At 39.6% G+C, this 72089-nt stretch overlaps 1 pseudogene; it reads left to right on the forward strand.

The window, feature by feature from the left end:
* Nucleotides 1–1953: 1953 nt before the first annotated feature.
* Nucleotides 1954–23103, forward strand: LOC124973202 (polycomb group RING finger protein 2-like; annotated as a pseudogene).
* The last annotated feature ends 48986 nt before the right edge of the window (nucleotides 23104–72089 follow it).

The raw sequence follows: 72089 nt of genomic DNA on the forward strand, positions 1-72089 counted from the left end.
GATGCCGACCACTCGGGGATTGAGTAACTAGTTAGCATGCCAGAGTCTCGTTAGTTATCGGAATTAACCAGACAAATCGCTCCACCAGCTAAGAACGGCCATGCACCACCACCCACAGAATCGAGAAAGAGCTATCAATCTGTCAATCCTGTCCGTGTCCGGGCCGGGTGAGGTTTCCCGTGATGAGTCAAATTAAGCCGCAGGCTCCACTCCTGGTGGTGCCCTTCCATCAATTCCTTTAAGTTTCAGCTTTGCAACCATACTCCCCCTGGAACCCAAAGACTTTGGTTTCCCGGAAGCTGCCCGGCGGGTCATGGGAATAATGCCTCCGCATCACCAGTCTGCATCATTTATGGTCGGAACTACGACAGTATCTGATTGTCTATGAACCTCCGAGTTTCGTTCTTGATTAATGTAAACATTCTTGGCAAAAGCTTTTGCTCTGGTCTGTCTTGTGCTGGTCCAAGAATTTCACCTCTAGCGGCCCATTACGAATGCCCCCGGCCATCCCTCTTAATCATGGCCTCAGTTCCGAAAACCAACAAAATAGAACCGCGGTCCTATTCCATTATTCCTAGCTGCGGTATCCAGGTGGCTCGGGCCTGCTTTGAACACTCTAATTTTTTCAAAGTAAACGCTTCGGGCCCCGAGGGACACTCAGCTAAGAGCATCGAGGGGGCACCGAGGGGCAAGGGGCCAGGACGGGGGGTGGCTCACCTCACGGCGGACCGCCCGCCGGCTCCCAAGATCCAACTATGAGCTTTTTAACTGCAGCAACTTTAATATACGCTATTGGAGCTGGAATTACCATGGCTGCTGGCACCAGACTTGCCCTCCAATGGATCCTCGTTAAAGGATTTAAAGTGGACTCATTCCAATTACAGGGCCTCAAAAGAGTCCTGTATTGTTATTTTTCGTCACTACCTCCCCAGGTTGGGAGTGGGTAATTTGCGAGACTGCTGCCTTCCTTGGATGTGGTAGCCGTTTCTCAGGTTCCCTCTCCGGAATCGAACCCTGATTCCCAGTCTCCTGTGGTCACCATTGTAGGTACGGCGAGTACCATCGAAAGTTGATAGGGCAGACATTCGAATGGGTCATCACCGCCTCGGGGGGCGTGCGATAGGCCCGAGGTTATCTAGAGTCACCAAAGCCGCCACCAACATCAGGCACAAGAGACTCGGAACATCGTTCCGTGTCAGCGGGACCAGCTCCGAAGGGGTCGCAGAAAGCCACCAGGATGTGCCCCACCGGCTGGGGCGCCCTGCCAGCCCCCCCACCCCCGCCCCGAGGGGCATGAGCAGCCACCGCTCTGCCCAGAGGCCCTAGAAAGCCCAGCGGGGACACAGGGGCGGTCTTGGACCGCCTGCAAAACCGTAACCAGGAAAGGGGGACACACGAGGAAACGGAACAATCATCGCTCCAATTCCACCCTCTCGCTGCCGGGGAAAGGGAGAAGCAGGCAAGAGAGACTCTGAGAGACCGAAAGACAAGTCTGGGTTCACGCCCCAAGTCCAAAGAGAGAATACCAGGACTTCCGGGGATGGTGTCCTAATATGATTTCATTTCAGTTCATTTCATTCCAATCGTTCCCGCTGACGGAAGCATCCAGGTCAAGAAAGCCACAGAGCAGGTCGGAGATTCCACCCTTGCAAAGGAAAGGAGGGAGGGAGGGAGGGAGCCTACAGGCCGCTTCCCTCCAGAGGAGACGGGTGCCCTGGACCACAACCCACACCTACGACGCCCACCCACCACCGCTGCCGCCGCCACCACCACCAGCAGCGCCGCCGCCGCCCCCCCTACACACAATCTCTCTCCCTCTCTCCTCCCTCCCCCTCGGAGTCTCCCCGACCCCCCACCGCCGCTGCTGCTGCGTGCACCCTCCCCCCATCTCCCTTTCTTCTTCTCTCCCTATCTCAGAGTCCACTAGGTGACTCCAGAGGAGCAGGATGTGCCATGTGCCTCAATCACTCTCACCAGAAACAGGGTGCTCTCACTGAACTCACCCTGGAAAAGATGCTTCAGTACACGTGCCATTCCGAAAACACTCCCCCTCCCCAATCCAAAGCAGCACGAAGTACGAAAACTAAATCCATGTTTGCTTTTCATTTATCAGTCCGGGTCATTTGTTTGGTTTGTCAGGCTTCCACCCACTACCGCAACCCAGTGACCCAGCTTGATACTTTCCAGATCGGAGGAGGCCCCTACCAAGGCCTCCTACCTTGTCCTTTCATTCGCAATCACGTGACGGTCGCTCCATTCCCCAAGACCACTAACTAACCCTAACTCACCTTAAACCTACGCCTGTATAAATATAGACACACACACATACACACACACACACACACACACACTGAAAAGGAGGGGGAATGTGACTCAGGAGGTCAGCGTTCAGCGACCCTGCCGTTCCATCCCCATTATCACCAAGGGGGTAAAGATAAATCAATGCCACAGCTGACATACACAGGCCGTCCTGCTTTGGATGGTACACAGTAGTCACAGAGTTCTCCGGATCATGGGACACAGATCAGTGGGCCTAATCCCGCCGCACTCCTAGGGCCATCCCTCCAACTGGACTGTGGGCTCAGGCATAAGTGAATCATGGCTACTCCCCACTTTGAGGAAGCTTCAAGGCCTTTTAGGGCAAGAACCTTGCAGGTGCCTGCAGGATAAGCAGTTCCGAGGCTGCATGGAGATCAACTGAGCAGAGTAAAGGCTCTCCCACAAGATGTGGGGAGAGAAACCTAGGGACCTCACTGCTTCCTGAGGCCACCACTCTATTTTCACTGGGAGCCAGCAAGCATGTGATTTGACACAGACTGCCTCGCAGTCAGCGGGCTGGCAAGAGACACGGGGCTCAACCCACAAAAACGGAAACAAAAAGGGAGGCGGCGGCGGGGGGGTGTCCCCCTCGGGGGCGCAGTGGGGCGGGGCGGTGCCACAGGAGCGGGGCAGGAAGCTCCAGCTCGGTTTAGGTTCCTTTGCAGGATGGTGATTTCCAGAGGAGCTGGGAAGGACAGAGGGGGAAGGAAGGAAGAGCGGCCGCCACTACTCCACGCCCCCACCAACACGCCTGCCAGCCACTTGCCAGGACCCTCCTCCTCCTCCTCCCCCACTCCCCCCAAGTCGCCCGGGACTGCAAGTCCCACCCACCAAGCAGCGCCAGCGCCACCGCCATTGCCCACCCAGGTCTCCTTGCCAGAATGGCATCTTGCCACCGCCAGCACCCACAAAGGTCTCTCGAGAGCTATCTCTAGTTCGTTCCCATCTCAGGCTCTGCTACACCTTCTTCCGAAACTGAATCCACTAGGTGATGCTGCAGGACGGGGAATAGAACATAGAACGGGATCCCTCACTCGAGGAAAGGCGGGGGTATTTCTACCAAACTACCAAACACAGGTGATCGGCCTGTTCCCCGAGTCCCCTAGGACCACTCCTCTGGACCTCCCCATTTAGACGCAGGGAGTGGAGAGGGGAGGGCAGAACTGGGAGGAGGGGGGGCCGCGGGACTCAGAAAGGGCTGGGCCTGGGGAACCCTGGCCGGACCGACAGACAGAGCAGGGCCGGGGGCAAAGAGCTGCAAGGCAGTCCCCAGCCCTGGGAGACACACCCCAGGCAGGCTCCCAGAAAATCCCTCTCCCTCACACAAACCAGGCAGGTAGCAGAAACTGCTGGGGAGTCACCAAAACACATATAACCAACTCCCCTTTCTCTCCCAAGGAGGCTCAGCTCCCAACCAGGTCCTCACCACCACGGAGGGACTTCAGAACATGCCACCTCAAAACACTCAGGGAGAGAGAGCGGCCCCAGGACAGAGGATCGATCGCTTGTGATTTCCTTTGAGGCCAGCCTCCACCACTTAGCGAGTTCCTGCCTCCAAAAATAAAAAGGGGTCATGTATAGGCCTCACAGGAAGAGCGCCCTGGGTTCAAACCCTGGCAGCACCGCTTGCCACAAATACTGCCATTACCAAACCAGCCTCACTCTTCACCCTCAGAGTACCAGGTACAAAGTCAGGTCAGGTCAGAGCCAGGGTGCTCTCGCTGAACTCATGGGGCAAAGACAGTTAAGTGAAGAAGGTGCCCTCACGGGTTGCGTGCACCTGAAGCCAAAGAACATCCCTAACTGAAACAAACAAACCAAAAAGGAAAGAGAGGAAAGGAAAGAAAAAGAAAAAAGAAGAAGAAAAAAATATATATGTATATGTATATGGAACCCTATCCTTAGGTGGCTTATGGTGTCTATATAGGTAAGGAGGCCGTGTCTTCTGAAAGACACAAGTTATAACTCAGAGCAGAGTGGGGGACAATTCAGGAATAGCTTCAGGACATGGGGTTTCCTCTGCAACAATGCACCAAAAATCAATCTCCCTCTCCCCAAAACCACTCATCAGACATATGTCGAGAAGCAGAGTGCACGTCTGGTGCCTTGGTCTCCTCACTCATGCAACAGAGAGGGACAGCACCCATTGCCGCCTCCCAGGAGCACGTCAAAGACACGTATGTATGTTACACACTTAGGGCCAGAACTCAGGAGCAGTGAGACTACACTGTCCAGGCCCACCTGTCCTACCGCTTCACCCTGTAAACTGTCCACTCTATTGCCTGTGAAGAGGAGATGGAGATCCAAGGGAATGTGCCCCAACTAGATAGTCAGGCCAACACTTTGCCCCGATCTGACTCGTTCCTCGGTTCTGACATCTTGTACTGTACATCCCCGGACAGAGCAGAAAATTCTGAGAACACCAGTGTCCTACCCTGGTCACGGCAGGGAGGGAGGTAGGGAGGGAGGGAGAGAGAGAGGGAGGGCAGGGCAGGGCAGGGCAGGGCAGGCCGGCCACAGAGCACCCAGATGGCAGTAGCCAATCCCCCATTCAGCTAGCTCTGTCTTCCCGTATGTTTCAGGAATCATTAATGACACCCACTCACTCACCCACCACCCACTCTCACGAAGATAGGCGGCACAGGGCCTGATACCCTCCCTGCCAGCGCCCGTTTTCAGACAGGAGACATAAAGTTCATGGAAACATCCGATACAGATGACATTCCAGGAAAAATCCATCAGACGGTCATCGCCTGCATCCACTCAATCTGAAAATGCCAGAGCCTCAATTCTCGCTCGACTCAAACCTGAAGTCATCATCACCATCACCACCACCACCACCAACACAACTACCACCACCAGCAACACAGAAACACTGGGCCAAGATGCCTGAGCTTGCTCTTCCTTCTCAATATGGCCAAATCCCTTACAGTTTTCTTTTCTGCTTTTCACCATGACCTGGTCTGCTAGGCTTTTTCCTTATTTTTATTTATTTATTTATTTTATTTTTTGGGAGTGGGCAGAGCAGAGGAGTACCCAGGAGTTAGGCCACAGGCCCAGGGTGCTTGAAACTTCAACGGTTCGATGACATTTCATTTCAAAGACACAAATGAGGGACACTTCAGAGGCCGACTGGGGGACAGTCAATATAAAGCTAAGGCTTCACTTCAGTGTTTGGGGGTGGGGGTGAGGGTGAGGTGCGGTAGGGGGATCAGCAATTTTCTCATACTAGACAAAGGTGTCAAAAATATGCAATGCAGAAAAGATGGCATCTTCAACAAATGGTGCTGGGAAAACTGGAAATCCATATGCAACAGAATGAAACTAAACCCCAATCTCTCACCCTGCACAAAAATCAACTCACAATGGATCAAGGACCTTGAAATGAGACCAGAGACCCTGCAACTTAAAGAAGAAAAAGTAGGTTCACATCTTCAACTTGTTGGTTTAGGATCAGTCTTCCTTAACAGGATTCCTATAGCATAAGAAATAAAAGTAAGAATCAATAACTGGGACAGATTCAAACTAAATAACTTTCTCTCAGCAAAGAAAACTATTAGCATTGCAAAGTGAGAGACTACAGAGTGGAGAAGATCTTAACCAAGCATACTTCAGATATAGCATTAATTTCCAGAATATACAAAGAACTCAAAAAACTCCACACCAAGAATACAAATAACCCAATCAACAAATGGTCCTTGGATATGAGCAGACACTTCACAGAAGATCTACAAGAAATCAACATGAAAAAAATGTTCAACATCTTTAGTAATATGAGAAATGCAAATCAAAACTACCCTAAGATTTCATCTCACCCCAATTAGAATGGCAATTATCAAGAATACAAGCAAAAATAGTTGTTGGAGAGGATGTGGAGAAAAAGGTACACTCATACATTGCTGGTGGGGCTGCAAATTAGTGCAGCCACTCTGGAAAGCAGTGTAGAGATTCCTTGGAAAACCTGGAATGGAACCACCATTTGACCCAGCTATCCCACTCCTTGGCCTATACCCAAAGGACTTAAAATCAGCATACTACAGAAGTACAGCCACAACAATGTTCATAGTTGCTCAATTCACAATAGCCAGATTGTGGAAACAACCAAGATGCCCTTCAAGTAATGAATGGATAAAGAAACTGTGGTATATATACACAATGGAATATTACTCAGCCATAAAAAATAATAAAATTATGGCATTTGCAAGCAGATGCCTGAAATTGGAGAATATCATACTAAGTGAGATAAGCCAATCTCAAAAAACCAAATGATGAATGATCTGCTAATATGTGGATGATGACACATAATGGGCGGTGGGAGGTGGGCAAGAATGGAGGAAGAAGGGACTGTATAGAGGGAAAAGATGAGTGGGAAGTGTGGGGTGGAAGGAAAAAAATAACAGAATGAATCAAACACCATTATGTAAATGTATGATTACACAATTGGTATGCCTTTACTTCATGTACAAAGAGAAACAACATGTAACCCATTTGTTTACAATAATCAAAAAAGAAAGAAAAACTCAAAACCAGCCTCATAGTAAATGGACAAATACCAAAAGCATTTCTTTTAAAATCTAGGACAAGAAAATGATGTTTTCTCTCATCACTTCTCTTTAATATAGTTCTACAAAGCTCACCAGAGCAATTGAAAGAGAAGAAAATAAAAGAAGTCAAATTATCTCTGCAGACAATGATTCTTTACCTAGGTGATCTACAATATAAAACTTCAAATGAATGCTAAAGCTAATAAACAAACCCAACAAATGAGCAGTTCATAAAATTAACCTAAAGATTAATTTTTTTCATATACTAAAAATTAATGTACAGAGAGCAAAAGTCCTCCAAATTGAGCAAATTCTTTGGGACAAAACTTGTTCTACTTGAATGTGTTAAAAATGCTCTGCAACTCCTCTGTCCTTGAGGCCTGGCAACATTATCTTATTAAAAGAACCTTTGGTACTAGTGGACTCTGAGAAGCAAGCAAGTTATGTGATCTGCACATGCACAAAGCTAACTGTACTATGTAACCTAGGTAATTTGATATGACCCTGGAATAGGTAATAAAACTGAACCAACTTTTCCAGGAGAACCACTTCTTGCTCTTCACCATCATGTGTGCTTGCCTCTTTATTAGTTCTCCCCTTAACCCTTGTAAACAGACACCAATTAACCTTAACAACTGGGGTGCTGTGCAGGTATCCTATGGATGTCTTGATGTGAGAACGGGTTAGCTTACTGCCTTGAACAGGCTTTGATGTGCATCACTGTTTGACTGGTATTGATTCCACTAGTAGGCTATGGAGAATTTTGTGTGACACTCAACATTGACATTGGGCTGAGCTGACTTATTTGCTTTGTAGGGTTAAACATACTGTGAGTAATGCTGATCTTGCTGTTTTGTGATCTGAAATAGACTCTTGCTGCTCATGTTATTGAAAAAGTGGGTCCTTATGACCCCAAGATTGGGAAGACATAGGTAAAAAATTACACAAGAAGCTGAGGGCTCCTATACCTGTGTTACATGCTTACTACTTGTGTTGAGATTCTATCTCAAAAATAGCCTTGACAGAACCACTAACTTCTCTGGTAGTCTCTAAGATGGAAGATTTTTCTCCCATCTCCTTGCATTTCTACTTCTCCCCCTCCTTCTTTCCCTCTCCCAGTCCAGTCTCATTTATCTGAATGTCTTAGGCAGTCAGCTGCAGAGGGAGAAATTCCTACCTTGACTGTCTGCCTCATTAAATTAAATAATGCTAATCCATCAGAATATAAACAATTGCCTTTTGCTGTGTTTAAGAAATTAAGACGGATGCTGTTGAAGAGTAAAATCAATAGTAATTTCATTCTTAATATGATAGAGGGGCTGGGCATGTGTTATGCCTTGGTTCCAGTGAATGGAAAGCCTTGTTGAAGATGGTTACTCCTGCTCAAAATAGTGTTTTTACAAGAATACTGACTTAGCCTGTGTTCAAGCTGAGAATAATGCTCAAGGAAATGTTAATATTGATTATGATGACTTGTTTGGCCTGGGGTGAAGCAGGACATTACAGCAACAAGTTCAGTTGCCTGCAGTCACCACTGGCCAGATAAGAACCTTAGTTTGTAAAGTATGAGGAGGATCCCAGACACTCAGGATCGTTCAAAGTCCTTTGCTGTAATTCAACAAGCCTTAGGGGAGACTTATTGTTAACCTATTGAGTAAAGCCACTGAAAGACAAGTAGACAATTTGGAGGCTGTCAATATTCTGACCAAACAGCTAGCTTATGAAAATGCCAATCAAGATTGTAAGGAAGTAATAAAATCTATTTACCATAAAGTGGATACTACACTTTCTAATTTAATGAAGGCCATGTGAAGATGTTGGATCTGAAAATCCTAAAGTGGATTTACTGGCTGCTGCTCTAAAAACCCCTGATAAACTTTGTTACAATTTTTAAAAAAGCTGGCTGTCTTCAAAAGGACTGTAAAATAAAAAACAGGATCATAAAAAGGGCCCAATCAGAAATGTCCAATCTGTCATAAGGATTTCATTGGGCTAATCAATGCAGATCTAAAACAGTCTTTTTGGGAAACCTAAATACAGGTGAACTCCTAACCCAGGGCCAAAGAAGGAGGAAGCCTTTTCATCTGCAGATGCAGATGCCTCCTTTACAGATGTTTCTAATTCAAACAGAAGCTCCTTCCACTAATTCTTTCATGACACTAGAGGGAGTACAGAAATAGATTTGATTACTATTGAGGATGCTTGTCACGAGCACGTCGTAACACTTGCAGCCTGTACTGGATCGGGAACCAGGTAGGAATAAGATAACACTCACGTAGCCGGTCGTTGGTCCTCAGATGAGGTTTTATTGATGCTTGGTTCACAGCAAACGGCAATCAGTCATCGGAGTAACAGCATGCAGCAACCAGGGGCCTCGAGCTGGGGAGCACTATCTTGTCACTTGTCAGCGGGACATAGTGACAGACTCTGTCGGTGGAGTAGTGCCCGCTCTCTCCTGATCAGTCTGCAGTTTATATAGTCACATCAAAACAAGTTCACACATTACCTCATTTGTTTTTCAAGTCCTGAATTCTGCAAATTCATCTAGTAAATATTTTTACCAGTTTTACCATTAAAACTAATGTAAATTTGGTGTAAACAAACTGCCAAATGTTTTTCTCAGTGACTGCATAGTCACCATGTGCGTCACTGCTCGTGACTTTACTTATCTTAACGCTACACACACATTTTGTTTTGATCTATCACAGAAAACAACATGTTTTTCATAAGTTTCACAAAATGGGGTCAGAAAGCAAAATGGGAGTTGTTTGGTTCACTTCAGCAATGTTCCATACAATGCTCAAAAACATCTCCTTGGGTAAAATTGCTACTCAAATTCAAGGACATCTACCTAAAAGTACCTTTGGTTTAATTTTGCCCCACTCTCAAAGTGCTAAAGAAGGAAAATTTATATTTCCTGGAGTGATTGATTCTGATCATACTGGTGTAATATGCATTAAATTTTGGTATCACATGTCTTTAACACCCCCCAAAGGATCCTTGGTAGCTCAATTAATTGTCAACTTTGTATTACTGCCGAACAATCCCTAAATGAAAGAGGGAATGCAGGTCTTGGTTCCACTATTATTGGAGCATTTTACTTATTACTGAAAATAGACCAAAATTAACCTTTTTTTAAAAATGTACTATCACAGGGTTCTTGGACACCAGTGCTGATGTTACAGATACCTGTCTCAAAGAGGCCACCCAGTTTGGGGCATTGGAGGAAATAATGAATAGATGTCTTAAGGCTCTCTATGGTTGCAATGCTCCACCCCTTCCAAAACACAGCAAGTTATTACTCATATTCAACCATACATTATGGCAATTCCCTTTTCTAAATGGGGCAGAGAAATCTTACACAAATTATAAACATCTATGAAGTTGCTCTTTTTTATTGGGGCCTCTGTGGAATTGACTGCTTACCATTAAAATGGAAGGTCACCACTCAGGTCTGGGTAGAACAATGACCATTGTATAGAATGTGGCAGCTGCAGAGGCCCTTATTCAAGAACACTTACAATTGGGACATATTAAACCTTTTACCTGCCCATGGAATACACCTATTTTTATCATAAAGAAAAATGGAAATGCAGAGTATTATAAAATTTAAAAGAAACTGATAAACGCATACATACTATGCTCCACTTCAATGAGGATTGCCTAACCCTAATATAAATCCTCAGGATTTTTCCTTATATGAAATATACTAAAAGATTTTTTTTTACTATTCATCTCTTTCCTGACAAATGAGAAAAAATGCCTTCACTGTTCCTGTTTTCAATCATCATAAGCCTGCTGATAGATATCAGTGGAAAGTTCTTCCTCAATGTATGTTAAATAGCCCCACATTTTGTAAATAATGTTCTTTAGCCTTTCTGATAATTATTTTTACATATTCTTGTTTATAATTATATTGATAATTTTATTGCTGGGTCAATACTTACAGCAGAAACTTTAAATTATAGCACATTCTATTACAATCTGGCCTCCATGTGGCCACAGGGAAAAAAAATTCAACAACTCACTATTAACTATTTTTGACTTAAGATACTTCAACTTTATTCCATTCCTCATACTCCAAAACTGACTCTTCCTTCCAAATTTTCCTTAGTTCATTTACAACAATTTTTAGGACGTTTAATTTGGACTCAATCATATATTTCTTTAACTACTGATACATTGTTGCCTTTTTCTCACCTGTTAAAAAAAATAATCCCACCATTTTTCCAGTTAATTCTGCACTGACTGCAGCTCTTCACTCTGTTAGTTCTCACTCTCTACAGTTCTACAGAGAATTTCTCATTCTCTACAGTTCTTATAGACAGACTCCCAACATTCAATGTTCCTTTATCTCTAATAACCTTTACAGGAAAGACTTATGTCTTTGCTGCAGTTGTTGCCAGTTATAATCAAAACTCGTATAATAATAGAATGGTTATATTCTCAATTTTCTGGAAAAATATCTTCCTTATGCTGATATATATGCTCAACTGTTCTCAGATGATATCAATTATACTTTATGTCTTATAGTAATGGATATTTATGTAATTTTTTATCTTTTTATGGAAAGATTTTACATTTACACTATTTGCAAATTTCATATTACCTAGCTGTCTTAACTGACTTTTTTTTAGCTCACAACACTTTACATACACTTCTAAATGAATGTCTTTACTTCTTGGGTCAATTCTCTCTTGCTCCTTTTTCTAAAATCACCTCCATTCCATTTTCCAGTGGGATTACTGTCTATACAGAGAAAAACAAAGGGGTGTGGTATCTATATTCACTGATAAAAAATGGACTGATTATTACACGTTGCCTTAATCTTCCCCTCAGTAAGCAGAATTACTTGCAATTATTTTGGCTCTTCATATGTTTCCCACTGCCTTAAACATCATTACAGATTCTCAGTATATAGTCAAAGTGATGCCTCACATTTCCACTGATATTTTGTCACCTCATTTGGACTCTAATTTGTTTTCTCTGTTTATCACTTTTCAGTCATTCTTTTATAAGATTATTCAGCTCCATATTTCTTGCTCTCATATGTAGCCACACTAAGATTCTTGAACAACTCACTGAAGAAAATACTCATGTTGATGCTCCTATAAAATCACTTCATCCACTCTTGTCAGATGCCATGAAATCACACAATTTTTCATCAAAATGCTCACTCATTAATAAAAACCTTTTTGATTTCCTCTCAAAAGACCTCTTTAATTGTTAATAATTGCTCTCATTGTGATACCGCCGTTTACCAGTGACGAGTTCTGCTTCTTCTAATGTTGAAGATTAAGCACTAGAGAAGCACGCCAAGGCAAGCATATTAAGCAGATTTCTTTAAAGGGAATAATACAGACTTCTACCGGCAAGGAGAAGGGGGCCATGGCTGATGTTCTAAAAGTCCCAAGAAGTGAGCACACCCTGCATCTTTTATAGGTTAAAGTCTCTTTTGTTCTCCAGTTCTTTCCCCCCTTATCTCTCCTTCCTGCCTTCGTGACTAGGCCTGGTTTTGCATTAAGTGAGAAGCCATGGGCAGGGGGAGGGCCAAGGTGATTCAGGCAGATAAGGGCCCAGGGGGCATTAATTAGCAGCTCCTTGTTTGCAGCCCTTGATAAAGGCAGGTAAATTTGGTAATCAATGGGCTCCGGAGATCTTTGACATTCCATTCTTCCAGGGACAGTCTCCAACTTCCAAAGGCAGATGGCTTCATGGCTTCATTTCCTCGAATTGACCCGATTTCCTATTTCTACACTAACTACCTGTCCTTAATTCTGGCTTCATTCTCCCCTTTAGCTATAGGAACTCCTAACTGCTTTAAGGAAAAGGGGGCGTCAGTCATTCTGGCTGCTTTGAAGCTGAAAGGGGGCAGTGAGGCGCAAAGCAGTTTGGAGTTCCTTTTTTAAAAATCAGGTCAATCGAGGGGTCCAAGGTAGAAGTCTGGTTGGGGAATAGCAGGTTGTAAAGTCATCTGGGGGTGGGTGCTTCTATGATAGAAGAACAAAAAGACATGAGTTCTGAAATGAGATTAGTACAAAGTAAATGTTGCAGCATCTGGAAATTGCCACTGAGTATCATGAAAATGACAGAAGTCAATCTCTCACCAGGAGGTGGAAGAACTGAGAAATTGTTCCCATAACTAGGCCTAGCAAAGGCTGGAAAGGACAAGGCCTTTATTTGGGAACTTTAACATTGTCCAGGTTATCAGGAATGTAAACACAACATTTAACTCTTAATGTCATAGATGTCCCCAGAAAATATAGTTAAGCTACTTAATGTCATTTGATTCTTGTAAAATATCCCTTTATTGGTATAACCTGTGTTAGAGATCTCTATACTTCCATTACTTAGGGCTAGATAATCATACGAGCAAACATAGATTAAGTCTACCTGTGTAGCTTAGGAAGGTCTGCAGACCTTAAACTGACTAAAAACTTCTGGCAGTTTCTCTTGAGAGTTTTCAGGCACATTTGCTGAAGAATCTTTTATTTGTAGCTTCCAGTCTTTATTCTAGTGGGCTAATACAAGTGTACATCTTAAGTTACATTTAACTATTATTTCTTTTAAATGCCCAAGAATGGCTATATTTTGGTTTTAACTGTTTTGCTGGGTGTCTAAGATCAAGCTGGTCAAATTGACCTGGTTCCTGTCTTGTTAAAGAGTCAGCTGAGTTCCCACAGGGGCCACTTGTAGAGAACTTAAGAGCAGCTTCTTAGCTCCACCAGTGCTATTGGTTAGGTAGGGTCTCCTTGATGAGGTGACTTCCTTTGGAAGTATAAAGGGATGTCTCCCTTTTTCCATGACCCTCCTTTGCAGCAGATGCACTGAGTGATTTTTCATCCTCTAGTCTCAACAATCTCCTTGATCAGGAGGCTGTGCGACCCAGAGTTGCAGCACTCCTTAGAGAAGTCCTCTTATTCCCTGGGTTCAGGCTGACTGAGGGCAAAAGATCCAAATACTGGTCTATCTTGCCTTCTGTATTTAATTCCAATCTCTAAGTTTGATCTTAGTCATCCAGCAAGCCAGTCTCGCCAGTCATAAAGTAAGAGTACTGGGCTTTAAATTCAATGTCCATTAACTTTGCAGTTATTTACCCTTTTATCTAGCTGGAGTCTGCATTAATACTGGAAGTTACCACTATCTGTTAGGTGATGGCTTATTATCACAAGTTACCTAGGTTGTGTGTTCTTGAAGCACCTACTTCTGCAAAACATTAACAGGTAACAATTTTACAAAATGAAATTAGCAAGAGTAAAAATATATTCAGCTTGTATAATAGCTATCTTGAATTTTGACTGAGAACCACATTATATTCCCTATTTGAGATCATATAACTTTAAATAAGCTGAAGTCTGACTTATTTTGGAGTCACTCTAACATGCAGTAAGGTAAGAGCCTTATCTCAGGTAAGGCGTGGCTCTTTACAGATCTTAAGTGTTCTTATTCTGATGTTGATTTTTGCTTCTTCCTTAAATATCATTAAGTAGTTTACATATACTGTTTCCTGAGTCTAAGCTTAAAATTACCATTACAGACAAGTTTAACCTGGAGAATAGCAGCTTGATAAATTCCCTGCTTTAAAACTTGTATACCTGAAAAATATGAACACATTTAATATACAACTAGTGACCACTTCACAATTACCTTGACGCTTTTTATATAAACTTTATAATTAACACAATTTAACATTGTATCTAAAACATGAATCAAAGAAAGGCTGAGAGAGCTTTTAACTTTCCTTTTGTGTGTCAAAGTGGCAAAATATTTTCATGTTTCACAAAATTAACCTTTAAACAAGTCAGGCTCTAATGTTTAGAAATACATCTACATTTGAAATTCTTTATCTCAGTGTAAAAAGTAACAAATTTTACATATACCCTATTGATAACAGGTCCTATAATAGAACATTAAATGATAGAAATTAATCCCCAATAAAATTTACTCTTTATAAGCTTAAAATTACCATTACAGACAAGTTTAACCTGGAGAATAGCAGCTTGATAAATTCCCTGCTTTAAAACTTGTATACCTGAAAAATATGAACACATTTAATATACAACTTGTGACCACTTCACAATTACCTTGACGCTTTTTTCTTACCAAATTTAGTTTAAGAAAAATGTAGACTCTGTAACACAGTACAATACTCTAACAGTTGTTTAACCATAATTGTATACACCCCAATTTTTAAGACTAATTGTTCTAAAGAATAAAACTTAATAGACAGAAAGTTGAGTAAATTAGTGTTTCTAAGAAATCCTTGCCATTTTACCATATAGATTAAACTTTGGTTTATATCAGAACATTAGTATTTCACCTTAGGAAAAACCTTAAATAGCTTTAGCTGTCTCACATACATACAACCAACTTAGTTACATGCAAACTTGTTGAAACTTGCCCTTTACATACACAGACTTTCTTAGCACTTACTTAGACCCTCATGTATTTCATCACACAAGCACTTTCTTACCCAGAAACATTTCCTTTTTCCTTTTACTAAATATATTTCCATACCCAGAACCTTTTATTTTCTCTTTCCTATTCATTGACCCCTTTTTGTTCACATTCTGAAACAACTCTTATGAAATTTCTGAATTTAGATAAATTACTCTATTTTAATAAGATTGAATATTTTGCTGTTTATAGTACTCTAATTGAAACACAGTTGAAACTTTTGGGACACTTTGTATATAGAGTTGCACTTGTTAGGACATAACTCCTAGTAACCTTGTTTTTAGGTTAGTGATGACACAAAGCAAGTTTAAACCCTTTTATTTACTAACCTATAAAAACACCAATAATGTTTAAGTATGATACCCCATGGAATTTAAAGAGTTAAGAGTACTTGAAGTTATTTAACAATTAGCATTTTAACTTTGAAAATTAATCAGATGTCTCTACAAACACATTTGAGTAATCCCATACATGTTAACTCTAATTCACTTATTCTGTAAAAACCAAGAAATCAGACAAGTGTCCTGAACAGTATTTGCTGTCTCTTTCCTGTTGAAGAAAAGTCTTAGAAACAATTGATATTAGACATTTTATTAACATCAATATTTTATTAGCTTAACCACCTAGAGATTTGCGAGTTATTTTCAAAGACATTTTACTTTCATTAGTTTACCCAATTTGAATTGAACCTTTAAATCACGTGAATTAAAAGTATTTGGATCCATTTTTAAATTTTAATTTTAGGAGCGCTCAGTTTTGATACAGACAACACCAGACAGCACGACATACAAATAACACAAAATCAAAGGCCTTGTAACTTTATAGGTGAATCTCCATTGCAATGTAACAGATGTTCAAAAACTCTAGTTGAATAAAAAGTAGAATTGATCAAAAAAATCATGAGCTCAAAAAAAACATAATTAAAAAAAAACAAGAGTCCTGGAAAAATGATACGGTCGTTAATTACTTTAGTAAAGCACCATAAAATTCACTTTTGCTGGAGTTTAGGTAAGGCTCTTTTTTACCTTTTTTTCCTTGGGTTTGAGACCGGTCTCCTACTGAGCCTTTAGGCTTCCTATTTACATTTCAATGTAAGCCTTGACTGAGATCTGGAAGGATCTAACAGGTTTTAACAGAAACTTTGTGCTTAGGGTATTTTAGTCATTTCATTAGGACAGGTTGGATGTCAAAGAAAATTATGAGACCTTATTTTCCATTTCTTTTGAGAATGAAGCTACTTTGCTAAGTTCCTCACTGAGATATGCCATTGGTTATTGAGTTGCCTATGGCTGCCTATCCAGGATTTATTTTCCCCTTTTGTGACAAACAGGTTAAATTTTGCTTCATAGGTAAGCTGAGGACAGGAGCTTGAAGTAAGGCCCCTTCCTGGGGCAGAATATTGTCCTATGGTGACTATTTCCTGTAGTTGAACCTGTTGATGACATAATTAAGCTTTATTTTTTGAGATCTTATAATTCCTATTAGCTAAGAAGTTTAGGAGTTCTGCAATGGCCTTTTGATATTCCTCCTGGGTGGAGACACATAAAGGATGTCATTTACTTACTGGAGAACAATCACAGATGTTTTATCTCTGAATTTTGTTAAGTCCTTAGCTAAGGTTTGTCCGGAACAGGTGAGGGCCATCTAAATCCTGAGGCAATACTGTCTAGGTTAGTTGAGATACAGTATCTGGTTCCTCAAAGGCAAACAAATTGCTATTCAGAGTCTAGCATAAACAGGAAAAGCCATCTTTTAAATCTAACAGTAAACCAAGCAGCAGTTGGAATCCAAGATAAAAGTGTATGAATTAAGAACTACAGGGTGGGGGAAATTACTGCTTCATTATTCTAAGGTCTTGGACTAGACAGTTTTCTTTTTAACTCCTAAATGGGCAAATTGCATGGGCTATTGCAAGGCATTAAAAGTTTCTATCAGTTTGAATGATCTTTAATAAGTCCTTTTTCTTGCCTATATGTTCCCTTTTCTTTCCTTTGATGTCTATTAAAAATGGAAGATGCAAGCTGGAGAAGATCATCTGAGGATTGATCAGGGCCACGTGCCAATTTTGAAATTTCCTCTAAATATTTGGGACTGACTAAATGATAAATTTATACTTTAAAAGTAGGTGGCCCTTTATGGATTCAGGATTCAGAGTGGTGTGCTTTCTTATTGCTTTCCTAAGTCTCTCCATGAAAATAGCAGGACTTTCCTGAAGGCTGCATAATAGTTTTTTAAGGCATCCTACTCATTATTCGAATCCCAGTTAGGATGGTTTCTGGGAACTGCCTGTGCTCTAGATGGCTAATAGCATAATTTTCCAGGTGAAGTCAAATACCTGGCATAAGTTTTGAAACATCTCAATATTCTCAATATTTATTAGGATCCTCCAAAAGCCTCCTTAAATTTTTGTCTATCTTAAGTTGGGAGGGTTCCCTCAATTTTCCTCCCTTAGTGGGCGATTCCTCAAGACTTTCTCCTCTCATGGTAGAGATTATTGCTGTCAAGCATGGTAACATATGAAAGGCACTTTTCTTGATCATTTGCAATTTAGCAGTATGCAGGCTAGTGGTGAACCTGGCAATACTGTTGAGAGAGAAGCTCCCTTCTGAGTTAGAAGTATTAGGGACGTCTCCCTAACTGAGCTTCCTTAGGGTCCAGAAAAACCCGTCTCTCACCACCTGGCTTTGCCAAAGTTATTTCTGGCCTTCTTCAGCAAAGTGCTAGGGTCCTAGTTTGCCCTGTGCTAGAGACCCTGGGAGGATTCAGACTTAAGGGCATTACTGCTTTCCTCCCTGCCACTATAAACTCCTAATTATGAAAAACGATGACAAAAGTAAAAAGTGTGCCTTTTACCTATCTTCTTGCCCTGTAGACTAAAGGAATCTCCGGAGGGTGAGGGGACATCTATTGGTTGTTAGGCATATAACGCCCTTTGCTTGGAGGGTCTCATGGGAGGGGTTTTTAAATGCCTCCCTCTTGCAGCTTAAAGAGAACACAGTGAGCACATTTAAGCATGGGAACAGTAATGGGGAGACTCTAGATAGACTAGTGAAGGCTAACTATGTGAACAAAGGGAACCTGGGCATTTTCATACTAATCATCCCAGGCCTTAATCCTACAGCTTGAATTCCTAATGTCTGACCGGCAAGGGAAGGGGAGCATCCAGGAGGGAGTGGATGTGCGGGAGTGTTGTGCACTGTATGGCCCATACGGAGGCAAAGGTGATTGGTGCTTTCCCTCAGTGCCATTGTCTACAGATCAGCCTGGATACCCTTCAGGGCTGTCGGGAGGGGGAGTCTGGAGAAGGAACCTTTGGGGTCCACCCGAGAGTAGCCCGGGCCGAGAACCCCGCAGTTGCTCCAACCCTTCCTCCACCTCCACGCATCCTGGGCAGATCAGGACTAGGGACACTGTGTACTTGCGGCAATTGCGCTCCGGGCCTGGACAGAAAAGTAGGAAATGGCTTCAGCAGAGCCCCAACATGCCTGCAGAGCAGGGGATTGGAAACTTGCCTGGGCCAGGAAACCTCTCACCCGAGTCTTAAGAATGGCGGCTGCACTAACTGCATTTAAGTAGCCGACGGGTGCCCATTTTGCCCTCCAAAAATAAAGAGACAGAAAGAAAGATGCACCTCAAACAGATGTGGGGTGTGTGGAGAGAGAAGCTTACTTACCTTGGCGTAAATCTCGCTGGGGCCTCCAAATCTGATACCGCCGTTTACCGGTGACGAGTTCTGCTTCTTCTAATGTTGAAGATTAAGCACTAGAGAAGCACACCAAGGCAAGCATATTAAGCAGGTTTCTTTAAAGGGAATAATACAGACTTCTCCCGGCAGGGAGAAGGGGGCCATGGCTGATGTTCTAAAAGTCCCAAGAAGTGAGCACACCCTGCATCTTTTATAGGTTAGTCTCTTTTGTTCTCCAGTTCTCTCCCCCCTTATCTCTCCTTCCTGCCTTCATGACTAGGCCTGGTTTTGCATTAAGTGAGAAGCCATGGGCAGGGGGAGGGCCAAGGTGATTCAGGCAGATAAGGGCCCAGGGGGCATTAATTAGCAGCTCCTTGTTTGCAGCCCTTGATAAAGGCAGGTAAATTTGGTAATCAATGGGCTCCGGAGATCTTTGACATTCCATTCTTCCAGGGACAGTCTCCAACTTCCAAAGGCAGATGGCTTCATGGCTTCATTTCCTCGAATTGACCCGATTTCCTATTTCTACACTAACTACCTGTCCTTAATTCTGGCTTCAATTGTACACTCTTTGTTCCCCTAGTAGGAAAACTGTAAACCCTCGAGGTTTACATTCTAATCCTCTTTGGCAGATGGATGTAACTCATTTACCTTCTTTGCACTTCTATTCCTTTTCACATGTTACCATAGATATCTCCTCAGGCCTTATATGGACCAATGCACATTGTTCAAAGAAGGTCTCAGACTGTATGTCTCATGTGCTCCTTTGCATTGCTACCATGGATAAACCTCATCATTTAAAACCTCACAATACACCTGCTTATACTTCTAGTGCCCTTGCTCAGTTTTGTAATCAAAGGAATATAGTTCTAACCCATAGAATTCCTCACAATCTTACTGGACAGACCTTAGCTGAATGTACATGTCAAATACTTAAAATGTGTCTTTTAAAGCAAAAAATTCACAATCCAATTTCCAAATTTTATTTGACCTTGGATGAAGAGGACCCTGATTCAAAAAAGAAAGCTCCAATATGAAAAAGATGTTCAAGAGACCCTCTGCCTTTGATTCATCTACTGACTTGGCGGGGGATATAAACAATTTAACAACATCTACTCAACAATTGCTAGTCTACATGTGTTTAGAATATACCCTGGAAAACTTGATTGCAGCTGTTTGCCAAACTTACCCAAAATTCTATAAATATACTGATGATTACTGTATTATTTCTCTGTTATTGTGTCCCTCTTGAGGGTGCCTTCATACTTAGCAGAAATTGGTAATTCTTCTGAAATTTGTATCATCAAGCTACTCTTGATAATAGGGCTGCTATGGATTATTTGCTGTTACATCATATAGGATGCCAAAATTTTAACAATAAGTGTTTTCAATTTAGCTGATAATAGTAAATCCATTCAAAGGGAATTGGATTATCTTAAAGATATTGTTAAAAAAGATAGAAGATGATGGTGGTTGAGATTTATTAGACTGATTAACCTCATGGCTGCCAAATTTTACATGGATCAAACAGCTTTTCATTGGAAGATGCTTACTGATACTTGCCTTATTATGCTGTACTTGTGTTAGCCAATGTTTGCATTCCTTTATCCCTCCACTGTTTTTAAACAGAAGACCAGTCATGTCTATTCAAAAGGTCATGCACAACAAAAAAGGGGAGTTGTGGGGATTTCAGGTCAATGTACAGAGGAGCAAAAGTCCTTTGAGTTGAGCAAACTCCTTAGGACAAAAGGTGCTCTGAATGACTTAGAAATGCTCTGCAACTCCTATGTCCTTCAGGCCTGGAGACATTATCTTATTTTAAAATATTTGGTAATAGTGGGCTCTGAGAAGCAAGTAAGTTATTTAATCTGCACAGTTGCTAATCTAACTGTACTTTGTAACCTAGTGTAACTTGATATGATCTTGGAATAGATAAGACTGGACTGACTTTTCAATGAAAACCACTTCTTGCTCTTCACCATCCTGTGTACTTGCCTCTTTATTAATTCTCCCCTTAACCCTTATAGCTGGACTCCAGTTAACCTTTACAAATAAGTGTTGGAAATGATATTGCCCAAATTATGTTATTAGATTGTGTGTGCATATGAGATGTACCAATAAAAAAAGTGGAAAAGAAAGAAAAAAAGTAGTCTAATTAAAAATGTGCAGAAAATTTGAAAAAATATTTATTCAAAGACAATAACTATGGTCAAAAATCACCTGTTACTCATATACTTTGCAGTAGGAAAGACGCCAAACATGATTAGTCATTAGGGAAATACAAAATAAATCTACCACAGGAAATGACTCCATAATCACTAGGATTGGTATGACTTAAAGAAAAAAAAAGGAGTATAAAAAAAGTCACCATATGATCCAGAAATTCTATTTCTGTACATATACAAAAATAAAAACACATTGCACACACATTCAAAACTCACTAAAACTTGAGGATGAATAATCATAGCATATTTACAGACAATAGCACCAAAGTGGAAACAAAACAAGTAAACCCACACCACTTAATAAATGGATAAATAAAATTTGGTGTTATTTGTAGAAAATAGTATTTAGCCAAAAAAAGTCATGATTCACACTGTGAAATGAAAAACCTTGAAAAAAATCCAATTGTGAAAGAAGCTGGACATAAAGACTTCATACTGCATATAATATTGACTTACATAAATGTTCAGAATTGGCAAATCCATACACATGAAACACAAAGTAGCAGATACCAAAGGATGGACCTGGAAGATATAACATTTCTCACTGAGGTGATACAAATATTCTGGAATTAAGAGTTCAGAGTTAGTATCTTCTTTCTCTCTACCATCCCAAACTGTTTTCTCTCAAACTGTTTTCTTAGGACAGGTTTCTCCCACCCTGGCCACCAAGTGACATTGCTTTGTCCCTTCTTCCTTCCCTCCCTCCCTGAGACCTACAGGAATCCAAACCTGGGTACCTAGTGAAAATTCAGAGCATCAGAGAGAACCAGCCACATGAATACACCCAATCCTACCTTAAATAGTGAAAGTCCCCAGTTCTCCCACTCCCAATTCTGATCTTATACTTTTTGCATGAAACCACATGGATCAGAATGAGGGAGTTGAACCCTAACCTCATGTGTGCCCTCTGTATGGGCCACTTCATCCATGTGACCACCATCATGGAGTACTTGCATTCCTTCTGCAAAACATTCATCCATTGCTACCTGCAGACCAACAAATACTGCCTAATGTGAGATGCACAGGTCTATAAAACCCAACTGCTGCTTAGTATCAGATGGAAAAAAAAAAAAAAAAACTCTCCAAGACATTGTCTATAAATTGGTCCCTGGAATTTTTAATGGTGAGATGAAATGGTGATGAAATTTCTACACAGTTCACCTCTTCATAGAGGTCTGCAATGACTCCAGTGAGAACCTAGGCAAGCAGAAGATGAAACTGAGCAAAGATGAGATCATCAGTCTCTTCATGGATTGCTACAAAGATGTAACAAAGAAGAAAGACCTCCTGTAGAATGGAGATGGGGACAAGGAGAAGACAGGGGTGTCCTTCCTTTGATGATTAGCTGCCATGACAATTATGCACATTGCCAAGTTCATTTGCTTGAAGATGGATGTACCCAGCAAATACAAGGTGGAGGTTCTTTAAGAGGACAAGCATCTGAAGGAACACTACACCCTCACGGACACTGCTTACGTCTATTCCTTGCAACCGATTGGCTCTATCCCTCTCAAGTACCATGTCCAGACAACCTGTAAGCAACTAACCATGCCCAAAATGCCTACTCCTTCCAAGGGCATCAACATCAGTGGGGCATCAGAGTGTAAGTTAGTCAGCAACAAGGTTCCTAGCTCTGCCACAATGCTGACCACTTTCTCCTCCCTACGCAGTCCTGCCACTCCTTCTCATGGCTCTCCCAGTTCCCAAGACCCCCACTCCTGCTGCCCACACTACCTCCCTCACTCCCCCTTCAACAGCCAGTGGGCTCACCAGAGCTGTCAACTGGGGTGACTCAAACTGCCTGCAGAAACCATCCTCCACCAGCTGGGGGTGGAGGATGAGTGTCAATGGAGACCCCATGCTCCCCATCTGAAAGAAAGGGATTCTTTCCTTCTTTGCAGCCACCTTTCCACTCCTTTCACTTTCTCTGGGCCCCTTTATTTTCACCTCTTCTAGCATCCCCAGCTCTTCCCACCATAGAGGTAAGAAGTGGGCTTCATAAATAAGTCTACATATGAGTACATGGGAAAAACCAAATATACATACTTGTTTTCTATGGACTAACCAGATTAATTTAACTGACAAGGGGGTGGGGGAACCTTCTGTGTTCTCATTTTTAGTGTCTTGTGTAATTTGCTCTACTTTTTGGGGGTTACCTGGAGGTGAACTCAAGGGGCCACATGGAGACTGGATAAAACCCTATCCCATTCCTCCATGTGATTCTCAGGGCAGATGTGTTGTTGGGGGACCCTACCAGCCCCCAAAGCTTTAGACATAGCTCTATCTGACTGTGTATAGAGTCCACCATTTTTCCCTACACATCGTTGCTGTTGTCCTGCCCCTACCCAGTCCCCATTGCTGAATGTTCAGAGAATTTTGAAAGCACTGCCTTTCACAAACACAGTTTGTGCCCTGGATTTGAGGAGCTAGTGGGCATCATGGAAGGTATCTCCCTCACTTTAACATACAGTGGAAAAGCCTAGATAGTTCTGCTGCTTTTTTCCTGTATGTGTGATCTTTGTCTCATTTATCTTGTGGAAAAGTAGATTCAGGCACAGGGGATCCCAGCCCTGGAAAGTCCATATGTGCCTTTGGTATGTGAGTTGACTCACCCACTCCTGTCCCTACCCTGTTCCAGGACCTTTACTAGCAAGAATGGGGGTGGGTGAAGCCTTACTTAGGAACCCAGAGTGGAGAAGCAGGGATGAGGTTGCCCTCAGACAAGCACATACCCCAGTTTCTGCCAAAGGCAAACAGTTCCCTAACTACCCTCTCCACCGGCAGCTGAGGTAAAGTCAGGACAGTGACTGAGGCATCTAGAAGGACAAGAATCACACCTTAACCTGAGAGGTCAACAGAGCACCTCTCAGGAGCAGGCCTGAGCAGATTCCTGCCTACCTGTTTTCCTCAAATGTTCATAGATCTGGGAGGAGGCCAAACTCTCACAACTAGGTGCATGGGGTTGGGAGCTCCCAAGGTTTTGTCTGTGCCTTGTCCTGTTTGAGGTCCTCTCTATCTGTGCCCTCCTCCTGCACTGGGACATTTGCATCTCTTGACTTTGTCATAAATGGTCTATCCTCAAAAGAATTAAGAGTTATGTGACATGGTGAATAAATTAAAGACATTCATACATATATTTTAAAATGTTAAAATTTATGTTATGTGAATCATTCTAATAAATACATAAAATATGTTTCCATAAACAATTAGGGCATGAACTCAAGTCCCTGGATTGTGCACTCTTAGGATTTGAGCACCAGGGCACAGCCTTCTTTGAGACTTCTACACATTTCATGGTGTATAGAACAACAGAGTTTTCAGGCTGTGCCTCAACTCAATTACTCCATCTTGAAAGCAAGTCCCCACCTTCATTTGTTACTTAAGTGCTTTCTTTTCTTTCACTCACCTACTTTTTATATAACTGTAGCAATTCATCCTTGACAGGATAAAATGTATGCACAGGATTCTATACCAGCAGAAGGAATTTAGCAGTGCCCACCCCAAGATGACTGACTGATTCTCAAAGCCCTAATGTTTGCACAGGCCAAAAAAAAAAAACCAAAAAAATAAAAAACAAAAAAACACTTTTTGAAACTATGCCCTAAACCAATAGAAGTCTGAGACTAACACTGTCCTGCAACAAAATACATGTTGGGAGAAATTCTACTTCTTGGCTGGCAGTAGTGAACATCTAAAGTGTGCAAGAAAGACTTTCAGGGAGGAGCATTCTTCTTAGGCCACCTAGGAAAGTACACAACTGCCACAAATTGACTCAATGTTACCAAGAGAACCTATATAGGAACCTGGTGGTCTGATCTCCTGTGGCACATTGTGATTGGACAAGAAACTTATAAAATGTATACCTGTTCCTGCAATAAATGAGTTTGCAAGCTGCTCGCCACAAACCTGCTTCCATGCAACTCTCAGAGTCTCTTGACTCTGCGCCACTTACCCCACGTATGAGCTAGTCCAGAACAAGAGAAGCTACACTGAGCAATGGAGCATGAAGAAAGATTAATAATAGAACCCAGAGAATAGTCTGAGCTAATCCAACACAATAAAAACATCAAATACACAGAAATAAACTGGTCCCTTCATCCAAGGACAGTCTGTCACTCTTTCAGTCAAAAATGTAGCTCTATTCTTGCTTCTCAGGCAAAATCTCCAATAAAGCCTTCCCTGTTTGAATTTCTCTGGATCTCATCTTTTTTCCAGAATTTCTGGACCTAAAGACCTGGTACACTTAGTGAAGGAACCCACTTGACTTTCTCTTACAACCATTGGGAAGGAGAATTCCATCCTTCACTCAAGGCAAAAAAGGAAGTCTCACAGATGAAGAAAATTCTCAACCCAGAAAAGATTCTGCCTTCTAGGAGGAAGGCAAGTTTCCAGGCCTCACATTGCCAATTTTGCAACAGAGAGCCATGCATGCCTACTGACCAAGCAAGGACAGGTGTGAGCACACATGTCACAATGGAAAAACTGCACAGTACACAGGACTGTGACTAGAAACTCACCTTGAATCTGACTCCAACTTCTCCAAGGACATTTGGGATGAACATTCTAGCATTTTCAAAGTGGAGTTTTCATGCTGAAAGAAAAAGAAATTGTCTTTATCTGACACATCTGCCACAAACCTACAGATATATTATTTATTCATTCAGGATCTTGCAGGACAGTACAGAGGCAAAGTTTCTGTCTTTGGGGAGTTCATATTTTGTTTAGTGAGAAAACCTCAGAACACCATAACATAATAATGTGGTCAGTTCTTGGGATTAAAAAGAAGACAGTTTGATAGACTTAGAGGTGAGTGGGAGCAGATAACAATATTTTTTTGAAGAATATGTAAACCTTTTCTTGTTAACATTTAATAGAAACTTATAAGAAAGAATGAGAGAATAAATAAGATAGACAGAAAAGTGCTTTCTTAGGGTAGATGGATTTGATGGTCCAGTTCTTCACTATAACACACCTGCACCAATACACAGTAATGGCAGCAGCCTTCTACCTTGGGCAGGGAAATTCTAAGAATAGGTTTGGCCACTGGAATAGAGCCAATGCAAGCAAATTAATTAAAAACATTTTATGTACAAAAAATTTAAACATGAATTTTTAAGGTCAATGAGAACAGGAGACCTAATTGTGCTGATATGGTATGTGTTGTCCTTTTATGTGCCTGTGGTGCACAGTAAGAAAGTGACCCAGGATGGTAAAGAAGACCCTTGGGCTACACTGAGGCCAACCCAAGCCCGAACGGGTTGCCTTGGGCACACCAACAGCATTCTGAGGCATCTGTTGAGAAGAATCACTGCCTAAAGGGATAATGAGCAGTCTTGTAGTTAAACACACTAGTTGTGAATAAGATGCAATCACAGAGGAGAGGAACAGTGGAGGGGAGAGTGGCTTCTGAATGGCATTTTCTGTAGCAACAAGTTTTTGGTGTTATTTTGCATGAACATGGCAGCTCCTGGCAATTTACACTGGACTAAATTGCTTAGTGAGAAAACTTGGGAGGCAAGCACTATACCACTGAGCCACAACCCAAGCCCCTACTTATTTTTCAATGTGGGAATTCATATTGTTTAGCAAATGGCTTACAAGTTGAGTTATTTTACAAGTTGTTGGGCAGTTAAGCTTCAGAGATTCTTTGTTGCCTAGTATTTAAATCCCAAATGGGAAATAATTATTACATTCAAATACTTTAATGAATTTCTGCAGGCTGAGAAAGACTTGCAGAGGGGATAAATTGGGTTAGAAAAATTACTTCATGTTTTAAAGATACTCATACCTTTAAAAGATTATGACACTCCAAGTTATTGGGGTTTTACTCCCAAAATTGGTTAAAAGTTGTAATAGTTTAGAAAGACTATCCTGGCTAGATAGAAGCTATAGGGAGGTGAATTCTAGATTAATTAGTGTCAAGAAAAGGTTTTAATCAGAAGGTTCCAACAGTCTTAAACTGTCTAACTAGTGCTTTGACATTGGGTGAATTTAGTAGTGCTATGTAACTCCCATTCCTAACTGCCTCAGTGCTAGGACTTGTTGAATTTTCAGTCTGATTTTTTGATCAGGGTTTCAAGGCAGATGGGGGTTGAGTGTAAAGAAGAAAATGCACCCCCTTCATGTAAAAGTGAATGTTTCAGGACTGGGTTGTGGCTCAGTGGTAAGGAGCTTGCCTAGCATGTGTGAGGAACTGGGTTCAATTCTCAGCACCACATAAATAAAGGTATTGTGTCATCTACATCTAAAACAATACATAAAAAAATTGAAAAGCTTTGAAAAGAAGTGAATGTTTTTCCTTTCAAAGGTCCTTATATTGTGATAGGCAATAAGAGTATTTGCTATTGATACTCATTATTATTCCACTTCTATCCTCATGAAGTACACTTATTGAAGCTATTTATCTTTGTGAATAGAAGTATTTCCCCCATTTAATGATAAAAACAATAAAAAATGGTCTTTTTTGACCAACTGAAAAAAAAAGACATACTACATGGGAGGTAGGACAAGGTCCTTCTGCCAGCAGATATTTCATCTGAATAAGAGTTTACCTTCCTCTCTGGCCTTCAGCTTGCCCCTTCCACCCTCATGTGGGGTCACTGTGAATTCTAGTGGTTACTACCCACCAGACTTCAGTGCACAATAAGCCATGATAGAGGTGGTCACTGCCCACATGGCTCCAACATTCAACATGCCAAAATCTTCATTATCCCAAGGTCTCTGACCTGTTCCCACCAACACTGGAATGATGAGTTCCTTGTAAACAATAATAGTGCTAGCTCTCATAGTTATAGTAGAAAACAGTGCTATCATGTTTCTGCAAACACTAAGCATCCCCAAACTGTAGGATGCCAACTCATCACCTCTATAATGCAGGTGCCATCATCACCTATTTTCTCTTATTGATTAAAACACAGCAAGGAAAGAAAATGAGTTTGTACAGTTTTGAAGGGGTGGGGTACAGGGCAGAGCTTAGGAACTCCTGAACTCACAGCCCAAACACTATGGCCAGTATCATCCAAAACACAAGGCCCTCAAAGATGAAAGTGACTATAGGTGACAGAGGAAGGCAGAAGACAGGGTAGAATGCAGATGGAGAATCTGAGACCAGAAATGACAGACCCATGAGAAAAATTATTGAGAACCCCATGACAGCATAGGACAAAGACAACTTAGAAGAATGTAGGCTCGAGTGAGCTGTATGCTCACCAGGGATGGTGGGTTGGCTGTATGGGCAGAAAGGGAGTGTGTGTGTGTGGCCTACCACCAAATGATTACCCAAAACACAAAATATTCTGCACTTTCTGGTGCTTATCACTGTGCCGTCACACCAAGGCTGAACTGCACTCTTCTCATTCCCACTGAAATAGACAAAGCTGAATGTGCAGGAGGTATACATCTGATGTCTGCTGAATGCACAAGTTAGTTTCAAGTAGCTCATCTTCACCATGGAAAACTTTTGTGGCACTCCTAATTTGATTTGGCTAAACACAAAATTCAAACCTACAGTGTTTAAGCCTCATGTCTTCATATTTGGGTGTAGTGAAATGTTGGTCTGCTTCTCTCTCTCAGACTCAGATACACACACACAACTTACTGTTGACTGTTCAATGTATCTTCAGACTTCCATGAAGTAACACCTTCAAAGTTCTGTTCTATGTTCAATGCTGTAATTTTTCCTTTCACCAAGTTGTCAGTCAGCAAACTCATTCTTTTTCAAGAGAATAAATACACTTTATAGTCCTCTGTTGCCAATACAGACCTGAGAAAAGAAAGCATCATTGACCATCAAGCTCCAACTCCCCATCAACTACAGACAAGACAAGAAAAGTCCTTGACTTCTCAGTGGCCAAACCTGCATGAACACAAAAATCCACACTTCACAAAGATTTCTTAAAAAACACGCGATCAAGGCAAGGAATAGGGGGGTCAAAAATTTTCCCAGGGGAACTACTGGCTCAGGTTCTGCTACCAGAAAAGAGATTATTCCTGAAGGAATCATTTCAGAGGATTACATGTATGTATATAAATGTATGCTGTAATTTATACACACACACACAGTGTTTGCATTTACATAATTTTAGTAAAAATTAAAAGCTCACATGTAATCTCAGTAATTCATCTTAGGAGACTGAGGCAGTAAGATTATAGTTACTTTTTTTTATTAATTGCAATTTAAAAGTCAGTGTTAGCCCCAAGAATTCTGTGTCCAAGGCAAAAGGCTGTATATACACACCATAGTACCAGCTTTGCCAACAAAATTTAGCTGTTAATCTATTACTATAAGAAAGTTTCTGTCCCCAACACTTGAGACTATCCTCCAGGAGAAGTTCAGCACAAGATTACTCATTTTAGAGGAATGGTTTTTTCCCTTTAAAATATTAATTAAAATATATCATTTTTGAAAATGAAAAACAAAACCAAAATCAAGACAAAACAAATCAAAGTGAGCCTTAGAAGCTTAGTGAAGTCCTGAGCAAATTAACAAGTCTCTGTCTTGAAAACATAAAATGGGCTGCAGATGTGGCTCAGTAATTAATTCCTTATACCAAAATAAATAAATAAGAAGGGGAGAGGGATAAACAAAGATACTGCTCAACAAATGACAGTGTGTGGCATTTATCTGGACTTTGATTCAAGCAAACTATATAACCAAAAGGTACAATGATAAGTGAAATGCAAAAAAAATGAAACATTTTTATCCTTTAGAACTACATGTTTAAATTGTCAAACATGCAATCCCGAAGTAGTGATCACTACTGTACATGGTAATGTACAGTGCCTCACCATGCTTTCATGAATGTTTAAAGGTTTGCTTGATAAAAAATAAAACAGAAGGATTGGTGCAGGGCAGCCTGGGAAGGATGGCTATTATAGGATCAATCCCAAGTAAAGCAGAAGTGACCATGGTCCAAGTAATAGATGTATACTCAGAAGGCCTGGGTCCTTCTCTGGTCCTGTTCTTCCTAGCTGACTCCCCTTGTACTGGAGACACATCCCACATGAAGAAAAAGACTAATAAAAAATAAAGAGGAAACCTGTAATCTCAGTACCTTGGGAGGCTGAGGCAGTATGACCATGAATTCAAAGCCAGTCTCAGCAATGGCAAAGTGCTAAGCAACTCAGTGAGATCCTGTCTCTAAATCAAATGCAAAATCGGGTTGAGGATGTAGTTCAATTAAATTCCCAGTGCCAAAAAAAAAAAGAAAAAAAATTTGAGATCAACATTCATCTCAATTAAAAAGTAAAAAAAAAAAATTTATAAGGATTCAGATTTTAACACAAACTTGTCCTAATTTAATTTATGGAACACTCCACCAAAACAACAGGACAATTTTTTATTGGTTTCCAGGTTATAAGGAAAAACACTTTCACAACAAAATCTTAGTCTAAAACACAAAACTCTAAGTAAAATTTAAAGGATTCTAATTATACAAACTGTATTCTCTGGTCACAAGAGAATACTTTTAGAAAGTACAACCAGAATTTTACTATAGCTCCTAAGAATGTTTAGAATACAGAAATAAGGAAAGATCACAAACAACTTTAGGCTTACAAATTCAGGAATTTTTATAAAACAGACACATTTCCTAAAAGACAAGAAATATAAAGGCTTATATGAGAAAGAGATAACCTAAACAGCCCTGTATCTATAAAAGAATTTGAGTAGGCTGAAATATTTCCATTAAATCTAGACTCAAGTGGGTTTACTGGTGAACTTAACAACTTTTTTTTTTTATTGGAGTGCAAATTAAACCCAGTGCATGACACACAGGAGGCAAGTGCTGCACCACTTAGCTTCACCACTAGTGGTTTTGAAAGACCCTCCGTCCCCCTGTCCAAGGAAAGTCACGCGAACACTGGCTGCAAAAGCAAGAGGCAGTTTATTGATAACACAGGCGCCTGCGGGTGCTCAGTAAAACCTCAGCCGGAGCTTCGGTGAACTGGCACACCGGGCTTTGGGGTACAGGTTTTTTATAGGGTAAAGGGGCAGGTTTCGCGCGCACGGTAAGCAACAGATTTCTTATTGGTTATTTTGAATCCAGCATTTAGACATTCTTGGAGAAGCCATAAATTTACTTTAACTGGAGAGGGGGATGAAAGATAGAGACACAGGCGGAGACACAGGCTTCCCCAAATTGCCCGCAGCCCCTCTCTTCCGCACCTGCATAAACACAGGCTTTCCCTAATTGCCCGCAGCACGGGTCGTAAAAAATGGTAAAGAATGTATAAACTCAGACTTCTTTCACCTTATCTGTGAAGGCTAGGGGAGCTGACCCGAGAAGGAACCTTGTTAAGGATAGAGCAGGCTCAGAACTTAAGATGCCATGCTTCACAAGCCATAATTTTACTTTGCCATTTGCAGTCCTTCGTTATCTCATCCTATTTACTCTGTCCTTGGTCAGGAATCTGGTATCAGAAGTTTTACAGGACAGTTTTATAGTTCCTGCTTATCAGCTCCTGTTAGTTCAGACATGCTCTGACTTTCCCAATTATCCTGCCTCTTTCTTAGCTAAATCTTCAGATAAATTCCTTTAACATGCCCCGTTAATAATTTTTCTTTTTCTCTTAAAATAGGCCTGAGCTGGTGGGACAGGGGTCTTTTCATTCCCCCCTTTTTCTTTATCATGGATAGAATCTTATATCCATTTGTCCATTCCGCCCCGGTTATCAGTTTGCTTAATCATTTGGTACTGTTGAGTAAGGACCATAGTTTGGATTGTTTAAAGGGAATAATACAAACTTCTCCCGGCAGGGAGAAGGGGGCCATGGCTGATATTCCAAAAGTCCCAAGAAGTGAGTGCACCCCACATCTTTCACAGGTTAAAGCCTCCTTTGTTCTTCAGTTCTCTCCCCCCCTTTAGCTATAGGAGCTCCCAACTGCTTTAAGGAAAAGGGGGCGTCGGTCGTTCTGGCTGCTTCGAAGCTGAAAGGGGGCAGTGAGGGGCAAGCAGTTTGGAGTTCCTTTTTTAAAAATCGGGTCAATCGAGGGGTCCAAGGTAGAAGTCTGGTTAGGGAAGAGCAGGTTGTAAAGTCATCTGGGGGTGGGTGCTTCTATGATAGAAGAACAAAAAGACATGAGTACTGAAATGAAATTAGTACAAAGTAAATGTTGCAGCATCTGGAGCATACCACTGAGTATCATGAAAATGACAGAAGTCAATTTCTCACCAGGAGGTGGAAGAACTGAGAAATTGTTCCCATAACTAGACCTAGCAAAGGCTGGAAAGGACAAGGCCTTTATTTGGGAACTTTAACATTGTCCAGGTTATCAGGAATGTAAACACAACATTTAACTCTTAATGTCATAGATATCCCAAAAATATAGTTAAGCTACTCAATGTCATCTGATTTTGTAAAATATCCCTTTATTGGTATAACCTGTGTTTAGTAGAGAGCTCTATACTTCTGTTACTTAGGGCTAGGTAATCATACGAGCAAACATAGGTTAAGTCTACCTGTGTAGCTTAGGAAGATCTGCAGGCCTTAAACTGACTAAAAACTTCTGACTCTGGCAGTTTCTCTTGATAGTTATCAGGCACATTTGCTGAAGAATCTTTCTTTCATTTGTAGCTTCCAGTTTTTATTCTAGTGGACTAACACAAGTGTACATCTTAAGTTACATTTAACTGTTATTTTTCTTAAATGCCCAAGAATGGTTATATTTTGGTTTTAACTGTTTTGCTGGGTGTCTAACATCAAGTTGGTCAAATTGACCTGGTTCCTGTCTTGTTAAAGAGTCAGCTGAGTTCCCACAGGGGCCACTTGTAGAGAACTTAAGAGCAGCTTCTTAGCTCCACCAGTGCCATTGGTTAGGCAGGGTCTCCTTGATGAGGTGACTTCCTTTGGAAGCATTAAGGGGTGTCTCCCTTTTTCCATGACCCTCCTCTGCAGCAGATGCACTGAGTGATTCTCATCCTCTAGTCTCAACAATCTCCTTGATCAGGAGGTTGTGTGACACAGAGTTGCAAAGCTCCTTAGAGAAGTTCTCTTGTTCGTGGGTTCAGGCTGACTGAGGACAAAAGATCCAAATACTGGCCTATCTTGCCTTCTGTATTTAATTCCAATCTCTAAGTTTGATCTTAATCATCCAGCAAGCCAGTTTCACCAGTCATAAAGTAAGAGTACTGGGCTTTAACTTTAATGTCCATAACTTTACAGTTATTTACCCTTTTATCTAACTGGAGTCTGCATTAGTTCTGGAAGTTACCACTATCTGTTCTGATATCTGTTACCACTATCTGTTAGGTGATGGCTTATTATCACAAGTTACCTAGGTTGCGTGTTCTTGAAGCAGCTACTTCTGCAAAACATTATCAGGTAACAGTTTTACAAAATGAAATTAGCAAGAGTAAAAATATATTCTGCTTGTATAATAGCTATCTTGAATTTTGACTGAGAACCACATTATATTCCCTATTTGAGATCATAGTAATTTTACAACAAAAACCAATCTTTTGATTATAACTTTAAATAAGCTGAAGTCTGACTTATTTTGGAGTCACTCTAACATGCAGTAAGGTGGGAGGCAGAGCCTTATCTCAGGTAAGGCGTGGCTCCTTACAAATCTTAAGTGTTCTAATTCTGATGTTGATCTTTGCTTCTTCCTTAAATATCATTAAGTAGTTTACATATACTGTTTCCTGAGTCTATACAAACTTTATAATTAACACAATTTAACATTGTATCTAAAACATGAATCAAAGAAAGGCTGAGAGAGCTTTTAACTTTCCTTTTGTGTGTCAAAGTGGCAAAATATTTTCATGTTTTACAAAATTAACCTTTAAACAAGTCAGGCTCTAACTTTTATAAATACATTTATATTTGAAGTTCTTTATCTCAGTGTAAAAAGTAACAAATTTTACACGTACCCCATTGATAGCAGGTCCTATAATAGAACATTAAATGATAGAAATAAATCCCCAATTAAAATTTACTCTTTATAAGTTTAAGATTACCATTACAGACAAGTTTAATCTGGAGAATAGCAGGTTGATAAATTCCTTGCTTTAAAACTTGTATACCTGAAAAACACGAACACATTTAATATACAACTAGAAACCATTTCACAATTACCTTGACACTTTTTTCTTACCAAATTTAGTTTTTAAAGAAAAATGTAGACTCTGTAACACAGTACAATACTCTAACAGTTGTTTAACCATAATTGTATACACCCCAATTTTTAAGACTAATTGTTCTAAAGAATAAAACTTAATAGACACAAAGTTAAGAGTAAATTAGTGTTTCTAAGAAATCCTTGCCATTTTACCATGTCATTTTACCATGTAGATTAAACTTTGGTTTATATCAGAACATTAGTATTTTCACCTTAGGAAAAACCTTTAATAGCTTTAGCTGTTTTACATACATACAACCAACTTAGTTACACACAGACTTTCTTAGCACTTACTTAGACCCTCATGTATTCCATCACACAGGCACTTTGTTACCCAGAAACATTTTTTTTTATTAAATATATTTTCAAACCCAGAACCTTTTATTTTCTCTTTCCTATTTGTTGACCCCTTTTTGTTCACGTTCTGAAACAACTCTTATGAAATTTCTGAACTTAGATACTCTAATTGAAACACAGTTGAAACTTTTGGAACCCTTTGTATATAGAATTCCACTTGTTAGGACATAACTCTTAATAACCTTGTTTTTAGTTTAGTGATGACACAAAGCAAGTTTAAACCCTTTTATTTACCAACCTATAAAAACACCAATAAGGTTTAAGTATGATACCCCATGGAATTTGAGGAGTTAAGAGTACCTGATGTTATTTAACAATGAGCATTTTAATTTTGCAAATTAATCAGATGTCACCAACAAACACATTTGAGTAATCCCATACATGTTAACTCTAATTCACTTATTCTGTAAAAACCAAGAAAGCAGGCAAGTGTCCTGAACAGTATTTGCTGTCTCTTTCCTGTTGAAGAAAAGTCCTAGGAACAATTGATATTAGACATTTTATTAACATCAATATTTTATTTGCTTGACCACCTAGAGACTTGTGAGTTATTTTCAAAGACATTTTACTTTCATTAGTTTACCCAATTTGAATTGAACCCTTTTAAATCACGTGAATAAAAGTATTTGGATCCATTTTAAAAAATTTAATTTTTATGCGCGCTTATATTTAACACAAAACTAAAGGCCTTGTAATATTCATCTCCATTGCAATGTAGCAGATATTTAAAAATAACTCGAGTTGGATAAAAAGAACTGATCAAAAATCATTAACCTAGGTATGCAGGATCAAAATTATGAGCTCAAAAATACAGCATTAAAGAAAAACAAAACAAACGAAGAATCCTAGAAAATAAGTTAGTTCTGGGTACCAACCCAGAAGTTTAAAATGGACACTTTTTTTTCTTTTCTTCAGGTTACCCGCCCCTTCCCGCTGAGACTGCTGCAGGCTTTGGCAAGGCCAGGCAGAGGGGAGGGGGGATTACCCAGGACTTTTTAACCCTTTTTTTCCTGGTTGAGAAATCAGGTTAGGTTTGAATGCAGAAAATAACAAAACATTATTTCTCACTACTTTTGAGGAATGGAGCTGCTGAGCTCTCTGCCTAGGGGGATTGGAGTAAACAAATCTCTCAGGAACAAGGAGGAGGACTGTAAAAGTACCCTGCAATGACAGACAGTCACGTAACGTGCTAAATCAAAAATTGGCTAGCTGGTACTTTGTCAATAAAAACAAACAATTTCCAATTATATCAAGGAGTTGCCCAGGCGCAACACAATGCCCAAATGGGGCCAAGAGTTAACCAGAAGCGACAAGTCGCCAGAATGCAGCACAAAAGCTGCTCAGATGTGAGAGTCACTCAAATGCGACAGAGTCGCAAAGACCCTTCTTTGGGCCAGCCTACGTTGAAGGTTGGCCATTCAGAGTGCAGAGGGTTACCCACTTCTTCCTTTTGACCTCGACCGACAAGTTGCCGGCACAGTTCCGGACGTCTTGCCAATGGTCGAGGGTGAGACTCAGGGGGGTTACCATGGATTGCCCCATTTCAGTCTCGCTGGTAAAAAAAGGAATTTAAGAAACAGGCACAGGACACAAGAAAACACAGACCAGACAACAGATTACAAACGCTGCGCGTCCTCGGCACGGACCGAGGAAATCAAATGTCGGAGAGTGCAAGCCCCTCTGGCCAAAAACAAGTCCCGACGAATCGAGCACCAAACAAGTCAAAAGCAAAGGGATTCAAATTCAGAACGCTTTCGGCTTCAGCATGACCTGAAAGTATCCAAAACCAGAGGTATTCAAATTCAAAACGCTTTCGGCACAACCCGAAAGCATTCAAAACCAAAGGTATTCAAATTCAAAATGCTTTCGGCACAACCCAAAAGCATTCAAAACCAAAGGTATTCAAATTCAAAACGCTTTCGGCACAGCCCGAAAGCATTCAAAAGCAAAGGGATTCAAATTCAGAACGCTTTCAGCACAAACCAAAAGTATTCAAAACCAAAAGTATTCAAAAGCGAAAGCATTCAAAGGTTTAAACCCCTGGGACGTCTCCCAGGGTAGCAGGAGAGAAGTCAGAGTCCGTCAACTCCCTCTCAGACTGCCCAAACTACAAATTGGAACACGCGTGCCCCTACAAAGTACAATCGCTGCGCTTCAGAACGAACAAGACAAAGCAACTACACAAGACAGACAAAGACAGACAATAACCCCCTGCTGGCCAGCTTAACTTACCTCCCAGAGTATTTGGCCGTTCCTCGGGCAGGGGTTCGGGGTGTCGAAGGGAAATCTCGGTGGAACCTCCAAATGAAAGACCCTCCGTCCCCCTGTCCAAGGAAAGTCACGCGAACACTGGCTGCAAAAGCAAGAGGCAGTTTATTGATAACACAGGCGCCTGCGGGTGCTCAGTAAAACCTCAGCCGGAGCTTCGGTGAACTGGCACACCGGGCTTTGGGGTACAGGTTTTTTATAGGGTAAAGGGGCAGGTTTCGCGCGCACGGTAAGCAACAGATTTCTTATTGGTTATTTTGAATCCAGCATTTAGACATTCTTGGAGAAGCCATAAATTTACTTTAACTGGAGAGGGGGATGAAAGATAGAGACACAGGCGGAGACACAGGCTTCCCCAAATTGCCCGCAGCCCCTCTCTTCCGCACCTGCATAAACACAGGCTTTCCCTAATTGCCCGCAGCACGGGTCGTAAAAAATGGTAAAGAATGTATAAACTCAGACTTCTTTCACCTTATCTGTGAAGGCTAGGGGAGCTGACCCGAGAAGGAACCTTGTTAAGGATAGAGCAGGCTCAGAACTTAAGATGCCATGCTTCACAAGCCATAATTTTACTTTGCCATTTGCAGTCCTTCGTTACCTCATCCTATTTACTCTGTCCTTGGTCAGGAATCTGGTATCAGAAGTTTTACAGGACAGTTTTATAGTTCCTGCTTATCAGCTCCTGTTAGTTCAGACATGCTCTGACTTTCCCAATTATCCTGCCTCTTTCTTAGCTAAATCTTCAGATAAATTCCTTTAACATGCCCCGTTAATAATTTTTCTTTTTCTCTTAAAATAGGCCTGAGCTGGTGGGACAGGGGTCTTTTCAGTTTTAACTTTGAGGGAAGTTCTCATTAAAATGCTGAGTTTAGCCTTTAACTTGCAATCCTCCTGTTCTTAGCATTCAGAGTACCTGAGATAACAGATGTGCACCAATGTGCCCAGGTTTTCTAAGATTTAAACCAGCATACCTCAAGAAGACACAAGCAAAATGTCTAAAAATTGTAATAAATTGATCTTGGCACAATACATCATGACTAAGTATTATCCTAGAAATGTAAAGATGGATTAGTCTTTTAAAATCAATAATTTTCTAATAGATGCAAAACAAAGCATTGGACATGTTATAATTTGATAACATGATGAAAACTCATCACACTGAAAATAAAAGGAAAATTCTGTAAGTTTTATCAAGTTCAATAAAGAAAAGCAAATAAAACCAGTCTGTGAAGGAAAAGAAAGCTATGTCCAGCATCAACACAATTGTCTACATAGAATATTCTACTACAAAGCTCCTACAAAGAATAAATCATTTTAATGTGATCATGGAATACAAGATCTACAGGAAGATGAACTGTATTTATTCAAGAAAGGAAGAGGGAAAGTAAAGACAAAAAAAATTTTCATTAGCCACTTCAAACATAGAAATAAAACCTCAGTGAGAAACTAACCCATATCCATCAGAGTGAAATAAAACAAATTCTGGCAAAAAGGCAGAGAAACTGGATGATCACTTTGTTGGTGGGAACATAAAATTATACAGCACCTTTAAAAGTACTTTGGCATTTTAAACAACTACACATGGGACCCAGCAGTGGCTCTCCTTGGCATTCATCCCAAGGAAATGCAAACAGCTCCACAAATATCCCTATATAAATATGCCACAGCTAGATTCATAAACACCCACCAAATATCCTCATGAACTTTTGATGGTGGCCAATGAAGAGCTGCTTTTCCATGCCACAGAGTACAACTGAGCAATAACATGGAGGAACTTACTGACAGACACAGCAACCTATTTGGGAGAATATTGCTGGGTAAAAAGAGTCAATTCACAAAACTTACACAATGTGTAACTCATTAATACACATTGCTGAATACCTGGCATTACATGTATGCATCACTGTGTACAGAATTTACAAATAATTGAAGGAGGAAATAATACCAATTTACCCAAAAGTCTTCACAAGGGATGATTATGATATAAATCTGAATATTGAATAATAATGTGCATGTAAAGAGTCACATATGATAAAGCTTCAGATGCATGCAGACATGCCAGTACATGTAACAGTGGTTAATATGATGAGGCTTAAGCTGGAGTACACTGGGGTCAACTTCCTAATTGTGCCAGTATACTACTTATGCAAGATGGTTTACCATTAGGAGAAAAGGAGTGATGTATGCATGTCTGGTTTATTTCTTATAACAGCACATTAATTTTCACCTACTCCAAAATAAAGTATTTTTAAAAAACAAATAATATGGTTATCAAAAGTTTGGGGCTGGGGAGATAACTCAGTTGGTAGAGTGCTTGCCTTACAAGCACAAGGCCCTGTGTTCAATCCCCAGCACCGCAAAAAAAAAAAAAAATAGTTTGAAAATATTGGAGTTTTAAGTCCAAGAAAAATATATTTCAACAAAAATTGTAAAATTATGCCTCTGTTCTTTCATTTTTTATTTCCTAAATGTTCTTTAATAATTAGAATATTTTTACTGATGAAATGATTGAAAGAGAATTAAATGGACAAATTCTGCAAACAGGTACAAGTTATGCAAAAAATTGAAAATTAATTTACTGCAAAAATTATTTTAAATCAGTTGCATTTCTATATTGTAACAACAAATACCAAAAAATGATTTTTTGGTAGTTCTGAGGACCAAATCCAGGGCCACTCACAAATCCAGTCACCTTTAATTTTATTCTTGTGATGGCCTGGCTAAATTTGCAGACTTAGTTTTATTTCTGCTGCCATCCTCCTGAGTAGCTGGGAATGCAGGCATGGCTCTTTTCACTCAGCAGAAATTGAACTTTAAAATAGCACTATTTACAACATGTATCAAAAATTTGAGTACTCAGGAATAAGTTTCACAACCAATTAAAAAACATTAATATAAAAACCTGAGGGAGATTTAGAATGGTGTGGGCAATAATGACAGGATGGCGAAGGAGGATGTCAAAAACAAGTCCAGACAGTGAGAGAACAAAGAGTGTCTGCGAATAAGGCCAAAATTCTAGATGACAAATGTGCCCATGGACATGAACAGAGACCCACCAGAAAGACTAAAACAGATATGTGGGTATGGGAAAAGGAAGCAACACTAAAGAAAAGAGAGCCTGGAGTCAGAGCAGATAGAAAAAGGAGGAGGGCCTAAAACTTTTGAAAAGAACAAGTCAGTACTTTCCTATAGGATTCCAGGCTCTGACTCTGGGGCCCCTTCTCTTCAAAGGAATCTGTTACTTTACTACCCTTGCTATTGTAGAAAACCTGCTGCCTGCTTGCTATCTTCCTGTCCTATTAAATGCAAAAAAAATATAAAAAAAAATTTTTTTGATCAAAATTACTCAACAGCTAAGTTTTGGAGTGCTTGCTTACCATCTGTGACTAACTGGGTTAGATACCAAGCCCCAAATACATTAAAAAACCCAAATAAAGCAAAGTTATTAAAAATTTATTCAAGACCTATACCCTGAAAGCTGTGCACATAAATCAATAGTACGAGAAATTTAAATGACTTAAATAAATTGAAAGATGTGTCATGGTCATATTTGAATAGATTCAATATTTTTCTAAATCTCACTTCTTCCTTACACTGAGTTATTAAGTTTTTTGGTACAAGCAAGACTTGTGGAAAAGCAGAACCTAAAATGGAATGAAAGAGTAAAGAGTAGAGAAGAGTCAAAACAGCAGAAAAGAAGTTGGAGAAACAGTACTACCCACCCAGTTCCAAGCTTATTGCAAAGCTCAGCAACATCACAGTGTGTAAGGACTATGAGACCAAGTGAATATAGCAGAGGACACAAGCAGACTCACACCTGAGTGGTCAAGCAAGCTTTGACAAACATGCCATGTCAATGGGAAAAGGAGAATCTTTTCCACAAATGGGTGTAGAAAAAACTTCATAACCATATGCAAAATTAAATATATAAATAAATAAGTCTCAAGCTCTGCTTCACACACTATGACCAATTAAGTGGGAATGATCACAGATCTAAATTTAAGTGTTCAAAATATAAAACCTTCTAAAACAAGAGATAAAAATCATCACAACCTTGGTTTTGGCTGACTTATGTAAAATACAAATGGCATGAAGTCTGAAAGAAAAAGAGGACTGGATGTACCTCAGTGGTACAGCACTTCCCTGCATGCTTAAGGCCCTGGACTCAATTCCCAGTACAAGAAAAAGACATGAGCAATAAATGAAAGGACTGTTGACCATGAACATGGATTGGTGACAAGGTAGAAGAGCTGTAACTTTGTACACAGTGGTGAGAATGTAATGTAGTTATCTGGAAAGAACTTGGCAGATTCTTAAAGTGGATACCTACATCATGGTCAACATATTCCACTCGTGGGCATCAACCAAGGAAAATTCAAGTAGAGTTCTGCATGTATATTATACACACACAGCAAATGTGAACAAGTAATTGGATAAACAAACTTAAATACACACAATCAGTACTAAAAAAGAAAATAATACACACAAGATGTGAAAGCCAAAACTATGCAAGAAGATAGACAAGAACATGAAAATTGTATGATTATATAAGGTATTAAAATCTTATAGTGCAAAAAGGCACAGCAGCAGTTTCTTGCAAACAAGGAGGTAGTAAAGGTGGAGCAAGAAACTTCTGGGGAAAATGGATACATTTATTATCCTGGAAGTGCTGGTGTTTCCTTAGGGCACAACCTAAATGTGTGCAAGTTTTTATAACTCAATTATACTTCAGTAAAGTATATGGAAAAAACAAACAAGTCATATTACAAATTTAAATTTAAAAAAGGGATGAAGAAACTAAAGGTTTGAGTAGGAAGATAACCACAAGAACAAAATAAGTATTTCTAAATAGCAAAAGACATTTATATACAATCTATTTATAGAACAACATTGTTGAGGCAGATCCTGGGACACCATAGTTGCTTCTAGGGTACCACATGTTCAAAGCTATTTTATTACAACAGCAAAATGTTGTTTGCCTTTTTTCTGGTTCTCCCAATAGTGTATAGTTGAATTGTCCACAGGTTACATGACACAAGTTGAACATAAAATATAGAAAGAGGAGAATCCAGCTGTATTCTAATTAGCCAAACAGCAAGTTTGCAAAACTTTACAGCAATGCCATGCTCTCCACTGATTTTTTTGGAGATCAATATATATTTTATTAAAAATGTTAATATTTTAAATTCAATATTTTAAGTGAATGTAGTCCTTTTTAAATTCTCAGTTTTAGTTCCCAACAGGGCAAGTGTTGATAGAAAAATGAAGGTTCTTTGGGATATTCAGTGTTGGAGAAGAGCTATTAATTGCATCAAATACTACTCAGGCAGCCCCCCCCCCCCCCCCCCGGGAGGAATAACTGCCCTGCTAAGTTCCAGCCTGCTGACATAGAATAAACTTTGAATTCTCCTACTTTCTGAGTGCACAACAATGGAAAATAACATTCCGATGAGATAGCCCCAAAGAGAAGTAGAGAGACAAGCACCTTTCAGGAGGGAGGGGCAATTAGCCTAACCATTAACCTCCCACTAAACCTTTTCTTAATAACAATGGGCCCTGAAGGAAAGGGGCGGATACTGAATTCAGGGATCTGGACTTTGACCTTCCCCCCACTGCAAAATAGTCCTAAATGGAGGCACAGAAAATTATCAAAACTCTGGGAAACAATGAATCTCAGAGAAAGAAAAGCAATGGGCAAGATTTGAGTACTTATCCCTCAGGATCTGGACTTCTATTTTCCCAGATAACAATGAGTTTCAACCTTTTAACAACTACCTTCTGTTAGGTTGGAATTTGGGCAACTGTAGAAGAGGGAGTGGAGCAACTGAGACAAAGGGCAGCGCGCCAGTGACCAATCAAAGTGGACAGAAAATTCCACCGGTCACTCAGCAGGATCCCTGCCTATTTTGGCCTGTAAAGACCCTGGGTAGCCCGGGCCACTCGCGATTTTCTCGGGGTCCCTACCTAACCTGTACCGCGGGGATGTGGGAATTTCACCCCAGAGCCAAATTCCAGTAACACTTGCTTTGGCTGCTTTCTGTAAATTTTATTTGGCCGCTAACCATGCCCCTGAGCTTACACCTTCCTAAGCTAAAATTTTAACCTGCACAACTATGTCCCTGACTGTGCTAACTGCATGTCCACAGTGTCCAATAAAACTGTAATACCCAGACTCCTTTTGTAGCCCACAAGCCATCTCCATGCCCAGAAAATGGGCCCTAACAGTGCCTGATCTATTGGCTTTGTTGTAGAATAAAGGAAAACTTGCTGATCCGAGGTTGGCATCCCATCTCCTGCATCCGTCATCTGTGGGCCATGAGCTTACAATCACCATCCCTGTTCTTTCCCAAGTTTACCTGATAAGAAATGGCTGTAACACAGTATAAACCATGTTTCCCAGTGCTCCTCCCCTGGGACAGTGTCCCCTGGACCATGCTTCCATTCATCAGGCTCAAATGGGGATCGGGATACAGAGTCTTAGTATACCCTACCACACTCAGGTCTTCTGTCCAGAAGGTCTTGGACAGTGACAAAGCTAGACCCCAGCATGGCCTGAGGGCAAAAGGTCACAGAGAACTAGGGGTAACCTGGAACATACAGTACCTTCTCCATCCTGCCCAGGAAGAGCTCTTTGGTGTTAGTTCAGCTGCCCTACAGCAGGCCTCTCGCCCGGAAACCCAACAAAATTGCTGTGTCCACGTGAACGCTGAAAACCTGCAGCCACTCAAGCAGCATGGAGGTCACACAAGAAGCCATCACCTCCCACCTGGCGCCACGAGGACCAATGCTGGCAGCTTTCCTTGGTGACACCACCTTCCTAGCTTGTAGGTCTTAGAGTTCAGGTACTGCATGATGATGAGGCAGGCTACCAGGATAATGTCGGTGGATAATGAGCCAGGAAGCTGGGCCATCTCATCCTTATTTATCATAATCCCATTGCCATGACAACTCCTGCCACTAAGGACTTATCGCCATGGTAATTCCCGCCTCAGGATTGGCATTACAAAATGATCAATGAGGACCAAGTGGGCAGCATTCTAATTTGGCATTGTAAAGTAACCAATGGGAGAATATTGGACACTATTCTAATCAGGTGTTACTAGATAACCAATAGGAACAAATGGGGTGAGGCCTTCAATCAGATCTGTATAGTAAGGGAATGTCTCACAGCCCAGCACATAAGACAAATTTGCAGACTTGGGAATCTTAAACTTCTCTTGCTCAGCCCACTCCACTCCACTGCACAGAGTGCTGTTTTCACCTTCACCTTCAATAACCAAGAACCTGGACCCCAACTGCACACCCCAACTAGCACATGCACTTGATATATTTTCTGTGATCGTAATTCACCAATGTTAAAAACAAGTGAAAGAGATGCCACGCAGAGAATGGAGAAGGGACAGGACTGCATGGAACATGCAATAGGGAATGTTGGTCTACAGAAGAAAGAAAAAAAACTCCCCAAATATTAATGATAATTATTTGGTAATGGCAGACTTTTGTGATGGTGGTACTGTTAGGTAGGAGTTCAGGTACACCAAGAAGGTGGAGGCAGGTTACAAGAAAAATGCCAGACAAGACAGGGAATTGAGCAATCACATCTCTGTAAGTCCCACTGCCATAACAACTCCTGCCACTAAAGACATCACCATGGCAACTCCCACCTTAGGTATGGCATTCTAAAACAACCAATGGGGATGAAGTGGACAGTATTCTAATTATGTTTTCTAAAGTAACCAATGGGGAAAAATTCGATGTTCTAATCAAATACTACAAGATAACCAATGGGAGGCAATCAATGGGAGTAATCAGGTCTACATAGGGAAGTGAATGCTTTATAGCCAGGCATAGAAGACACTGATTTCTGGACTTCCTAGATCTGTGGACCTCGAACCTCTCTGTCAATCCACTCCACTCCACCCTAAGGAGTGCTTCTTGGCCACTATGGTTAAAACCAAGAGTGGCATCAATCTGAGACTGCCCAGACAATGGTTGGGCAGATCCTTATAGAAGGACTTTTTGTACAAAGTTGTGGTAGTCTTGGTGCAAATTGTGATTATGACCCAGTACCTTTTGATAGTCACTAACAAGCAAATATTGCCCTCTCTCTCACAATATTCAGTTATACTAAATCTGAACTACAAATCAGGGGTGATGATGATGGAGCTTGAGACATCAGGATCCTCTATGCTCATTCCTCAGATTCTTGGTTATCTTCACAGGCTGTAGGCATAAGAGAAGTGGTATGTAGATGAGACTGGCTTAAAAATACTTTTGTTTATGCTTTATCAAGAAGCCCACTAATGGGCCATTGCACTGTTGCCAGCTCTTGTACTGAGCCCTGTTTTTCACCCCTCATGCCTGGTATACAGAGGCAGCTGGGTTTGACACTGTTACCTGCTCAGGGTGGCAGATGCAGCAACAGACAGGTAAGGATCACCCAGTCATGGTGTCTGTGACTCAACACTGGTGTTGCATAATCTGGGAAGGGATATGATTAGCATCAGTAGAAAGCCATGGAAACTGAGTAGAAAGCACTTCTGCCCAACCAGCTGTCCTATATCAGCTCCCCCAATCCCTGGCATTTATCTGTTCTCATCTCATTTTTCCTTTTCCTTCTTCTCCTGCACACACACAAGTGCAGCCCTCCCTACCTCTGCCTGTCTCAAGTGCACCTTCTCTGCTTGCTAATATTCATGCCTCACAGTGTCCCCTTTTATCCAGCAGATTGCAGTGGTTCTGCATTTTCTGGTTTTCCTTCCAACTAATACCTATCCCTGTGATTCCTAAATATGGTTAATCATTCCTGACTTTCTAAATCCTTGGGGTGGGGTGGGTCACAGCTCTGGCTGTCACAGCTCTTTGGCAGGAAGGTACTGGAAACCACACTCACTCAACCAATGCTCACTTTGTTGGATGTTTTCCTCCACTCTTGGCTCCAGGCTCTACCATCCCCATCAGTTTTCTGTGGAGTTTGATGGTTATGTCTGCAGGCAGGATGGCATGAAACTGCTTTGTTAGGTGTGGAAGTAGGAGCCCCAGGAAAGACAGGAAGAGCCAGTGGTTTTATGAGTCATCATTTGTCCTCCAACCTTTTCTACAGTACTGACTATATCTTAACCTCAACTCTCACTTTTTTCCTCTGTGTGCATTTTCTTGTCCTCAGCTGAGTGGAGAGCTGCCAAGGAGTGTTTAGGTCAAAACTGCATCAGTACCTTGGTTTCTTCTGCAGGTACATCCCTCCTCCTCCAACCCTCTCTACACACAGCTCAAAGAGACTTCCTCCCAGTCATTGAGACCTCAGACCTCAGGGAGGCTGCAGGGAAACATGCTCATTTGGATTAGAGTAGAAATGTCACATGGGCTGAAGCTGCCGCACAGAAATGGGGGCTTCTCCTTCCTGCTCCCAACTCCACTTTTCGGTATCCAAATCCTCCACTTGTCCTGCATGAGAAAAGGTGACAGCCTGAGTGGAGACTACCCTGCCCCATGTCTTCCACCAGTCAGTTGAGATAAATATTGGGTGAAAATTTGCATAAAAACACTTATGGTGCATATGCTTTCAAATCTTTCTTTGCATTTATTTTTCAATAGTGGGAATTGGACCTAAGGGCACATAACCACCGAGTTATACCCCAAAGTATCCCCTTTTTTGAGGTATTCTAACTAAGTTGTACAGGCTGACCTCAAACTCGAGATCCTCAGCCTCCCAAGTCACTGGTATTGTAGGCATGCAACACCATACCTGGCTAGTGTTTTAAATCTTTAATTTTGATTTTTATGAATTTTATTGGGGGAATCCATCATTTCTGGTTCTTGCATGTGATGGAAAGCTACATCAAGAAGAATATCCATGCCACTCGGTCCAAATCATGTCTAGTCTTCCTTCTTCCTAGAATTCTTATTTGGAGAAGGGGTTGAAAGACCCCTGCCCAGGCCCACCAACCTGGGCCCTGGTTACATCCATTCACATTTCCCAGTTCTCTACCATCCATAACATGCCTCCTGGTCATTATGTGTGGTCTACAAAGGGCCCAATGTAGGCCCAGATGCATGTGCACCATGTCCAGTACAGTCACATGGGTGAGACCTCCTTTCCCCACCACCCAGCATATCCACTATGCCCATCAGTACCAGTGTGATCTTCACTAGGGGTCACCCATCTGGTAAGGTATATGTAGATAGCAAGAAACCATTGCCTTCAGACACTACCTGTCACTCAACCCATGTGGGACGGGAGTACACCATCACCAGCAACTCATGCCAGCACAGAGCAGCAGCAAAATCAAACCCAAGACAACTGTATTGACTGCTTGGGTAGGAGACCAAAACTCCTCAAACAACTACCAACCACACAGGGCCACATCCACTGGACAGTCATCTTCAGATCAAACCTAGGGCAGCTTTGTTTCCATCTCTCCCTCACACACCACATCCTCCTAGTATTCATGCTTCTCTATTGCTCGTGTTTGAAATTCTGTATTAAAAAGCAATTTACTTTCCACATAACAATATACAGATAAAATTCAGACATGTGAAGAAATTTCTCACCCTCTTCTTGCAATGAAATGCACAATCCCAGTTGTCACTGCTTTTCATTTGGGGTTATTTGAATGACTCATCAAATTCTGTTAGAGTTCCTTCAAATATTGTTACCTAAGGACTAAGTTGTAAGTTTCAGCTTAAAACATGCTACATAGGTAATAGAAAATATGAAGAAGAAAGTAGCATACACAGACTCATAACATTTGTCAAAGTAAAAGAGAAAATAAGAAATGCTAGTACTGTATTTTGCAAACTCAAGAAAAACTGAACATACAAATTCCCAGCCTTTTGGCACAAATGAGAGCATGCTGTGGACACTGTTCTGCATCATCTTGATTTTCCATTTACAACCCTAATCCTAAGCCTCTTTGAATGATCACTGACTATTCTATGCCAGGAGCTAGTCTGGATCCCTCACTTGAAAATGACATTTTTTAATCTTTGGGGTGCCTTGTTTTTGTGGACCAAGGAAGCAGGCCTTAGTGATTTCAAACCCTCATTGAAGTTCAGAGCTAGATCCAGAATTTAAATGAGACCACTGAGCCCAGGTCTTAGCTTCCACAATCACTAGGGTGTCACCTTCACCTGTTCTATTGGCCTTATTTGATTATTATGTGTAATTTTCACTTTGTTTTTCTATTGACTTTTTCTGTGGTACTGGAGATTAGATCCAGGGATTTGTTCATGATAGGCATTCTCTCGATGATTTATTTTTTAAAAAAAATTATTTTAGTCTTAAGTTAATATCATATTATTTTAAAGAAGCAGACATGCTGTGTCTATTTCCTGTTACTCCAACACTTGACCTGATCTGTTGGAATAAAGGACTCAACACTTGACAGGGTTCTGTTGATGGTCCTCCCTCTTGGGGGCCATAGGCATGGCATGTCTCCATGTGTAGTTGCTTTTTAATATTAATAACCAATATATCATTAGAAACTTATTGGGAAAAAAACATTGGGAAGGTTTTACTGTATTGGAACACAAAATAGTGCACAATAAAAATTTGGCAGTAGTATATAGATAAAATGTATGTAAACAAATTGTAGATGTGCTGGAGTTTAAAGGAGTCTGTAATTGCTTTAATATAATAATAGATGAATAAAGAGGCATTCCTCTGAGCTTGGATGTGGTGTTTAGCCTTTGTTGCTATCCTAGTTTCAATAGTTGATTCTAGAGATACTTTACATAATAAAAACATTTAGGTTAGTCATAAATATAATTTGTGCTTTTCCTATGTTTAGTCTAATTCTTTGAAAATCAGAATAAGATTGTAGTCTGCCATTATATGGATTATGGTCCTGAGGGAAACTTCGGAGGGAACCAGCTACTAGATGGTTCGATTAGTCTTTTGCCCCTATACCCAGGTCGGATGACGGATTTGCACGTCAGGACCGCTACGGACCTCCACCAGAGTTTCCTCTGGCTTCGCCCTGCCCAGGCATAGTTCACCATCTTTCGGGTCCTAACACGTGCGCTTGTGCTCCACCTCCCTGGCGCGGCGGGCGAGACGGGCCGGTGGTGCGCCCTCTGCGTGACTGCCAGTGACAGCCGGGTATGGGCCCAACGCTCCAGCGCCATCCATTTTCAGGGCTAGTTGATTCGGCAGGTGAGTTGTTACACACTCCTTAGCGGATTCCGACTTCCATGGCCACCGTCCTGCTGTCTATATCAACCAACACCTTTTCTGGGGTCTGATGAGCGTCGGCATCGGGCGCCTTAACCCGGTGTTCAGTTCATCCCGCAGCGCCAGTTCTGCTTACCAAAAGTGGCCCAGTAGGCACTCGCATTCCATGCCCGGCTCCAGCCAGCGAGCTGGGCTTCTTACCCATTTAAAGTTTGAGAATAGGTTGAGATCGTTTCGGCCCCAAGACCTCTAATCATTCGCTTTACCGGATAAAACTGCGTGGGTTGCTTTTCAGGTCGTTCTTGTGCGAGAGTCCCGGAAGAGAAGCCGTGGGCGCCATAGGCGCCATACTGTCAGAATTATCAGCCAGGAGGGGGGGGAGGGGCGCTGCTGCTTATTGTAAAGGTCAGAATGTTCTCAGAATGAGAACTTCTTGGTCCCTGACAGATTATAATAGACTAAATATTAATTATAAGTTGATTTCTTTGCCCTTTAATAATAGTAAAAGCTTTTCACTGTTAAACACTGGAGTTCATGGTGGGAGTAGTTTCTCAGAAAATCTAGTGATGTGTTTGTTCTGAAGGTTGAAGGCTGGCACATCATGGTGGCCTCAGTTTAGCTGGGAGACAAGTTTGTTTCAGTTTAGCTAGGAGACAAGTTTGTTTTAATCTAGCTGGGAAATAAACTTATTTTGGTCTGGACTGTCATAAAAAGAGAATGTGTACTTTGAGAAGTAGCATAGATTGTACTTTTGAAGATTTTTCTTGTTTTAAACTAACCAAAAGTGATATGATCATTACTAAAGAAAAATATCTATAAAAAGACTGGCAGGAAAAATAAAGGCAGATTCAGCCTCAGAACACTTGGTGTCTCTGTGTGCTCTTTCTCCACTGCACCGATGCCTCCCATCCACCTAGGACCCTCGACCCCTGCTACAGCTGGACCCTGGCACAGACAGAATAGTAAAAGAAAATAATTTATTTACTGTAATTAGATACTTTCAAGTGACTACTGCGTTTCAGGATTCCTACCTTGCAATGTCCTCTCTACTGGTTAAATGTGAATGATAGAACATGGAGAAGTCACCCTATGTTCTGGTCCTTGAGGTTACAGGGAAGAATAGAGTATATGCAGGAGAACACAAATGCTTGGAGCAACCCTGGCACAGATGCATGTTGGTTCTCTAAGAGTGGGACCTGCCTGCCCTATAGGGAAAGGCACAATCGGAAACTATATCACTCCAATCTTCTGGAAGTTCTTGGTGACCTGGCAGCAAGCATAAACAGAGGGGAGTCATGGTGTCTGTGGCAGTGACCATGCTATGTCACCCAAATTCTCTCCAAAGTTCAGAGGTAGGCAGGAATGGGGCAGAAACAAGCCCACACAGGACAGAAGGTAAACACATTGGAGGTGTGAATTGCCTTTTACTCCACCTTGTCATCTTGGCTGAAAAACAAGTTCCATAATCCTGCACAAAGTTGGCAGGCATGTTAATGCCTATGGTCCCCTCAGGCACTTTTTCATACCTAGAAGATTTGCACTGTCTGCAATTTTTATTCTTGAAGAAAGAAATGGGTGCTAAGTTCTCAGCAGGACTGATTTTTTTTTTTTTTTTTGCAGTGCTGGGGATTGAACCCAGGGCCTTGTGCTTATGAGGCAAGCACTCTACCAACTGAGCTATCTCCCCAGCCCAGCAGGACTGATCTTGTCATGTGAATACTGTGTCTTCCTTCTCTGGGACAAGCAAGAAGTTTAAAGTCAAGCCTGGTCAATGCCCTGAATAAGCCTGGCTTCTGGATGAGTGACTGTGATCCCTGAAGTTTGTCAGATCCATGACATGGTCTAAGGCCTGTTCAGAGTTCTTTCTCTCACATTGACAGCACATGCCAGTTATGGTTCAAAAACTTTCTGTCCAGGATATCACTGCACCACCTTAATCCCCTGAGATAATAACCTTACGGAGAAGAAAACTGAGGCTCAGAAACTTGAAGTGAGTTACAAACATAGAAATTCTAAATAAAGGATTTGAACCTACCTGTTCAAATATCAACTTTTGGTAATCAGAGAGGAACGGCCTGTCCTCACATCTTAAAGTACCCCGGGATCTGGTACTAGGATCTTTGGGAAGAAAGTTCATGTAATATAGCAAGTCCAGAGAAAACATTCTCCCTTTCCTCTGAAGTGAGCAGCTTTACCTCCACTAGGCTAGCATGACTGATACCATTTTTTCAGGGAAGATCTCAATTTTCTCTATTTGGGTGGTACAGAAAATTGAACCTTGGACAGCTGCACCATTGAGCTGCATTTCCAAACATTTTTGTTTTATCTTTTTAAATTTTGATACAGGGTCTCTATGAATGCTTCTTAAACTTGTGATCTCACTACATGAGCCTCTCATGTAGCTGGGGTTACAGGTGTGTTCCATGCCCAGAGTGCAATTTCATAGTGGTGATTACCTTTCATTTTCTTAACCTGGTTAATACTGGGAGCCAGGACTCTATTCCATACCCAGGCATAACATTTGTAATCCAACCTTACCAGTGAGAAAGTAGTGCATCTTCCTTGTTAGAGTTACTGGCTGAGGGATGGATTTCTGCATCAGTAAAGATTTATTCTGGCAATGTAAGTGGGATACATGCAGAAGATCTGAGAAATTTGTGTGAGCAAAAAAATGGAAAGAAATAGGTCAAATACTGCAATATAAATATCTTGTGAGGCACCATTGTAGGTGATTTCCTCCATTTTTAAATAAAAGAGTTTTAATCCAATGCTCTAATTTCAATAAAATTTGAAAACAATGATTAAAAACCTTTGGCTGTTTTCCAAATCCTGACTCTATTTCATAGCAGAGCCTGTGAGTCCAGCCCCTTTCCTGCACACAGCTTTGTCTCTTCCAGGTGTCTAACCTGATTTTGGAAAACATATTTTATCATACACTTTAGAACTGAATTTCTTTTTCAAAATAACACAAAATAATAAAGTCAGTACTAAAGAAACCTCTGTTTTCTAAAAAGGTAAGGCACAAATACTCAGTTTTGGGTGTTGCTGGAGATTGAACCCAGGTTCTCATGCATGATAGGCAAGTGCTACACAATTAATATTAATAGGTTTAATGAGTAATAAATTTAATGAATAATCACAGAAATAATTTTAATGAGTATGCTTTTTAACCTGTTACAAGTATGCAATTCTGTTGTCTTGCTAATCAGAGCTCTCTGAATAAATCATGAGCAACACCACCAATAACAGAAAACTACTCTGAGTTCTACAATTTCCAGAAGATTCAATGAAGAAAGCACTAATGGAAGGGAGGAAAAGAATGCCCTCTCTAAAGCAAGAGTCATGTCATCTTTATATTCCTGAAATGAAAATGTTGCTCTCCTGGATTCTTTCTTAAAAATTTGAATTCAAATATAAAAGCATAGCAATGTGCATTGTTTACATGTTAGATTTTGTTTTATGATGTGGTGGAAGAATAGACCCTCATTAACTGACATCTTTTGGAATTTTTTACTTACATTATTAGGCAAACCATATCAAAATTCTGGGAATATACACAAATAGATGGGAGGCAAAAATTGTATTAAACAACTAGATAATTGTACAATACTGTCCTGAGTACAGATGTACATCACTGGCCTGAGTTATAGAATAGAAAAATAATTATAGAGGCAAGAATTGTGGGAAAAACCTATCATATTGTAAAGTAGCCTTTCCGATTTATTTATTGATAAATCAATTTGATACATGTATTATACAAGCTGAATTTGCATAATAAATTGAAATGTTTTTAAAGTATTTTGTGAAATAAAAGCCAAACTTACACTTTGTGCAATAAATCCTCAATAAAAATTTAAACCAGATCAATTTTATTATTTAAATTAAACCAAAATCTTAAAAGTGCATTATTGGTAACTAAGCAAAAATATCCTTAAGTACAATAATATATCTGTATAGAAAAAAACTATTTCAACAATGTAATATTAAATAGCTTAATAAGGATTACTCATTTTATTACATATGTTTTTGTAATGGTGGTGCACTTCATGCTTTAAATATAGCCCTTGCTGCTCTGCTGCTGAGGCTTATTTTAAAGTGGACAATTTTTTCCTCTTATCCCTCTCCAAGACTAACAAGTGAATCCAAATCTCCCCATAGTCAGGGCACACATGGAATGTAGCAGTGGAATCACCTCTTTAAAATCTCTTAGAGAGCACACCTGTAAACCTAGCAGTTTAAAAAACTGAAGCAGGAAGATTGTGAATCTACACCCAGCCTCAGCAATTTAGCAAGGCTCTAAGTAAGCAACTTAGTGTGACCCTGTCTCAAAATAAAATAGAAAAAAGGCTGGGGATGTGGCTCAGTTGTTGAGTGGCCCTGGGTTAAATACCTGCAAAAAAACTCTGAGAGATTCCACTTTGATGGGCAGAATCACAGCATTTGGACAGGAGTTCCTGTCCTTCTCCTTTACTAATAAAGCACTAAAGCTTATTTTTCCTGTTTCTTAAAACCATATCATTGTTATTGGATGGGCATCGAGAACAATGGCTGAGTTTTTGGTAAAATTTGGAAAAAATAGTTTACAAGTAGATACAACCATACCTAATTTTAAAAACTGAAATAAAAAGTAAAGAAACCTCAATTTGATTCAAAATAAAATACCTTAAATAAGGTTTAGTTTATTTAATATTGGTTTGAACTGCTGGATTGCTACAATAATGTGTAAAAACTGAACAGAAGGATTCAGTAATTGAAGTCTATAAAACAAAAGATGATCAATTTCATCATGCTTGATTAAAGGAATCCCAATAAAGTCTAACAGAAATTCCTTTTCTTAGTTGCAAATAGACACAATAACTTTATTTTATTTATTTATTTTTATATGGCATTGAGGATCAAACCCAGTGCCTTACACACATGCTAGGCAAGCACTCTGACCACTGAGCTAAAACTCCAGACTTAACATAATTTTTCTTTTGTTTTTAGATGTTGACAGACCTTTATTTTATTCATTTATTTATTTATATTTATATTTATTTATATATATGTGCTGAGACTCAAACCCAGTGCCTCACACATGCTAGGCAAGTGTACTGCCACTGAGCCAGAAGCCCAACCCTCACAGAAATTCTTAATATGGTGACTAGATAGAAGACAAAAATACAGAGTTATTCTTTCTAGTCTCATTGGAAGACCCAAGTGTCAGGTGTCCATGTTAGCAGTAAGAAGACCCAGGATAAAATAACGCAAAAGGACCATGGATGAGGGTATAGATAAATCCATAAGCCATCAAAGGAATCATGTACCAAGCTTCATCCATCACAAAAGTTCACATGGAGGAGAAGAAAACAAATATTATTAGCATTTCTAGACAGCATTAGAAGGCTATAGGTAAAAATGTTGAGTTTATCCCTGTAGCCTGTCCTTAAAATTGACTTTTCTTTATTGTCCTAGTATTAATATGAGAAACTGCCTTTGAATTTTAAAGAGATAATACCCATAAATGAATATTAAGCTTCAATATATTTTTTATTTAATTGTATCAATGTATATTTGTATGAGGCAGAACAGTGAAGAAAAACTAGTTGTGCCATTAGAAATTAAAATTTTCTCAAAAGTGAAGCTAATAAAAGCAATGTGGAATGGCATACAAGAGAACATGTTTAAACCAAATAAACTAAAATGTTTCTATACCTCCCACAAATTCATGGAATAAAGGGTGCAATGAAAAATAATTCTTCAATAGTGATGTTGTCACATAATCACATTCTTTCATATGAAATGACCATGTGTCCTGCTTTGTCTCAGAGAGTCTCAGTCTATCCCTATTTTCCCAGATTATTGTTTGTAGAATCTTTTATCTCAGTGGGGTCTCATTGAGCATCATGAATAATTATGGTCATGAAATCCATGAGGCATAAATTACATTTATTAAATATATACATACGGAACCTAGCAGAACTTGACAGAAAAAGGCACAGAGATGACTGTACCCAGGGGTATTCAAGTCAGAGATACAGAGGGGAGGGAAACTCATTTTCCCTTACTCTGGCCACTCACATGCTCAGCTAAAGAGGAAGGGGAAGCTCAATGGACAGACAAGATCACACTTGGAGACTGATTCATGCAGGTCATACTTATGTAGAGTAGAGTGTGCTAGACCCACAAATAGTTGACTTCTCTGTCATATGAGTAGAATTCCTGGGAGGCCCCTGAGATTCAGATGCCCAGAAGAGACCAATATTTGCCTGGCTATCTGGGCATGTTGGTCTAATCAATTCAGAGAAGACACAACCCCAAAACCTCAAAGTTATGACCTGAGCCTAACTGTAGCAACTGGAACATCCCCTTTAGAACTTTGTAACACCTCTGCCCTGTGAGTGCATCAATTTTGTGTGTCAAGACAAAATTGTCATTGAGGGCACTTCCCAGTTCATCCTACCTTATACTGGTCAGAAGGAAAGATGAGCTCTTCCAAACAATGTCAATTCCAGGTCATTTTAGCTGGCAGATTGGTGAGTAACTTGGAAAGAAGAAAGGTTTAAGATTCCTGGTGCTTACTCTAAGGAGTACAGAGACCAGGAAGAAAGGTAAAGAAGAGCAATCTGGAGTGGCACTGTTCATCTATCCCTGTCAACATTGTGGATCAAATGTTTTGTTAATAATTTTCCATTCCCTGTCACAACCAGCATGACCAAACTCTCCAGACTGGCAAAGGACAAAGGGGGATTGAAAAATGAAGATTCATAAAGATTTTGAAGATTAAGCTGGAATCAGGTGAAGCTTTGCCCTCTGATGGAGATGTAGATCTAAAGAGTTATGCTGGCAATCTTTATTTATATGTCTCATTATCTGGTTCAATACTTCACAAAATTATTCTTTGTATTCTGCAAAGTTACAGAAACTAGGACATCTATGTTGTTTTTCTGCAGTTGCAATACACAGTTGCAAAGTGCAATGTTAGGAGCTTTGTGTAGTTCTCAACAAAGTTCATTTTTTAAAGCTACTCTGAAGTTGGTAGGAACCTGGAAAGCGAAGCTCTTGAAACATTGTGGTTTTCTAGCATAAGAATTTCTACCTTCCCAGGAGCTGTGTGCCTGAGATCAAGGTCAGAGCTGATAGGACTCTTGCAGAGCTTCCTCAAACAGGGCATTGCCAGAGCAGCTGAGCATCCTGTGCCCTTACACAGAAACATTCCCAGGCACCAGGCATGCCACAGTCATGAGGTCATCAGAAACCCCTGATCTCAGTAACTGCTCTCCCTTCCTCTGTCACCACTCTCTACAATCCCCTTTTTGGGAATTCCTATTTCTTTTTACTCATTTTAAATGTTTGCTGTTGTTCTTTATTCACTATTTTAAGGTTTAGATACTTAGTTCATTTTGGATTGGAATTTTGTTTTTCTTTTGCTATTCTCTTTTTCCTTTCTTCTCCCTCTAATAGCCAAATTCTCTTATTATGCCTCTATTTACTGTTTGTTTTATTTTTTATCTTTCTTCTGTATATGTGCCAGTTGCTACATCACTACTGATTTTGTTCTCTTCACATTGTAAACATTCTAAACTTTTTGTTACCTTCATAATCCATTTCCTTTTATTTCAATGAACTGCATTTTTACAATCTTTCAGAACTATTTAATTCCCATCCCACCTTTCACATTGCTTCAGTTATCAGTACTGTGGATGGTGTAGTTGACACCTGATGTTTAACACCATGTGAAGTTCATAATTATTTATTGTTGCTGCTGTCAATTGCTGATCATCACCTTTTCTTTTTTTTTTTTGATTCTGTTGTAAATGTCATAGCAGTCACCAGGTATTCCTTTTGATGCTATTATTATTTGTTACTCTTGTTTATTATTTGTTACTTTTGTTTGCTTCCCCCTTTGTCTGAGGTTCTGGGAATCTGTGGTATACTAAAAGATAACAGGGAAAAAACTCTGTTTCTTTGCTATGAACATGAAACAACCAAGAGTCAACACCACTTACTTCACACACAAACTAATTTTAACAATATTTCAGTATGATGAGCAGGAAAAGTAAAACCTCAAATATGTGACCAGTCCTCAAGAACAAAGGGCTATTAAGTGGTCCTCAGGTCCCACAGAGGGACATCTGCTGTTACAGCAAAACCAGAAAGAATTAGCACAAGATTGTGGACACCACATGTATGACACCACCCAATTTTGGTTACCACCAAACCTGTTTAGAAACACAATTGCTAATTCTAGAAATACCAATGCAGAAGGTTTACTACATATATCCCATTGTATAAAAGCAACTATGTGAACCACAAGGACCCCAGTCTTGTGAGACCTACAGGGAAAGTGCAATTTTTAAACTCTGACATAATACAAAAGGTATCAAAGTATACTAATCATAATTAAATTATATAGAGAAATAATACTCCAAAACCCACTTGGAAATATATTGAAAACCTCACTGCAACCTGGTATCACACAACATTTTTCCAAGAGAGAAGACTGCCCTATAAATGCCCACACATGGGTGGAAAGGAAATCTATTCCAACAGATAGATGCACACCTGTAAAATATATAAAACATGACACTTTCTGAATCTTATAAATTAACATCAACTAACTTCAGAGATAAGGAGGTGGATAAAATGTCAGGTAAAGAAATCAACAATATGCATAAATCCCTTAAAAAGAATTCAAAATATTGATTAGAAAAGTGAACAATGACTTGAAAGAGAGCAAAGAAAAACAACAAAATGAAGTAAAGACTTCAGTGCAGAACATACATGTGAAATTCAATGAAGAGATAGATATACTGAAAAAGAACAGAACAGAGTTCTTGGAATTGATAGCCACAATAAATCAAATAAAATGTTTACACGAATGTCTCTTTAATAGAGTAGTTCATGAAGAAGAAAAAACCTCATATTTGGAAGACAAAATAATTGCCCTGAGGGCTGAGGATATAGCTCAGTTGGTAGAGTGCTTGCCTTGCAAACATAAGGCCCTGGATTCAATGCCAGCACTGCAAAAACAAAAAACAAACAAAAGAAAACAAAACAACAAAAAAAAAACTTTTCTCAGAACTCAGACAGCATTAATGAAAAGAAAATATGTGACCACAACCAAAATGTTTAAGAACTTGGAGACAACATAAATAGGACAAATTTAAGATTCATTGGAACTAAGTATGGTTTTGAGATGCAGGACAATCATATTGATAATCTGTTCAGGCAAATAATAACAGAAAAAAATTCAAAAACTGTGGGAATAGATGGACATTAAGATACAAAAAGCTGGGGCTGAAGTTGTGACTTAGTGGTACAGCACTTGCCTAGCACATGTAAGGCACCTTGTTTGATCCCTGAGCACCACATAAAAACAAATAAAATAAAGGTATGTCCATCTACAACTAAAAAGTAAAATTAAAAATGATATAGAATGCTATTACATCAGGGCCCAGTGTGCACAACTGTAATCTCAGTGAATTGGGAACCTAAGACAGTAGGAGTGGAAGTTCAAAGTCAGCCTCAATCACTTAGGGAAGCCCTAATCACTCAGGGAGACACTGTCTCTAAATAAAATATAACAAAAGACTGGGGATGTAGTTCAGTGTTTAGGCACCCCTGGGTTCAATTCCTGATGACAGAAACAGAAAAAAAAAATGAATGCTATCAGAAGTCCAAGTGGGCAAGATAAATAAAAGTAACTTCTCTACAACACTCTAAATCCAAGTACCCTGAAAGAAAATAACTGCCAAGCACTTGATTAAAGACTCAGATAGACTGAAGTACAATAGTACTGAATAATTTCAACACTTCTCACCAAGGAATAGGACACCTCAACATAAACTCAGTAAAGACTCTTCAGACCTAAAAACATAATTTGATGGACTTAACATATGTGGAATATTTTATTCACTTTCTTAATTGCTCCTGAAAACTTCTCCAAAATGGACCATAGTCTGGGCCAGAGAGAAACTTCAGAAATATTATTTTTTACAAAAAGCAATACAATTTATTGCATCTTATCTACTCACACTGGAATGAAGTTAGAAATTTACAGGAAAAAAATGAAAAAAAAAAAATCACCCCTACAGAAACTGTATAAAAAATGGAGAATGAAAATTGCATTTCAAAAATTGTTCAAATTAATTATACATGATGAAATGCATTTTGACACATCATAGAGTATAATTTCTCATTCTTCTGGTTGTACATGATGTAGAGTTACACCAATCATGGAATCACATAAGCACATAGGGTCAGAATGTCTGATTCATTTTACTGTCATTCCTACCCCCATACCACTTCCCCATATTTTGTTCCCTTCTGTCTAATCCAAAGTACCCCTATTCTTTCCAAGCCCCACTCCCTTAATATGAATCTGCATCTGGAAATCAGAGAAATTATTTGGATTTTGTCCTTTGAGATCGACTTATTTTGTTTATCATTATATTCTCCTGGTTCATTCATTTACTGAAAATGTCACAATTCCATTATTTTCTAAGACTAAGTAATATTCCATTCTGTATATATATCACAATTTCTTCATCCATTCATTTATTGAAGGACATCTAAATTGGTTCCAGGGTTTAGCTATCCTGAATTGAGCTGCTATAAACATTGATGTGGCAGCATCATTGTAGTATGCTGATTTTAAGTTCTTCAGGTATAAACTGAGGAGTGGAATAACTGGGTCAAATGGTGGTTCCATTTGAAGTTTTCTGAGGAATCTTCATACAACTTTCCATAGTAGTTTTACCAATTTGAACAATGCCATTTTGAATGAGGAAGGGATGATGGAAGAAAGTAGGGGAAAAATTAAAAATTCTTAGAATCAAATGAGAATAGTGATAAAGTACATCAGCACCTATGAGAAACTATGAGGGTCTTTCTAAGATGGAAAATTATAGCTTTGAGTGCCTACAAAAGAAAATCAGAAAGATTCCAAATAAAGAATCTAATCATGAATTTGAAGGCTCTTGTTAAAGAAGAACAAACCAGGCAGTCATGGAGCGAATTGGCGGGTGAGCCAGTCCACCTACATGGTGGAGATAGGTGGTGGGCAGCTATCCCACCAAGCCAGCAGGCCAAGGACAGATGTCATAACTGAGCAACTCTGCCTGACCCCTGCACCTAGTTTGGTGCCATCAGTGGTTGGTCACAGTCATGCAGCAAGCTGGCAGGTTAGTCAGACCACTTGCATTGCAGAGGTAGCAGACAGGCACCCACTTGCCTGCCTTGCAGAGCTGGTGGGTGGGTACACAACCAGCCCAACCACCAGGCCAAACACAGATGCCATCACTGAACAACCCCACCTGACCAACATGCTGAGGTTTGTCTCCATCATGGAATTAGCCAGAGGCATCTTTATAGGCTGGTGCAGGCATTTTGAATTACTCCTGAGGGCATGGCCATCATCATTGCAAGAGCAACTCCCTTCCTGAGACAACTACAGGAGGCTAGAGGACCTTTGACAAGACCCAGGAGCCAAGAAGAGGAGGTATTGAGAGACTCAGGACCAATTCAGAGCCACCAGGGAATATACCCCACCTGAAGGGCACCACCCCTAGAAGGCCAGATTCCTAGTAGAGCACTGCATTATTAAGTTTCTCCAAGACTACTGAAAGCTAAGAGGTGAGCTATTGGAAATCTTCAGAGACAATATTAGGCAATAGAGGAAATCTGCAATATCCCAGAGTTTCACTATTAGAGGGGTAGATACCTGAACAATATTAGAAAACAAGGGAAGGAAATGTCCCAAATAAACCTAGATGGTATAGCAATAAAATCCAATGACAGCATGGCAGAAGAAATGTTTGAAAGGGAGTTCAGAATGTACATAATTAAAACAATCAGGGAAGCAAACAAGGAGATGAAAGAGCAAATGCAGACATTGAAGGATGAGATGAAAGGGCAAATGCAGGCACTGAATGATCACACCAATTGACAGTTAAAAAAGCAAATACAGGAAGTAAAAGATAATTTCAATAAAGAGTTAGATATATTGAAAAAAAATCAGAAATCCTTGAAATGAAGAAAACAATAAACCAAATTAAAAACTCCATATAAAGCATAACCAATAGGATAGAACACCTGAGACAGAACGTCAGATATTGAAGACAAAATATTTAATATTGAAAACAAAGTTGACCAGAGAAGATGGTAAGAAATCATGAACAGAATCTACAAGAACTATGGAATATCATGAAAAGACCAAATTTAAGAATTATCCGGATTGAGGAAGGCTTAGAGAAACAAACCAAAGGAATGAACAATCTATTCAATGAAATAATATCAGAAAATTTCCCAAATCTGAAGAATAAAATGGAAAATGAAGTACAAGAGGCTTATAGGACTCCAAATACACAAAAATACAATAGACCCACACCAAGGCCCATTATAATGAAAATACCTAACATACAAAATAAAGACAGAATTTTAAAGACTGCGAGAGAAAATAATCAAACTACATTCACAGGGAAACCAATATAGATATCAACAGATTTTTCAATCCAGACCCTAAAAGCTAGAAGGGCCTGGAACAACATTTTTCAAGCTCTGAAAGAAAATGGATACCAACCAAGAATCTTTAACAGCAAAACTTACTTTCAGATTTGATGATGAAATAAAATCATTCCATGATAAACAAAAGCTAAAAGAATTTACAAAAAGAAAACCAGCATTACAGAACATTCTCAGCAAAATATTCCATGAGGAAGAGATGAAAAACAATGATGTAAATCAGCAAAGGGAGGAACTACCCTAAAGGAACAACCAAATAAAGAAGAAATCAAGTCGTGTCAAAATAAAAAAACTGAGCCAAATGACCAGGAATACAAATAATATCTCAATAATAACCCTGAATGTTAATGGCCTGAACTCATCAATCAAAAGACATAACCTGGCAGAATGGATTAAAAAGAAAAATCCAACAATTTGCTGTCTGCAAGAGACTCAATTCATAGAAAGAGTACCCACAGACTAAAGGTGAAAGGATGGGGAAAAACACACCATGGACATGGACACAGCAACAAAGCTGAAGTATCCATCCTCATATCAGATAATGTGTACTTCAAGCCAAATTAGTAAGAAGGGATAAAGAAGGACATTTCATACTGCTTAAGGGAAGCATAAATCAGCAAGACCTAACAATCATGAATATCTATGCCCCAAGGAGTGGCTCATCCATATACATCAAACAAATCCTTCTCAATTCCAGAAATCAAGTAGACCACAACACAATAATACTAGGTGATGTTAACACATCTCTCTCACCACTGGACATATCCTCCAAACAAAAATTGAACAAAGAAACCATAGATCTCAAAAACACAATCAATAATATAGACTTAGCAGACACTTATAGATTATACCATCCAATGAAGAGTGAATACACTTTCTTCTCAGCAACACATGGATGCTTCTCTAAAATAGACCACATATTATGCCACAAAGCTACTGTTAGCAAGTACAAGAAGATAGAGATAATACCTTGTATTCTATCAGATAAAAAAGGATTGAAATTAGAAATAAATGACAGAGTAAACAACAGAAACTACTCCAACACCTGGAGATTAAATAATACACTATTGTATGATGAATGGAAAACAGAAGATATCTGGAAGGAAATTAAAAAATTCTTAGAGGTAAATAAGAACAAACAAATAACATGTGAAAATCTTGGGACACTATGAAAGAAGTTCTTAGAGGAATATTTATTTCATGGAGCACATTCAATAAAAGAAGAAAAAAATCAACAAATAAATGACCTGACACTATAGCTCAAAGCCCTTGAAAAGAAGAGCAGAACAACACCAAAAGTAGTAGAAGACAGGAAATAGTTAAAAATCAGAGATGAAATCAATGAAATTCAAACAAAAGAAACAATCAAAAAATTGACAAAATAAATAGTTGATTTTTTGAAAAAAAAATAAACAAAATTGACAAACCCTTAGCCACACTAACAAAGAGAAGAAGAGAGAATACCCAAATTACTAAAATTCGGAATGAACAGGAAATATCACAACAGACATGATTGAAATAAAAAAACATAATTAGAAACTATTTTTGAAATATATATTCCAAAAAAATAGAAAATTTCGAAGACATCAACAGGTTTCTAGAGACATATGAATTATCTAAACTGAACCAGGAGGACACAATTTAAATAGATCAAATTCAAGTAATGAAATAGAAGAAGTCATCAAAAGCCTACCAACAAAGAAAAGTCCAGGACCAGATGGATTCTCAGCTGAATTCTACAAAACCTTTAAAGAAGAGCTCATTCCAATATTTCTCAAAGTATTTCATGAAATAGAAGAGGAGGGAACCCTCGCAAACTCATTCTATGAAGCCAATATTACCCTGATACCTAAACTAGACAATGACACATCGAGGAAAGAAAATTTCAGACCAATAAGCTAATGAATGCTGAAGCAAAAATTCTCAACAAAATTTTAGCAAATCACATACAAAAATATATTAAAAAGATAATGCACAATGATCAAGTGGGTTTTATCCCAGGGATGCAAGGTTAATTCAACATCCAGAAATCAATAAATGTAATTCACCATATCAACAGACTTAAAGTTAAGAATCACATGATTATTTCAATAGATGTAGAAAAAACATTTGATAAAATACGGCATCCCTTCATGCTCAAACACTGGAAAAAATAGGGAAAGTGGTAATATTTCTTAATATTATGAAGGCCATCTATGCTAAGCCAATGGTCAATGTCATTCTAAATGGTGAAAAACTGAAAGCATTCCCACTAAAAACTGGAAAAAGGCAGGGATGCCCTCTTTCACCACTTTTATTCAACATTTTCCTTGAAACGCTAACCAGAGCAATTAGACAAATCAAAGAAATAAAAGGGATACAAATAGGAAAAGAAGAACTCAAACTATCCCTATTTGCTGATGACATGATTATATACTTAGAGGAAACAGAAAATTCCACCAGAAAACTTTTAGAACTCATAAGTGAATTCAGTAAAGTAGCACGATATAAGATCAATGCTCATAAATTTAATGCATTTTTATAAATAAGTGATGAATCTTCAGAAAGAGAAATTGGAAAAACTACCCCATTCACAATAACCTTGAAGAAAATAAAATACTTGGGAATCAATCTCACATAAGAGGTGAAAGACCTCTACAATGAGAACTACAGAACACTAAAGAAAGAAATTAAAGAAAACCTTAGAAGATGGAAAGATCTCCCATGTTCTTGGATAGGCAGAACTAATATTGTCAAAATGGCCATACTACCAAAAGTGCTATACATATTCAATGTAATTTCAATTAAAATCCCAATGATGTACCTTACAGAAATAGAGCAAGCAATCATGAAATTCATTTGGAAGAATAAGAAACCCCAAATAACTAAAGCAATCCTTAGTAGGAAAAGTGAAGCAGTGGGTATCGCAATACCAGAACTTCGACTATACTACAAAGCAGTAGTAACAAAAACAGCATGGTATTGGCACCAAAATAGACAGATAGATCAATGGTACAGTATAGAGCACAAAGACACACAGATACAAACCCAAACAAATACAATTTTCTTATACCAGACAAAGGTGTCAAAAATATGGAATGTAGAAAAAATAGCCTCTTCAACAAATGGTGCTGGGAAAACTGGAAATCCATATGAAGCAGAATGAAACTAAACACCTATCTCTCACAAAAATCAACTCAAAATGGATCAAGGACCTTGAAATCAGACCAGAGAGCCTGCATCTGATAGAAGAAAAAGTAGGCCCAAATCTTCACATGTTGATTTAGGATCAGACTTCCTTAACAGGACTCCCATAGCACAAGAAATAAAAACAAGAATCAATACCTGGGACAGATTCAAACTAAAAAGCTTTCTCTCAGCAAAGGAAACTCTCAGCAATGCGAAGAGAGAGCCTACAGAGTGGAAGAATGTCTTTCCCACTCATACTTCAGATAAAGCACTAATTTCCAGAATCTATAAAGAACTCAAAAAACTCTACACCAAGAATACAAATAACCCAATCAACAATTGGTCTTAGGATATGAACAGACAATTCACAGAAGAAGATCTACAAGAAATCAACAAACATATGAAAAAAAAGTTCAATATCTTTAGTAATAAGAGAAATGCAAATCAAAACTATCCTAAGATTTCATCTCACCCCAATTAGAATGGCAATTATCAAGAATACAAGCAACAATAGGTGTTGGAGAGGACGTGGGAAAAAAGGTGCACTCATATATTACTGTTGGGTTTGCAAATTAGTGCAGTCACTCTGGAAAGCAGTGTGGAGATTCCTTAGAAAACTTGGAATGGATCCACCATTTGACCCAGGTATCCCACTCCTCAGCCTATACCCAAAGGACTTAAAATCAGCATACTGCAAAGATACAGCCACAACAATGTTCATAGCTACTCAATTCACAATAGCCAGATTGTGGAACCAACCTAGACGCCTCTCAACTGATGGATGGATAAAGAAACTGTGGTATATATATATCATGGAATATTACTCAGCCATAAAGAATAATAAAATTATGGCATTTACAGGCAAATGGATGCAGTTGAAGAATATCATGCTAAGTGAGATAAGCCAATCTCACAAAAGGAAGAATGATCTCAATGATAAGCAATGATGATACATATAAGGGGTGGAAAGAGGGAAGAATGGAGGAAGGAGGGACTCTATAGAGGGATAAGAGGGGCAGGAGAGGTGGGGGGAGAAAATAACTGAATCAAAAACTATTACCCTAGGTAAATGTATGATTACACAAATGGTATGCTTCTACCTCATGTACAAACAGAGAAACAAGATGTATCCCATTTGTTTACAATAAAAATGAATTTTAAAAAAAGAAGAACAAATCAATCCCACAATCAGTAGAAGAAAGGAAATAATTAAGCTCAGAATCAAAACCCATATATAATAAAATAATGCAAAGCCTACATGGAATTAAGAGTTGGTTCTTGAGGCTCTTTCCATGGGGCGATCCAAGTTGGCAGACTAGAGGGTGACTGCATCTCCAGTCACTTCAGAACCCAGGATTCAAGAAGGGGAGGCATTGAGATACTCGGACTAAAATAGAGCCACGGGGTGAGTCTCCCCCAGTGGGTGAAGCTCGGCCTGGGCAGCAGGCTTGGATAGGGGTGGCTTATCAAAGCAGGACAGGGCAGCTAGAATCTTCCCCAGGTAGCCCTGCTCACTCTGACAGTGGGCTCCTCCCATATGGCCAGCTTCTTGGAGAAGGTCACCCAGTGAGAGACTTTCTGCACAGAACCAGCTCCAAGTCCCACCAGCAGTGAGCTCCGGCCCACAGGCAGCTTCAGGGACCAGGACAGGGCAGCCTGGGACTTCCCCAAGCAGCATGGCTCCCTCCAGCAAGAGGCACCTTTAAAGGTTAGCTTCTCAGAGCAGACCTCCCAGTGAGAGCCTTTCCACACAGAGCCAGCTCGAAGTCCTGGAACCAGTAGCGGGCTAGGGGCAGCTTTCTTCAGAAACACTGCATTATCAAGTTCCTCCAAGACTTCAGGCTACTGAAGGCTGGGAGGTGTTACACTGGAAATCAGCAGGGACACTATAAGCCAATAGAGAAAATCTGCAATATCTCAGGGTTCCACTGACATCTGACCAATATGAGAAAACAAGGGAAGAAAATGTCCGAAAAAACCTAGATACTATACCAATAAAACCTAATGACAGCACAGCAGAAGAAATGTCAGAAAGGGAGTTCAGAATGTACATCATTAAAACGATCAGGGAAGCAAACGAGGAGATGAAAGAGCAAATGCAGGCATTGAAGGAAGAGATGAAAGTGCAAATGCAGGCATTAAATGATCACACCAATCAACAGTTAAAAGACCAAACATGGGAAGCAAGAGATCATTTCAATAAAGAGTTAGAGATACTGAAAAAAAAGCAAAGAGAAAACCTTGAAATGAAGGAAACAATAAACGAAGTAAAAAACTCCATAGAAAGCATAACCAATAGGATAGAACACCTGGAAGACAGAACCTCAGACATTGAAGACAAAATATTTAATCTTGAAAACAAAGTTGGCCAAACAGAAAAGATGGTAAGAAATCATGAACAGAATCTACAAGAATTATGGGATATTATGAAAAGGCCAAATTTAAGAATTATTGGGATTGAGGAAGACTTAGAGAAACAAACCAAAGGAATGAACAATCTATTCAATGAAATAATATCAGAAAATTTCCCAAATCTGAAGATCAAAATGGAAAAATAAACATAAGAGGCATATAGGACTCCAAATATACAAAATTACAACAGGCCCACACCAAGATGCATTATTATGAAAATATCTAACACACAAAATAAAGTTAGAATTTTAAAGACTGTGAGAGAAAAATATTAAATTACATTCAGGGGGAAATCAATAAGAATATCAGCAGATTTTTCAATCCAGACCCTAAAAGCTAGAAGGGCCTGGAACAATATTTATCAAGCCCTGAAAGAAAATGGATGCCAACCAAGAAACTTATACCCAGCAAAACTTACTTTCAGATTTGATGATGAAATAAGATCCTTCCATGATAAACAAAAGCTAAAGGAATTTACAAAAAGAAAGCCAGCATTACAGAACATTCTCAGCAAATATTCCATGAGGAAGAGATGAAAAACAATGATGCAAATCAGCAATGGGAGGAACTAACCTAAAGGAATAGCCAAATAAAGGAGAAACCAAATCATGACAAAAAACAAAAATGAGTCAAATGACTGGGAATACAAATAATATCACAATAATAACCCTGAATGTTAATGGCCTGAACTCATCAATCAAAAGACATAGACTGGCAGATTGGATTATAAAGAAAACTCCAACAATATGCTGCCTGCAAGAGACTCTTCTCATAGAAAGAGATACCCATAGACTAAAGGTGAAAGGATGGGAAAAAAAACATACCATGCACACGGACACAGCAAGAAAGCTGAAGTATCCATCCTTATTTCAGATAATGTGGACCTCAAGCCAAAACTAGTCAGAAGGGATAAAGAAGGACATTACATGCTCCTTAAGAGAAGCACATATCAGCAAGACATAACAATCATAAATATCTAACATTGGCTCATCCACGTACGTCAAACAAATCCTTCTCAATTCCAGAAATCAAATAGGCCACAACACAATAATACTAGGTGATTTTAACACACCTCTCTCACCACTGGATAGGTCTTACAAACAAAAAATGAACAAAGAAACCATAGATCTCAATAACACAATGAACAATTTAGACTTAACTGACATATATAGAATACACCATCCTACAAAGAACAAACACACTTTCTTCTCAGCAGCACATGGATCCTTCTCCAAAATAGACCATTTTTAATGCCACAAAGCTACTGTTAGAAAATAAAAGAAGATAGACTCTTGTACTCTATCAGATCATAATGGATTGAAATTAGAAATAAATGACAGAATAAAAAACAGAAATTTCTCCAATACCTGGAGATTAAATAATACACTATTATATGATGAATGGATAACAGAAGACATTAGGAGGGAAATAAAAAACCTCTTAGAAGTAAATGAGAACAAAGACACATCATATCAAAATCTCTGGGAAGGAAGATTTATTTCAGGGGACGCATTCAACAAAAGAAGAAGAAATCAACAAACAAATGACTTAACACTACAGCTCAAAGCCCTAGAAAAAAAAGAACAGACCAACACCAAAAGTAGTAAAAGACAGGAAACAGTTAAAATCAGAGCCAAAACCAACAAAATTGAAACAAAACAAAAAATCGGAAAAATTAACAAAATAAATAGTTGGTTCTTTGAAAAAAATAAACAAAATTGATAAACCCTTAGCCACACTAACAAAAAGAAAGAGGGAGAAAATTCAAATTACTGTAACTCAGAATGAACAAGGAAATATCACAACAGACACAAGTGAAATAAAAAACATAATTAGAGAATCTATACTCCAACAAAACAGAAAACCTCCAAACATCAACAAGTTTCTAGAGACATATGAATTCCCTAAACTGAACAAGGAGGACGTACACAACTTAAATAAATCAATTTGAAGCAATGAAATAGAAGTGGTCATCAAAAGCCTACCAACAAAAAAAAGTCCGGGACCAGATGGGTTCTCAGCTGAGTTGTACAAAACTTTTAAAGAAGAGCTCATTCCAAAGTATTCCATGAAATAGAAGAGGAGGGAACCCTCCCAAACTCATTCTATGAAGTCAATATCACTCTGATACCTAAACCAGGCACAGACACTTGGAGGAAAGAAATTTTAGACCAATATACTTAGTGAACATCAACGCAAAAATTCTTAACAAAATTTTAGCAAATTGCATACAAAAATATATTAAAAAGATAGTGCACCATGATCAAGTGGGTTTCATCCCAGGGTAGCAAGGTTGGTTCAACATCCAGAAATCAATAAATGTGATTCACCATATCAACAGACTTAAAGTTAAGAATCACATGATTATTTTGATAGATGCAGAAAAAGCTTTCAATAAAATACAGCATCCCTTCATGCTCAAAGCACTAGAGAAAATTGGGGTAGTGGGAACATTCCTTAACATTATAAAGGCCATCTATGCTAAGCCCATGGCTAATATCATTCTAAATGGTGAAAAACTGAAAGCATTCCCCCTAAAAACTGGAACAAGGCAGGGATGATCTCTTTTGCCACTTCTATTCAACATGTTCCATGAAACTCTAGTCAGAGCAATTAGACAAACCAAAGAAATTAAAGGGATACAAATTGGAAAAGAAGAACTCAAACTATCCCTGTTCACTGATGACATGATTATATATTTAGAGGAACCTGGAAATTCCACCAGAAAACTTTTAGAACTCATAAGTGAATTCAGTAAAGTAGCAGGTTACAAGATCAATGCTCATAAATCCAATGCATTTTTATACATAAGTGATGAATCTTCAGAAAGAGAAATTAGGAAAACTACCCCATTCACAATAGCATCAAAAATATAAAATACTTGGGAATCAATCTCACAAAAGAGGTGAAAGACATATACAATGAGAACTACAGAACACTAAAGAAAGAAATTAAAGAAAGCCTTAGAAGGTGCAGAGATCTCACATGTTCTTGAATAAGCAGAATTAATATTGTCAAATGGCCATACTACCAAAAGTGCTATACAGATTCAATGCAATTCCAATTAAATTCCCAATTAGGTACCTTACAGAAATAGAGTAAGCAATTATGAAATTCATCCAGAAGAATAAAAAAACCTAGAATAGCTAAAACAATCCTCAGTAGAAAGAGCAAAGCAGGGGGTACCGCAATACCAGATCTTCAACTCTATTACAAAGCAAAAATAACAAAAATGGCACGGTATTCTTACCAAAATAGACAGGTAAATCAATGGTACAGAATAGAGGACATGGACACAAACCCAAACAAATACAATTTTCTCATACTAGACAAAGGTGTCAAAAATATGCAATGGAGAAAAGATAGCCTCTTCAACAAATGGTGCTGGGAAAACTGGGAAATCATACACAACAGAATAAAATTCATCCCCTATCTCTCACCCTGCACAAAACTCAACTCAAAATGGATCAAGGACCTCGGAATAAGATCAGAGACCCTGCATCTTATAGAAGAAAAAGTAGGTCTAATCTTCAACTTGTTGGCTTAGGATCAGACTTCCTTAACAGGACTCCAATAGTACAAGAAATAAAAGCAAGAACTGGGATAGATTCAAACTAAAAAGCTTTCTCTCAGCAAAGAAAACTCTCAGTATTGTGAAGAGAGAGCCTACAGAGTGGGAGAATATCTTTGCCACTCATACTTCAGATAGAGCACTAATTTTCAGAATCTATAAAGAACTCAAAAAACTCTACACCAAGAATACAAGTAACCCAATTGACAAATGGGTTAAGAAAATGAACAGACACTTCACAGAAGAAGATGTACAAGCAATCAACAGATATATGAAAAAATGTTCAACATCTCTAGTAATAAGAGAAATGAAAATCAAAACTACCCTAAGATTTCATACCCAATTAGCATGGTGATTATCAAGAACACAAGCAACAATAGGTGTTGGCGAGGATGTGGGGAAAAAGGTACACTTATACATTGCTGATGGGGTTAGCAAATTAGTGCAGCCACTCTGGAAAGCAGTATGGAGATTCCTCAGAAAGCTTGGAATGGAGCCACCATTTGATCCAGCTATCACACATCTTGACCTATACCCAAAGAACTTAAAATCAGCATACTACAGAGATACATTCACATCAATGTTCATTGCTGCTCAATTCACCATAGACAGATTGTGGAATCTACCTAGATGTCCTTCAGTTGATGAATGGATAGAGAAACTGTGGCATATATATACAATGGAATATTACTGCACCATAAAGAATGATAAAATTATGGCATTTGCAGGCAAATGGATGAATTTGGAGAATATCATGCTAAGTGAGATAAGCCAATCTCAAAAAACTAAAGGACAAATGATCTCACTGATAAGTGGATGAGGACATATAATGGGGGGTGGGAGGTGTTAGCATTAGGGTTAGGGTTAGGTTTAGGGTTAAGGAGGGTGGTAAGAATGGAGGAAGGAAGGACTGTACAGAGGGAAAAGAGGGTGGAAGTGGTGGGGGGGAAGGGAAAAAATAACAGAATGAATCAAACAACATTACCCTATATAAATTTATGATTACACAAATGGTATGCCTTGACTCCATGTACAAATAGAGAAACAACATGTATCCCATTTGTTAACAAAAAAAGATAAATAAACAAAAAAGTGTTGGTTCTTTGAAAAGATCAACAAAATAGAAAAATTCTTAGCCAAACTAATTAAAAGGAAAAGAGAGAAAGCTCAAATTAATAAGGTAAGATGAAAAAGTAAAATATCACCACAGACAATAAAAATCCAGGGGACCCATTACACTGTGAACTCGGACTCTTCTCCACTCAACCCCACTCTAGTTGTGGGGTT

This window comes from Sciurus carolinensis, assembly GCF_902686445.1.
Source record: "Sciurus carolinensis chromosome 14 unlocalized genomic scaffold, mSciCar1.2 scaffold_101_arrow_ctg1, whole genome shotgun sequence".
NCBI classification, from domain to species: Eukaryota; Metazoa; Chordata; class Mammalia; order Rodentia; family Sciuridae; genus Sciurus; species Sciurus carolinensis.